Here is a 72089-nt window from a genome sequence, read left to right on the forward strand (position 1 = left end):
TGTGATGCTCCAGAAACTCAATCTGCTCAAAGAAGTGCCCATCCAACCAATCCAACTTGTGGGAGCTGCTTCTGGAAGCGTGGGGTGCAATTTCTCCAGATTACCTCAACAAATTAACAGCTAGAATGCCAAAGGTCTGCAATGCTGTAATTGCTGCAAATGGAGGATTCTTTGACGAAAGCAAAGTTTGATGTAAAAAAAATCTTATTTCAAATACAAATCATTATTTCTAACCTTGTCAATGTCTTGACTCTATTTTCTATTCATTTCACAACATATGGTGGTGAATAAGTGTGACTTTTCATGGAAAACACGAAATTGTTTGGGTGATCCCAAACTTTTGAACGGTAGTGTATATATATATACATACATACATACATACATACATACATACATACATACATATACATATATATATATATATATATACTAGAAGAACCCGGCTACAATGTAGCGGTTTGGTTATCCACCCGTCTAAATCTCCCTCCTCTTCATCCTGCCAGCTAACCGCCTTCCCCCTGCCCCTAAACCCCCCCCACTCCAACTCCCTCCCCCCAAATGCTCAGAAGCATCTGAAATGCAGAGAAAAGTGGTTTTTAGCCATTTTTAGAAAATGCATATTTTGCATAATTATGCATAATTATTATTATTATTTTAATTTTCTGCTATTTTTCTGGTCCTCTCTGGAACAATACCTACCACCTCCAAAAAAAATTAGGATCATAAGTGCATTTTTGCAAAAATGCATTTATTTTGCATAATGCCAAAACATTTAAGTCCCAGAAATTTTTTTATATAAGGTGAAAAAAATCAAAGACGCTCAGAATCATCTGAAATGCCGAGAAAAGTGGTTTTTAGAAAAATGCATATTTTGCATATTTATGCATAATTATGAATAATTTTAATTTTCTGGGATTTTTCCCTTACTCTCTGAGACAATACCTACCACCTCCAAAAAGAATTAGGATCATAAATGCTTTAGTTTTCGGTCCCGCTATCTACACTAACACACACACACACACTAACACCACACACACACACACATACATTACGAAAATATGAGTAGAACGTTCACAGCAACCAATAGCAGGCCACATAACATATCACCTGACATGTCCAGAGCCAATCACAGCAGAGCATTTTAATTGCTCGCTACCTGTCACTAACTGCGCCCTAACTGCCCCTTTGAGGCCAATAGTTGTTCCAACCAAGCATATTTCACATACATGACATTGCATACACAATAACATTAAAGGGGGAGAGGGTCACATTTTCCAGGTTAAGGGGGGGGGGGGGGGGTCCCAGAAAAAATTTTTAGGTGAAAAAATCAAAAATGCTCAGAATCATCTGAAATGCCGAGAAAAGTGGTTTTTAGCATTTTTTTAGAAAAAAACATATTTTGCATATTTATGCATAATTATGCATAATTTTAAATTTCTGGGATTTTTCCCTTACTCTCTGAGACAATACCTACCGCCTCAAAAAAGAATTAGGATCATAAATGCTTTAGTTTTCGGTCCCGCTATCTACACTAACACACACACACACACACACACACACACACACACACACACTAACACCACACACACACACATTCCGAAAATATATGAGTAGATATATATGATGGACTCTTTTTGATGTTTTGAATTGGATTTAAATAAAATCTGGCTTAAAAAAACAGCGGGTGGGGGAGAACGTCCACGTTAAAGGGACAGTTCGCCCCAAAATCAAAAACGCATGTTTTTCCTCTTACCTGTAGTGCTATTTATCCATCCTAGATCGTTTTGGTGTGAGTTGCCAAGTTTTGGAGATATCAGCCATTGCAGTTTCATGTTTTCTCAAACCGAACTACACCTACATGAAACTGCTCACAACAAGGTGTGTGGATTATCTTGAATAACCGGGTCATGGTTTCTGGAAACAGACTGTTCTGACCCCAGCTAGGTGTTACATTACTGTACTGAATACATGCTCTTTTGTATATTCACTGGATTCTCTTCCAGGTGAGAGATGCGCACAAAAAACTCAATTTGGAACAAGATTCCTTCCTGCTCTATATAACTGCATGAGAACTGAAGACGACAGAACTGCCCGTGCTTTGTTATAACGTTAGGTGTTACAGTGCTGCCCTCTATTGGTTGTTTTAGGTACTGTTAGTTTCACCAGCTGAGAGTCCGTTTGGCTCGTTATGAAGCAGCAAGCAGTGTGTGAAATGCGGTCTGTTTTTCTTCGTTTGAACCTTGGCGTATATATGTCTGTGAGTATCGGCACTTACATGTTAGAGCTGAAACGTAATTTTAGTTAAGCTACATATCACTAGAAGACGTTTCTTGTTGTCTTGATGTTGCTAGCTAACCTATTTTAGCTAACTCAGAAGCTCATTCAAGCTGACAGCTCCCTAGCTAACATCTGACTAACATCTTGACATTCGTTCTCATGTTTGCTAAGTTCTTATGCTAGTTTATTGTTTGGCTGTCTATATCTGGATAACGCTAAAGAAATGAAGGTTATTGTTAATCGTGACATGTTATATTTCATGCTAAAAAGCAATTTCATGTAAGCTGTATGTGTTTAGTAATCTGTACCCCTTTGCTTGTATTGTAACGTGCATGGATGCACGTTACAGTATTTTCAGTTTTACAATGTTGAAACCAGTAACACCACACTCTGTTGAAGACGGGTTTATTGAGCTATCTGTCTAGCCTTGCTTAGACGCAATTGCGAGGACAGAATAGAGACATTGCTGTTGAGTTTTTAAAATGTATTTTTGAGCAACACAAGCCAAGTGCCATCATGTTTCATTGTATTCGAGAGAAGGCAGACCTCTCAACAGCTGATATCTCCAAACCTTGGTAATTCACACCAAAACGATCTAGATGGATAAATAGCACAACAGGTAAGAGGTGAAAAATCATTTTTGATTTTGTGGTGAACTTGCCCTATAAAAAGAGGTATGAAAGAGGAAGTGGAATTAGAGGTATGAGGTGAGAACAAACATGAAGCCAGACAAATGGAAACGCATAAAGCTAAATGGATGTGTTTGCATGCTGAAAAAGTCCCTGCATTATGGTTTTAGCAACCTCAGAAGTAGTGAAATTGTTCTGTGAATGGAGTTTTATATGAATAAATATGATCTCTGTCTGTCATCACATCACTTTTCACCTCCTCTTCTTCATGTATTTACCTAAATTCAGCCTATTCTCTATCACTCTCCTCTCTCTCTACACCTCCTCCTCCTTTACTCTACATGGCCTTGAGTAAGGCAATGAAGCAGGTACAACATATTTACATATTTCTGACAGACCCAGATATGTTCATGACATCTCAGACTGATAAAACAATCTTGTGAATGACCATTTCCTACTTACAGTGGCTAAAATACGATATCCTTGCAAATTGTGAAAGAAAAACAGTTGCATGTTTCATGTCACAGCAGTGTGTTTGAGTATATTTGTGTCTGGTACTGGAGGGTGTGCTCCAATTATCGGGGCATCACACTGGTCAGCCTCCCTGGGAAAGTCTACTTTAGGGTGTTGGAAAGGAGGGTACAACCAATTGTTGAACCTCGGATCCAGGAGGATCATGCGGATTCCATCCTGGCCGTGGAACAATGGACCAACTCTTTACTCTTGTAGAAGTGCTGAGGGAGGCATGGGAGTTTGACCAGCCAGTCTACATGTGTTTTGTTGACTTGGAGAAGGCTTATGACCGTGTACCCTGGGGCACTCTGAGGGGAGTACTGTGAGAGTATGGGGTACTGAGGCAGCTGCTACAAGCCATCTGGTCCTTGTATAACCAAAGTAAGAGCTGTGTCCACGATCTCAGCACAAAGTCAAACATGTTTTCAGTGGGTGTTGGACTCTGCCAAGGCTGTCCCTTGTCTCCGATTTTGATTGTGATATTCATGGACAGGATCTCAAGGCGCAGCCAAGGTGAGGAGTGTGTCCATTTTGGGAACCTCAGAATTGCATCTCTGCTCTTCGCAGATGATGTGGTTTTGTTGGCTTCATCAGAATGCGACCTCCAGCGCACACTGGAGGGGTTTGAAGCTGAGTGTGAAATGGCTGGGATGAGAGTCAGCACCTCCAAGTCTGAGGCCATGGTTCTCTATTGGAAATTTGTGGATCGCTCCCTCCGGGTTGGGGACAAGTTGTTGCCTCAAGTGAAGGAGTTCAAGTATTTCAGGGTCTTGTTAACGAGTGAGGGTAGGATGGAGCAGGAGGTTGACAGGCGGATTGGTGCAGCATCAGCAGTAATGCGGACGTTGTACCAGACCGTTGTGGTGAAGAGGGAGCTGAGCAGGAAGACAAAGCTCTCAATTTACCAGTCAATCTTCATTCCAACCCTCACCTATGGCCATGAGCTTTGGGTAGTGACCGAATGGGTGAGATTGCGGATACAAGCGGCTGAAATGAGTTTCCTCTGTAGGGTGTCTGGGCTCAGCCTTAGAGATAGGGTGAGGAGCTCGGACATCCAGTGGGAGCTTGGAGTAGAGCCGCTGCTCCTTCACGTCGAAAGGAGCCAGTTGAGGTGGTTTGGGCATCTGATGAGGAGGCCTCCTGGGCAGGGCCGGATCTCCGCATAGGCCAACAAGGCCCAGGGCCCAAATTTCCGAGGGGGCCCAAAATTATGGGGGAAGGGGGGAAATATAATCCATTCAAAATTATTATTATTTTATTGGTAGCATTTTTTAACATATCAACAATTCATATGACACTTACACGCCAAATAAATATATGTCTATCAATCAGAAATAATTATTATGCCATAAAAAGAAATAAAGCAAATGATGGCGGCGCGCTGGACGCAGCGGCTACTGCGGCTCCCTGTTCAGTGTTATGTTTTCTTTGTTATTTATACGTTAGTTTTAAGTTTACTTACAAGTGTAGGTCATGCACTCTTCTACAGCCGTAAGGAACTTTTAAACCTCAGAACGGATTACTCACTTCCCTCCACCATCACGGACAATTTCCCCATCGATATTATCCGCTCACCGGTCTCGTAGTGGAAACGCTGCCCCCGTTGGCAACGTAAACAGAAGAGGGGGAAACGAGGCGGGCTACATGCTAAGGTAAGTAGCACTCCCTTCAGAGTTTCCCTCCCCAGCATCTTCATGGCTAATGTCCGATCATTAGCTAACAAAATGGACGAGATAAGACTCAGGCTGTCCTCTCAGAAAAGGCTGCAGAACTGCTGTCTGCTGATGTTTACGGAGACTTGGCTCAACAGCAACATAGCCGACTCGGCAGTCGAGCTAGCAGGCCGCACAGCCTTCCGTGCTGACAGGACAGCGGACTCCGGCAAGATCCATAGAGGAGGTTTGAGTATTTATGTCAATAACTCTTGGTGCAACAATATAAAGATCGTTGAAAGGCATTGCTCTGCTGATCTCGAGCTCCTTATGTTTCAGTGCAGGCCTTTTACCTGCCCAGGGAGCTAACGGCCATTACCGTCGCTGCTGTATACAGCCCCCCCCACCCACATGCTAATGCTAAGGTAGCACTTAAGCAGCTACAATGTGCCATCAGCAGACAACAGACCAAACACCCGGACAATGCCTTTATCATTGGTGGTGATTTTAATCAGGCTAACCTCAGCATTGCCCAAATTCCATCAGCATGTCTCCTGCCCCACTAGGGGACAAAACACCCTGGACCATCTCTATACAAACATTAAGGACTCATACAAAGCTACTCCCTGCCCCCACCTGGGGCATTCGGACCACCTCTGCCTGTTCCTGGTCCTAGCCTATAAATCCCTAATAAAACGGGTCAAGCCAGCAGTAAAGACAATCACTGTCTGGCCAGAAGGAGCAGTCTCTGAACTCCAGGACTGTTTTGACAACACAGACTGAAGTATTTTTGCACATTCAGCTACCCATGGCTCCCATATAGACATTAATAAACAGACATCTGCCATACTAGCCTACATTAACTTTTGCACTGAGAGTGTCACAACAAAAAAATCAGTCTGCGCCTTTCCAAACCAGAAACCCTGGATGACCAGTGAGTTCCGACAGCTGCTGAAAGTCCGGGATGCAGCATTCAAGTCAGGTAACTGTGAGGCCTACAGTGCAGCCAGATCCAACCTCAAAAAAGGGCATCAGAACAGCCAAACATAAATATTCCCTACGAATAGAGGACCACTTTCACAATAACTCTGATCCTCGGCGAATGTGGCAAGGCATTCAGTCTACCACAGACTACAAAAGCAGTCCCACTGTCCATGATGCCTCCCTGCCAGACAAGCTAAATAATTTCTATGCCCGCTTTGACAAGGACAATATTGACCCAGCCACAAAAATCCCAAGCCACCCAGAAAACCAGGTGCTCACTCGATCGATTGCAGAGGTCAGAGAATCACTGCGCAGAGTGAACACACGGAAGGCTGCCCGACCGGATGGCATACCGGGTCGGGTCCTCCGAGAATGTGCCAAACAGCTGGCTGAGATCTTCACAACTATATTTAACCTCTCACTGTCCCAATCCATAGTCCCGGCATGCTTTAAGACCACCTCTATCATTCATGTCTCAAAGAAACCAACATCCACATGTCTGAATGACTACTGACCCATAGCACTCACCCCCATTGCCATGAAGTGCTTTGAGAGACTGGTTTTGGCTCACATCAAAAACATTATCCCCCCTCACATTCGACCCACATCAGTTCGCCTACCATCCCAAAAGGTCTACTGAGGATGCCATTGCCACTGCCCTGCACTTTGCTCTGACCCACCTTGAACTTAACAACACATACATCCGGATGCTGTTTATAGATTATAGTCCTACCTTCAACACTTATCATCCCCGCCAAAATAACCACCAAACTCCCCTCCCTTGGCCTCAACCCCTCCCCCTGTAACTGGACCCTGGACTTCCTGACCAATAGACCTCAGTCTGTTAGGTTAGGTGACCACACCTCCTCCACCCTGACCCTCAGCACAGGTGCCCCTCAAGGCTGTGATCTGAGCCCCCTCCTTTTATCCCTCTTTACCCACGACTGCCTGCCAACTCACCCTTCAAATGTTATAGTTAAGTTTGCAGATGACACCACAGTCATTGGCCGTATCACCAACAATGACAAGATGGCCTACAGGGACAAGATTCAGCATTTCACATCATGGTGCACTACCAACAATCTTGTCTTCAATGTGCAGAAGATGAAGGAGGTGATTGTGGACTTCAGGGGGTCTAGAAGCTGTAGCCACTCCCCCATACACATCAATGGGGTGGGAGTGGAGCGTGTTTCCAGCTTTAAATTCCTTGGAGTCCACATCAGCGAGGAACTTTCCTGGACATTAAACACCCAGGCCCTTGTGAAAAAGGCCCAACAATGCCTGCATTTCCTGAAGAGGCTGAGGAGCGCCCGTCTATCCCCCAAAATTCTCACCAACTTCTACCACTGCAACAGAGAGAGCATCCTGACCAGCTGCATCTCAGTGTGATAAGGCAACTACACCTCAGTAGACCAGAAAGCTCTGCAGCGGGTCATCAAGGCAGCCCAGCATATCACCAGTACCCAGTTCCCAGCCATAAAAAACATGTATCACAAACGCTGCCTTCGAAGGGGTCTCAGCATCAGCAGAGATCCCACCTACCCCAACCATGGACTGTTCTCCCCCCTGCACTCCCGGAGGCGCTACAGGAGCCTCAGAGCCTACACTACCAGGCTCAAAAACAGCTTCTTTCCACAAGCTGTTGCTCACCTGAACATGGCTACCCACTGAATGTCTGTAGATATTTTTTAATATTTGTACTCTTGCTCTTTTTTAACTTATTTTTAGCTTTTGATCTTCATGTGTGTATATCTTATACTGTGTTTGCTGTGTTTGTCTGTCCGTCTTGCACTGTTTGGTGAAGCCATAGCCCTCATTTCATTTTAACATGTGCCTGCACATTGTTTTTAATGACAATAAATTGAATTGAATTGAATTGAATTGAATTGAAACGAAACGAAACCGTGGTATCGTTCAATCTACTCTAAGAACGCCATCTCCCAGAATGCCATACTGGCTTTGCATTTAACTTGAACTGTTAATGGAAGTTACAGCAGAGAAACAGCATCCACGCAGATCCGTGCTTAATTTTGAAAAAGAGCTACCGAATGCAGTCAGGTGCAGCAAAGCATAAAAAAAGAAAACAAGAAGACACAGAGGCTGAATGCCAAAGAGGGGCATTTGAAAAATATTTGACTCCAGCACCGGTCTCAACACCTCCAAGGTCTGAAAGTGCTCCCGCCTCAACGCAAGCCTGTCCACCTCCACCATTGCCCGGCCCAATACCACGAAAGACCGCCCCCTGGTAGCAATAACGGTGCCGGAGTCAACCCTTACCCTGGATGAGGAAAATTCTATCGCCTGCGACCAAGACGTGACTTTGCAGGTGAAGGGCTATGGCAGTGACCCTACTCAATGGACAGACATTAACAAAGAAATAAAAGAATATTTCTGCCAGAAAAAGCCGGAGCAAAACATTGGAGATTTTAGCGCATCAGAGCATATTTAAGGCGACAAGAAAAGGCAACTGAAACATTAACACTTCTTCAGAAGGACACAAAATGATGAGTTGCTAGCTAGAGAGTGGCTTGTTTACGCGCAACTACCGGTGACGTGTTCTGTTATGTTTGCAAACTTCAGCAAGAAATCCAGTGCCCTAACATCAGGGTATAATGACTGGAAAAATGTCACTTCCCGTTTGTGTGAACATGAAAATTCGACTGATCACCTCAAAGCAATCCTCCGTATGGCTGCGCGGGCAGACAGAAATGCTGGAATTGATTGCAGTCTAGTTGCCAAAGCAGAATCAGAGAGAGATTATTGGAGAAACGTTCTTAAGCGAGTCGTAAGCACTGTACATAGCCTCTCGAACAGCTGTTTTCACCAAACAACGGCAATTACCTGGGCTGTTTATAACTACTAAGTCGCTTCGATCCGTTCCTGTCGGAACACATGGCTAAATATGGATATTCTGGCAGAGGTCATGTGAATTACTTGTCATCGACTATTTGCGATGAATTCATACAGGTTATGAGTGTGTTACAGGAGCAGCGTAGCAACAGTGTAGTTCCATTATGAGAACAGGGAGTGCGTAGTGTTTTGACGTAGCGTGTGCGAGTGGTGGAGCGAGGGAGAGTGGTGTGTGTGCGTGAATCTAGTCGAGTGTCGGCGCGAAAATGAAAGGGGCAGTGCAGCCGCCAGCGACAGCAGGAATTAATGTTAAGTTAATAGGATAGCAAATACATTTTACGGAAGAAGTCACGGTATCACTAATAAATACAGCAAGGCCAGTGTGGTGCCCCTGTGCGTGTTTTTACGACTGCCGTGTGAGTAAAGTGGGTCACTGATCCCGAAGCAAGTTACTAAACGAAACTTCGACCCTGGAGGAAATACTCCCCTGTGTTCCTCAACTACGGTCTGGGGGCTGAGAGCAGGAAAGATCAACAAGTGATAAAGTCCTCAAAACTATTGTTGGTGAACTTAAAGCCTGCAGATATTACTCGATTGTTGTGGATTCTACCCCCGACATATCCCACACAGACTAACTTACCTTCGTGGTTAGGTATGTAATGTCTAACGGAGAAGCCGTGGAGCGTTTTTTAACTTTCATTCCTATTCACGCCCGCACTGGCCAACATCTCGAGGAGACAGTGCGCTCATTTCCCCAGTAAATCGGCGTTGACATCGGAGATTGTCGCGATCAAAGCTATGACAATGCAAGTAACATGTCAAGCACAGCGGTCTCTAGGCAAAGATTAAAAAAAATGCGACTCCTCTGGCGGACTATGTCCCATGTTCTGCTCATTCACTCAATTTAATCGGATCTTGTGCAGCTGAGTGTTGCTTCGATGCGGTTTCTCTTTCTTTTTTTTGATTTTGTACAGAGTTTGCACAATTTCTTCTCCGTTTCTACTCACCGATGGGCTGTGCTACAAGACCATGTACAGCGGGTTTAAAACTGAAAAGTCTGTCTGCCACTCGGTGGTCAGCAAGAGCAGATGCGACCAAAGTGCTACGAAGCCCTGACTGAAATTGCTAAAGACGAGAAAACTCCCAAAATGACACAACTTGAGCCTTACAAGTTACCTGGAACCATGGACACTTTAAAAGACTCCCGTTATGGTTGTATTGTGGGACACAATCCTTCAAAGGATTAACACAACAAGCAAAACACTTAAAAATTTACAGATCGAGTTGGGCGTCATTAGCCAGCTGTTCAAGGCAGTCGTCACCACTGTTTCCGAGATCAGAGACTGAATGCCATTAGTTTCTTGGCAATTGAGAACACATTCACGCCCTGTCATTTGATGACATTGTCGAGGAATTCTGCATCCGCAAGACACGTCGGAGGCTTTTGTGATCTACCATCAAACAGGTAAGGCATGATCAATTACCGGAATTAATTGCTGCCTACTCATCATTTAGCTATTTGTGACTTATTTGATTATTGCATTTTGTGCGTGCTCTGTCCTTATTCGCCAGCCGTCTGTTGGATTCCATTTACATTTCGTATGTGTGTCACCGCAGTCAACATGTAAAAAATAAATAAATATTTACATTTCGTATGTGTGTCACCGCAGTCAACATGTAAAAAATAAATAAATATAGCCTAAGAGCTTCAAGGAAGCTTTTCGTTAGTGTTGACAAGCTCCTTTGTCGGGACAACACAAGTTAAACAGGGATTTTCGAGATCACCGGTCAACGACAGATAGATGATGAGGCACAGTCAAGAGGTTTTTGGTTTAAAAAAAGGACAATGTTTTATTAAATGACATATCGTTCAGCAGCATTTGAACACAGGAAAGCATATGAGATATTTCATACTTCCTTTCCCAAGCTGTCTCCCTCTGGTAGACGTATTAAATCAAGAGTGCAGCACGCAGTAGCCCATTATTTCCTCACACAAGCAACCTACCGGGCATTACGTGGTATTAACTGTAGCCTATTGAATACGTATTTATTACTTATTTGATTATAATGAATGATACTTATTTAACTAGCCTATAATTAATTAATTAATTCATGCACTCTGTGCGTGCGCCATCCATATTCGCCAGCTGTCCGTTATATTGCATTTACTTTTCATGTTGGGGGGGGGGGCAAAACGGAGGTGAGGCCTAGGGCCCATTAACATCATGATTCAGCCCTGCTCCTGGGCGCCTTCCTTTGGAGGTTTTCCGGGCACGTCCAACTCAGAGGAGCCCCCAGGGTAGACCCAGAACTCACTGGAGGGACTACATGTTCAATCTGGCCTGGGAATGCATTGGGATCCCCCAGGAGGAGCTGGAGAGCGTTAGTGGGGAGAGGGACATCTGGAGTGCCCTACTTAGCTTGCTGCCACCATGACCCAACTCTGGAGAAGCGACTGACGATGAGATGAGATGTGTCTGGTAAGAGGTAATCTGCAGTCTCTCCCTACTCAGTGGGAGGGCTGTGCATGTGTGTATGTGCATACGTGTACTTCTGTGAAAACTGTAGTGAGTAGGTGGGGTCATGACACCCTTCTTCATAGTTAACCTTTTCAGTATCAGAATCAGTATCAGAATCAGTAATGCAGAGAGGTTTTCCAATAGTAGTCAAGTCAAGTCAAGTTTATTTATATAGCACATTTCAAACAACCACAGTTGAACCAAAGTGCACAAGCTTAAAATACAATATAAAATAAGTGACACATATGAATATAAAGATATATGTAAAGATGGCATAATAGAATAAAGAATATAAAATGTAAGCAATAAAACACAAGAGTAAAAGTATATTTCCACAATAAAATCACGGTGTCCAGCTCAACTTGAATTGAATACCAGCGAGAAGAGGTAGGTCTTTAACCAAGATTTAAAAGTCTCTAGGGTCTGAGCAGATCTCATGTGTACTGGTAAGTTGTTCCAGAGATCAGGGGCAGCTACTGCAAAGACTCTGTCGCCCCTATTCTTAAGCCTGGATCTCAGAACATGTAAGAGCATCTGGTTTGTTGACCTGAGTGCTCTGACTGGTGTATGATGATGTATTAGCTCAGATAAATAAGATGGTGCCAGCCCATTTAAAGACTTAAAAACAAGTAATAAAATCTTAAACTGGATCCTAAAGCAGACAGGAAGCCAATGAAGGGAGGCCAGTACAGGTGTTATGTGATCACATTGTTTCTTTCCTGTTAGAAGGCGAGCAGCTGCATTTTGTACAAGCTGCAGGTGACGAAGCAATGACTGAGCTACGCCAACATACAATGAGTTACAATAATCCAAACGAGAGGTAACAAATGCATGAATTACCCTTTCAATATCATTTGGAGGGAGATAGGCCTTTACATTTCCCAGAAATCATAATTGAAAAAAACTTGTTTTGACTACTGAGCTTATGTGTTTATCAAAGTTAAAAGAGCTGTCAAAAATCACACCAAGATTCCTAACAGAAGAGTGACTGTAGGAAACTAAAGGGCCAAGAGCGCTATCATAACCATCCAGAAGATCAGGTTGTCCATATACAATAATTGCAGTCTTACTTTGATTTAGTTTCAGGAAATTTAACACCATCCATGTTTTGACATCCTTTAAACAACTCAGCAAAGCCTGTATAGAATCTCTGCTGTTTGTTTTTATAAGCAGATAGATTTAGCAAAACAATGAAAAGACATATTATGTTTTTTAAAAATGGACCTCAAGGGCAGCATATACAAAGAGAAGAGAATGGGGCCCAAAACAGAACCTTGGGGGACCCCACAGTTAAGTGGGGCCGCAGCTGAAGAGAATTGGTCTATATGGACATAAAAGCTTCTATTTGAAAGGTAAGACTTGAACCATTCTAGGGCAGTACCTATAATGCCTACACATAGCTCAAGACGTGATAAAAGAATATTATGGTCAACCTTAATAGTAATAGTAGTTGTAAGTTATTAGCCTTGGGTGCAGTCTATACAACGTTTTAGTGCTTTTATGTTTCATTTTAAAAAAATGTCATAGGGGTGTTGTGTTGCAAGTTTTTACTGACAATATAAACAGCAACCACCCCCATCTAACAGCCAGCCAGGGAGAGATCATATGACTAAGTATGATGAATAAGTAAGAGGAACAGAAAAGGATGTCTACAGAAAAATACGTATATGATATAACTTCTGATCTCAAATAAGGACAGTCCCCTTCAAACCACAAAATCATTTTTACTTGCACAGATAAGTTTGTTAAATCCTTTAAAATGCAATTTTCCATTGTTTTGCACACTGTCTATTCTGCTGTGTTGCATCAGGTCAATATTAGTTTATATTCAGCGTCAGACTGTTTCACTTTTCCTTTTGCATTCTTCTAGTCACCCTCTGCAATTTACGATTTGCTGTCTTTACTAACATGAGATCCACGCCTAACAATAGACATGGTAGGAGCCAAATGTGTCCTTATATAGTTCATATTAAGTAATATTTATTAATCTGAATATTTAGTGTTGATGTTTATGAGTTACACTCTGTGTATCTTTATATTTTCATTATATCCGTGTTGTGGTGGTGTTTAGGTAGGCCTAATGGTATCTATTGCTTTAAGAACAGGAGACTAGTTTCACTACATTAGTGTGCACTTGTGAGTGTATTTTGGGATATTGAGTGGAAGAGTGTCCGTGTGGGTTTCCTCCGGGTGCTCCGGTTTCCTCCCACAGTCCAAAGACATGCAGATCAAGTGAATTGGCTGTACTAAAAATTGCCCGTAGGTGTGAATGTGTATGTGTGTGTCGGCCCTGTGATGGCTTGGCGGCCTGTCCAGGGTGTCTCCCCGCCTGCCGCCCAATGACTGCTGGGATAGGTTACAACATTCCCGCAACCCTGAGAGCAAGATAAGCGGTTTGGATAATGGCTGGAGTGGAAGAGTGGAGTCTACCGGTTTTCTGACCGTGTTGATTAGGCTGTGTTGGAAAGTATATTTTATTTGTTGATATGTGGATACAATTCATTACTTGGATGCAGTTCACTGCAGTTAAAATAAACGTTCAAAATGGAACAAAGGGAACCATTATTGGACCACGCAGACACAAATAGGAACACGCATCAGCCACATGGCCTTTCTCTTCGATTTAGTTTATTAGGAAATCCTTACCTTTAGTCAGTAAACCGCCTGCTCCATGTGAAAAACAAGGAAGCTCTCTCTCTCGAAGATTTCTCACGCACTGTAGAGCTAAGGAAAGCGGTACGGTAAGTAGTGAAAATGTAGCATTGCTGCATTGGAAGTCATTTAAAAGTGATGTGTCATTATGGAACGAGGTTTTGAGGGGCTAGCTTGTCAAAAAAGAAGGGCGAAAATGACACAGAAGGCTGTCGAGGATAAATTGCACATAGTAACCCGATCTAGAAAAGCTAAACTAGGTCATCTAACCAACCAAGAGTGAATCGGCTTGAGAGGCTAATGGAAGACGATGCTAATGTAAACACAGTTAAACAGAAATTACATTTGGATTACCAGGATTCACTTGGAGAATTACATAAACTAAATGATGGCATGAAACAATTAATGCATGATGACGGGTTCAGGGAAGATCAGGGTTTATGGTATGAGCCTTGATTAAATCGCATTCGAGGATTTAAGCAGGAAGTGGAAACATGGAACCTCCTGAGACCATGCAGCCTCATATGATGCCATGCTTCACATGCACATTTCTGTACCTTATACTTCATTCTGCATGGTCTCAGGATTAAGGTAGTTGAGAAGCGCGCAGAGCAAGTTAAGACACTGTGATGCAGAGGTAAAGCCTACAGATCATGTATCCATGGCATTCTTTGTTCCAAGTAGTAAGAGTAGATGGCGTGGGTCAGACATTGGAAGCAAAGTGTCCTATAGTGCTTCTTCACTGCGCCTCAAAGCTGAGGTGAAGAGAGACACATTGCTTGCAAAGGCTGCTGCTCTCAAACAGGAAACAAGATATTGACCGTCAAGAAGCTGAGTTGAAGGCAAAAAACGAAGAGCTAGAACAGCAAAGTGCTATTGCTGCCTCGGATGCTAAACTCAAAGCAATAGAATTTTTTTTTAAATGAGCACTTATCCCAAGTAAGTCCTACAAGTGGGATGACTATTGACTCTGGAATTATACCACTACATCTAAGTCCAGTTCCAATCATCAAAATGGAAAATGGAGATGAAGAATTCAGGCAACTTCATCCTCAACCCACCGGAGTGCGTCAAAATGCTCTGCAGTGTCATGATCCGCCAGAATAGCATCACAGAGTTTATGGTGAAGCAGCAAAGAATGATGACCTTGCCACCATTAGACATTCCTAATTTCAGCGGTGATCCTTTAGATTGCAATCTTTTCATAAGTGCCTTCAAGCAGAATCCCACACCAGAAGCTCTAAGGACCGTCTCTATTTCCTAGAGCAGTTCACTAGTCGTCAGCCTAAAGACCTAGTAAAAAGTTGTCTTCATATGAAGTCAGATATAGGTTATCACAGGGCCAAACAGCTGTTCGAAGAGCATTTTGGGAATGATTTCAAGATTGCCATAGCCTACATGAACAAGGTTTTAAGCTGGACACCTATCAAGCCAAAGGATGGAGAAGCTTTAAATACCTTTTCAGTTTCTAACAGCACACTGTAACACCATGACTGAAGTGAGTTACATGGAAGAACTAGATAATGTTGCAAACTTTAAGGCTATCATAGCAAAGCTTCCAGACAAGCTACACTAAAGGCAGAGAGCTGTTGTGTGTGGTGTACAGAAGCATTGTGAGACGGGAGTCGGGTTTAAAGATCTGGTTGAGTTCATTAATAAACAGGCCAAAATTACACTTCACCCAGTCTTTGATGACATAAAGGATGGCACAACTGCTAAAGGATCCACAATTAAACAAGCAGATCAGAAGGCACAGAAAAGGTGGAATCAAGAAGTCATTCATCACAAGTGCCATACAGTTGGACAGTCAGATGAAAGACAGTGCAAACAGAGCACATGAATCCCATCACCCCTACGACAAAGACATGTCTCTTTTGTAAGGGTGAACATACCACAGAGTCATGTAGTAAGCTAAAAGGCAAGCCATGCAAAGAGAAGTTGGAATTCTTGTGAGGCAAAGGACTGTGTTTTAGCTGCTTGAAGCATGGTCACATGAGCAAAGCCTGTAAGGAAAAGGTGAGCTATCAGGTGTGTTCCTTAACTCATCCTACACTGCTGCACATTAAGAAAAGGACATGGTCGATGATCCAGAGAAGAAGACTTATAACTGTGAACTGTTTTGAGCACATTTGTCTGTGCAGAGTATGAGGCTTACTGGGACTGGAGAAGATGACTGTATACTCGCATACTTCCTATATATACTGCATATTCCCTGTCCAAGTCAAAGCCAAGAAGGGAAGTGTGGTGGTGCAGACTTACACCCCTTTCACGCTGGCCAAAAAACTCCCCGCTAACATCCGCCTTTGGTCAATGTAACATTGACCACCAAAGGCGAATGTTGGTGGGGTTTTTTTGGCCAGTGTGAAAGGGGTATTATCCTTTTCTTGACCAAGGCAGTTCTGCCACATTCTGTACAGAGGCATTAATGGATAAGTTAAAGCTCAGTGGAAGGAAGACAGATATACTGCTGAGAACCTTGAATGAAGAGAAACCTGTTTGCACTTTCGTGGTGTCTGGCTTCGAGGTCAGCAGTTGGTCAAGTAACGAATTCATTGATCTTCTAGACATCTTCACACAAAGGTCAATATCTGTAGGTAAAGAAAGAATCCACAGCAGAGGGATCTTGAAAGGTGGTCTTACCTTAAAGAAATCCATCTCCCTCAAATGGAAGCCGATATTGGACTGCTTATTGGCAGGGCTGCCGCTCCCATAACGCGCATCACGCACTGTGCGTATGGCACCAAATGCCGGAGGGGGCACCATAATTATTTATTTATTTATGGTTTTCATAATGATTAATTAAGCGCCAAGGTGGCGCAGTGGTTAGCGCGGTCGCCTCACAGCAAGAAGGTCCTGGATTCGAGACCCGGGGTAGTCCAACCTTGGTGGGTCATCCCAGGCCATCCTCTGTGTGGAGTTTGGGTTCCTCCGGGGGCTCTGGTTTCCTCCCACAGTCCAAAGACATGTAAGTCAGGTGAATTGGCAGTACTAAATTGTCCCTAGGAATGAATGGGTGTGTGTATGTGTCAGCCCTGTGATGGCCTGGCGGCCTGTCCAGGGTGTCTCCCCGCCTGCCGCCCAATGACTGCTGGAATAGCAGAATAAGTGGTTAAGACAATGGATGGATGGATAATGATTAATTATTCAAATTTAAGATGAAGCACAATTATAATTGATATCATAAGACCATTATGGGTAATACAAAGATATACATATTTCCTCGAAATAATAAAATGAATTATGGTGTCCCCCTCCTCCTTCTTCCTATGGTCTGTGCGATTGCACTTAACAAACTCAAGCCTGGCGCCAACTTAAACGTTAGCTACACACTATGGCTTCAAAAAGGCAACAGGAGCAGAGAAGCGAAAAAAGAAGAAGCAGCGGGATGACGCTCGTGCATCACTTGCAGTATGTTTTAGAAATGTTAATTCTTAAAATACTGTAAAGTGCTTAAATGTTAGCCTTGAAATGCATAACAATCATAGCCTAATGGTAGGAAACATCTTGAAGCAACCAGCAGCTAAAGTTAGCAAGCTAGAAATCTTATAACGTTAGCTGCAAGCAAATATCTCATAATCTTTAACGTTACCAGCATTGTTTAGGGGGCAAATATTTAAGGGAAGCTAGTAGTTAAATTACTAGGTGCAGATTTTCGGCAATAGATTACAGTTTATTCTGAAATACATGAATACGTTCTTCTCTGTAATAGTAAGCCTACTCATCATACCCCTTGCTTCAAACCAATCATTAGCATGCCAGATCCATCCATCTATAGCAAAGCATTTACCCAAGTTCAGCATATTTATTTTAAAACATGGCGTTTGCAAGACCCATTATGATTGTGTGAGGCCGTTTGAGAGAATCATATTGTAGCCTCTTAACACACAGGAATAACTCGTGGACATTGTTGGCTACTTGTAATCAGATCTGACATGACAAATGAACTACCGTTCAGAGATTGCTAATTGGCTGTGTAAAACCGATTTCTTTGTCAGGGTAAGGGTAAGGTCGACATCTGCAGGTGAAATTGAGTCATAACTGCCATTGCTTAATTGTCTAGAAGAAAATTGAAATTTTGGTTTTTTTTTTTTATTTAGGTTTGTAGACTATTCATTGTAAATTGATCAATCACAGATTATAATGTTTAGATCAAGGAATTTGGTCTTTTTAAGTTGCAGTCTATTCATTGTGTTTTCATTTCTAGTATGAATGTAAAATATAATGTTTTGCTAATCATATCAGCTTTGAATGATATAAAGCATACATAATTGTGATGAATATAGTATCTATACTAATACTTGTTCCATTTTGTTAAACTTTTAAAAACATCTCGCTTAATGCCCAGTTAATTCCAGAAGTTCGAGTTTCTTGAAAACTCATGTATTCATGTATATGCTAAATCATTTCCCTTGTATTTCTAAATTAATTCAGGGCCAATGCTGAAATTCGTTAATGTTGGAGGAACCCAGGAGGACCAAGATGATGATGACCAGCCATCTACCAGCAGTTTTGAAGACTCCGCAACTGACCAACCACCGTCAAGTTCTGAAGGTACAGCAGCATCACCACAAACGATAATCTAGAGGCCATCAGCAAGTGAGGCAGGAGAGACCAGTGTCCCCTCCAATTGACCCTTCTCTTTGGCCAGCTCACATTGGAGACACTGATCGCTTGGATATTGTGCGCAGAGGGCCATTTAAAGTTGGGTCCAATTTTAATTTCCCAAAGGGCCCAGATGAAAGGGCATTTCATACCGGCAGCCTGTTATCCAATGGCGAGAAGGTATTAAGAAGTTGGCTTGGATATTCAGAGCAAAACAATGCAGTGTTTTGCTTTGCTTGTATGCTTTTTGGCTCAAAGGCTATAAAGCTTACTCAAGTTGGCCAAAGTGACTAGGGGTGGACAATCTTATCCAGACAGGGCCAGTGTGGGTGAAGGTTTTTGTTCCAACCAAACAGTTACACACCTGGTCCCACTAATCAACCAGTAGAGTCTTTGCTGAGGAACTTGATTAGGAGACACAGGTGTGTAATTGCTTGGTTGGAACAAAAACCATCACCCACACTGGCCCTTTTTGGATAAGACTTCCCCTCCCTAATAGTGACTGGTCTAATACTAACAACAATTTGAGGACCCATGAAAATAGTCCAGATCATACACAATGCATGCTCAGGTGGAGGGAACTGGACACACAGCTAAAGAAGAACATGGCAATAGACCACCAGGAGCTGACATTGCTAGAGGCAGAAAAGAAAAGGTGGTGAGATGTCTTCAGATGCTTAATCACAATCACTCTTCTCTCTTGCCTCAAGAAACTTGTCTTTTAGGGGCTCTTGTCAGTGTCTCTATGAGCCAGACAATTGGAACTTCTTGAAGAAAGTTGAGCTTATGGCCACCTATGACCCTGTGATGGAAAATCACCTGGCCAAAATAAAGGATGAAAAAACCCGGACACACTATCTTGGACAGCAAATGCAAAATGAACTGATACAGATCATTTCCACAAAAATAGTACCGAACATTGTTTCCCATATCCAATATGTAAAATATCACTCCACCATTCTCGACTGTACCCCAGATGTAAGCCATAAAGAGCAGATTTCAATCATTGTGCGCATTGTCTGTTTGGAGCCAAAACCAGACATCAAGGAGTACTTCTTTGGTTATGTGGATGTGGTGGAAACAACTGGGTTGAACCTGTCCAACGTCATTCTTAACAAGCTGGACATTATGTTCAGTCAATGACCACATCAGGAGCCACGTTTATAACTTTTACTTCACCAACATCAACTCACGACACTTTTCACCTTGCCGTAAATCACACTGCCCCCCGCCCCTTTCAAAGGCACAGTAATTGCTAGTGCTCAACCATACAAGTCAGACTTGGGCATAACACCACCCAACCAGACACAACATTCTCTCCCCCCCCACCCCCCTTAAGAAAGTAACATAGCATATCAGTCCCTACCCTAGATGTCCCTTAACCATTTGTAACATAGTCCCTGTGCCAGACAGGCGGAACCCTCACCCTCTGAGGGCGAGCAGGCTGGGGAGCAGAGCCTAGCAATGGCGGTGGGTTACCACCCACCCGGTTTGCCTCCGGTCTGGGCTGCCAACTGAGAGCAGCAGCTGGGGACAGGGATGATGCAGGGTTTGTAGGGGCTACAAACCTATGCAGGCGTTTTGAGTGCCAACGAGTCCCGTCGTCCAGTCTGTAGGTAGCCGGTCCCAATTGCTGAGCCACCTGATGTGTCTCCAAACAATATGACCACAGCTTGTTCTGGCCGTGGGTGTGTTTGATCCTGCCCCAGTCCCCCACACACAGAGAGGGAGTCTGTACTCGGCGGGAGGCATCGAACCTCTGTTTCATCCAGACCTGTGAGCTTCGGACCTGAGTTCTGGCTTTCTGGAGCCCTGGGCTGTCCTGTGCAGTGGCCGGCTCTGCTCTCAAGCAGTCCAGTGGTTGCTTTAGTTCCTGCCCAATCATGAGCAGAGCCGGCGTCACCCCTGTGGTGGAGTGCTTGAATACCCGGATGGTCAGGAGAGTTTGGCTGAGTGCAGTGCTGAAGGTTTTCCCTTCCTCCAGACAGGCTCGAATTCAATTCTCGAGAGATTTGTTCAGTCTTTCCATCTCTCCGTTACTCTCCGGGTGGTACACTGCTGTCCTGATGTGCTTGATGGATCGCAGTGACAGGAACTCTGAGAACTCCGCCAATGCAAATTGGGGTCCACTGTCCGTCGTGATGACACTGGGCAGGCCCCAGCACCCAAACGGCTTGTCGAGGCGGTCGATGATGGTGTGTGAGGTGATGGAGCCCAGTACGATGGCCTCTGGCCACTTCGACTGAAGGTCATGCACGACCAGCAAGTAGTGGGCATGCGCGGGTGCCCCATGGAGCTCTCCACAGAGGTCGATCTGGATGTGCTTCCATGGCGCAGATGGCCATGGGGTTGGAGTGAGGGGTGCTGTGGTAGGCTGGCCGGTTTTCCCACTCAGAAGGCAGCAGGTGCAGTTACGCACCAGCTCCTCAGCGCCAGAGTCTATGTGAGGCCACCACATGATGTCTCAGCAGCGCTGCTTCACCTTGACCACCCCCAGATGCCCATCATGCGCCATTTGCAGCACTCTGGCCCTTAGAGTCTCTGGTACAATGCCGCGGTGGCCACAGGAGAGGCACACCTCCCCCCAGCAGGAGAGCTCGTCGCAGACTTTATGGTAGGGGAGCAGCCTGTCATCCACTTCGGCAGGCCAGCCATCCTGGACGTAGGCACGAAGGGTTGTGAGTGTCTCATCCTCAGCCGAGGCTTGCTGCAGCTCGACCAGGGTGACTACTGTGCTGAGGGGCCCATGCAGCATGTGGACACAGTCATCGTTGGCGTCATCATCGACGTCAACGTCGCCCCTCTTACCTCTTTTGTCAGAGAGATGGCTTGGGACAGGAGGTCAGCCACCGTATTGGTGCACCCCGGCATAAACTCGAGTCTGAAGTTGTACTGATTCAGCCTATCCACCCATCTCAGTAGTCTCATGGGCCTGTGCCCCGAAACTCGGGTCGCCAGCAGAGCCATCAACACCTGATGATCTGTGCAGATAGTGAAAGCCCTGCCGTACAGGTAGACATGCCAGCGTTCGCATGCCCACAGGCAGGCAAGAGCTTCCCTCTCCCCCACTGAGTACTTCTGCTCCGCCGGAGTGAGTGCCCGCGAGGCGAAGGCCGCTGGACGCTCTATACCCTCATGGACCTGGGAGAGCACTGCACCAAGTGCCACCCCGGACGCGTCACAGGTGATCATGATGGGCGCAGTCAGGCTGAAATGGGCCAAAGTGGGCGGGGATGTGAGCTGCTGTTTGATGATGCCCACAGCCTTCCGGCATGCTGGGGTCCAGTCCCACACAGCATCCTTCCATAGCAGCTGGCGCAGGGGGGCCGTTGAGTTGGAGTAGTGTGGCATGAAACGGAGATAGTAGGCACTGTGGGACGGCAGGGACAGAATGGCCTCCGTGTGAGACATGATGGGGGTGACACCCCCCTTGGAGAGCCGGAAACTGAGGAACTCGACCTTCTTGGCACTAAACACACACTTCTCAGTGTTCAGTGTGACCCCGTGTTGCTTGAAGCACTGGAAGACCTATTCCAGGCGAGCATCGTGCAGTGTGGCAGAGGGTGCGTGTACCACCATGTCGTCCAGGTAGATGACGACCCCCTGAATGCCAGCTAGGATGAGTGACATTATTTTTTGAAAACAGCTTGGGGCTGATGACAGCCCGAAGGCCATGCACTTGTATCTGAACACCCCCACATGTAAGACGAAAGCTGTGAGGTCCATGCTGGCTGGTACCAGGGGAACCTGCAGGTAGCCGTGAGGTAAATCCATTTTGCTGAAAACTGTGGAGCCATGGAAATGGCAAGTCAGCTCCTCAGCTGTGAGGAGGGGGTATTTGTCGGGGATGATGGCTTTGTTGACATCCGTCAGATCCAAACAGAGGCGCAGTCCACCACCCCGCTTCTTGGCTATCACCAGGTTGGAAATCCAGGGTGAGGCATTGAATGGTTCGATGATGTCCTCCTTCACCAGGCAGTGTATATCCTCTTCCACCCCATCCCAGGGGGCCAGGGGAATGTGTTGTAGTGGCTGAATTACCGGGCGAACTGATGAGTCCACAGTAGGCTGGTGCACAAACCCAGACATGCAGTCCAGTCCTCCGAACAGTTCTGGATAACATTCGGGCCAGGAGGTGGAGACCTGCAGGACACGCAGGCCCACTGGGTGCATCAATGTAAAGCCCAGGGCATGGAACAAGTCTAGCCCCATGATGTTAGCCCCTTTCTGTGTGATGTAGAACCTGGTTTCAGGGACATACTGGTGATTATACTCCACGGAAAGGCCGACTACTCCCAAAGTGGCGACAGGGGTGTGGCCGTAGCCTGACAGGGAGTTGGCTGCCGCTTCTAGGGGCATGTGACAGAAGAGCCGGTCTTATGTGGGTTTGTTCAGAAGTGGTACCTTTGCCCTCATGTCAACAAGGAGCGGAATGTAGGCTCTGCCCACAAGGTGGCTGAATGAGGCCTGCTGGCTCTGAACTGTGTTGATAGGAACTGCAGCCACCTGTGAGTCTGCAGGGGGGGGGGGCAACAGCGTGCAAAGTGATTCATCTTGTTGCAGTTATGACAGCACTTGCCCAGGGCAGGATATGATTTGTCCCGAGATACATGCTTTGTGGAGCCACAGTTAGTACAACGCTTGGGCCCACTCTCCCTAGACCCCCTGTCTGCCACTCTTTGCACATCAAACCTGTCACTGTCCATGTCAGCCGCCCCTGCTGTCTCCTGGGCAACAGTAGGTACTTTAAGGGGAGATGCGTTTAAGTGGTGAACTGCCGGTAGCAGTGACGTCACGGGCTCCTGCACAGCGCCAGAAAACTTGTGCGCTTCCAACAGAGCCGTTTCCAACTGCTTCCCAATCACTATAGCGTCAGATAATGTCATGGAGTCTGGTTCGAGTAACAGTCTTTCCCTCAGCCGAGCACAAGACGTTTTCTCTATTAGCTGATCAACTATAAGTCCATCCTCCAAAGCCCCGAAGTCACAATGCTTTGCTAGCCCACATAAGGCAGAGACGAACTGGCCTACTGACTTACCAGACTTCTGGGCTCTGACAATACTCAAACTGGTGCATGAATTGGCTCCTTCCTGAGCTGAAATGGGATTGTAGTGCGTTGGTAGCCGCAGCGTGGGTGTCATCCGCCACCGAGAGTGTAGCTAAAATACGTTGCCCCTCCCGACCGAGGCAGTGCCGCAGGAGCGCACACTTTCTAGCTGCTGCTAAATCCGAATGCCCCAGAGCCAGTAAATAATCATCAAACAACGATATCCATCGGTCCCATGAACAGCTGGGTCACCGGAAACGGGTAGGAAAGGTGGCGATAGAACGATGCCAGCCATCCTCGTTCGCCAAATATTGTGTTCAGTCAATGACCACACCGGGAGCCACGTTTATGACTTTTACTTCACCAACATCAACTCACGACACTTTTCACCTTGCCATAAATCACACTGCCCCCCACCCATCTCAAAGGCACAGTAACTGCTATTGCTCAACCATACAAGTCAGACTCGGGCATAACACCACCCAACCAGACACAACACTCGACATTCCTTTTGAAAATTGTAGAGGACAGGCCTATGACAATGGAGCCAATATGAAAGGAAAGAAGAAAGGTGTCCAGGCCCGACTGCTACAGCTAAATTCAAGAGCATTGTTTGTTCCTTGGGGAGCACATACAATGAATCTGTTAATAGCTGATGCCGCCAATTCATCCAAGGATGCTATTGGCTATTTTGGCTATGTGCAGAAGCTCTTCACTTTCTTTTCAGGAGCCACACAACAATGGGACAGCTTGACCAAGCATGTTAGTCTGACGCTGAAATCTGTGAGATGGGAAAGCAGACTTCAGAGTGTTACAGCTGTCAGGAACCAAATCAAAGAAATCAGAGAAGCTCTCATGGAGGCAAGGCAAGCTGTGAGTGATCAAGTTGCTAAAGTAGAGGCTCGAGCCCTTGCAGAAGAAGTGGCTTCATTCAGATTTTTGATTTGCTCTGTTGTATGGTGTGAAATTCTCACCATCGCAAACCAGGTGAACAAGCTGCTTCAGTCTAGTACAATGTAGATAGACATTGCCGTCAGGCTCATTGAGAGTGCCAAAACCTCCCTCTCCAAATACAGACACTGGGTTTGCTGAGGCTCTGTCAACTGCCAAGGACCTTTGTGAGGCCCTGAACTTTGAACCAGAGCCGAAGGAGAAGAGGCTCAGGAACACCAAAAAACAGTTTGCATACGAGGCTTCAGACAAGCCCTTCAGTGATGCTGTCAAAAGGCTTGAGGTAACATTTTTTAATAGTCTTATAGACTCTGCTTTGACGTCACTGCAAGAGAGGTTTGAGACACTGAGCCAGATTCGGAATGCTGCTTGATTTCAGCAAAGTTCAAGGAATGTCCAAGGAGGACTTACAAAAATATTGCATTGAAGCGCAGAAGACACTGACTGCGAAGGGGACGGCTGATATTGATGGATCCGAGATGGTGCAGGAAATCATGAACCTTTCACAACTCTCACCACAGACAACTGCCCTGGAGATGCTCACATTTCTTCATGACAACCAACTTCAAGAGGTCTATCCAAGTCTCTGGATTGCTCTACACATTGTATTAACCCTCCCAGTTACAGTTGCCTCTGCTGAGCAAAGTTTTTCAAAACCTAAGCTCATTAAAACATACCTGCGTTCCTCAATGGGACAGGAATGTCTAAGCAATCTTGTTGTCATCAGCATGAATGTAGAACTTGCTCAGAAGCTGTCATATGATGACTTGATTAACGATTTTGCAGCCAGGAAATACAGACGTGTGGGTCTGTAGAGCTTCCTGCAACAGCTGAAAATGCCTGTTCTGTAGTGCAATATATAGGCCTACTGTCTTTTGCAGTGATTTTTGAAGCTTTGTAACGTCTGTTTTTTGTGACTAATTGTATAGTTCTGTTTCCTTATTTGTATTTACTATATTAATTTAATTTTATCAACAGTAGCAACATTGATAATGAAAATATAATTATTTGGTTTATGTTAATGAAGAAGGTTGCACTTGTGTGTGAGTGTGTATGTGTGTGTTGTTGTTGTTATTTTAACTGTTCTATAGAGCAATATATACTGACTTTGCAACGTTTGTGAAGAGCTTCCTGCAACTGCGGGAGATGCCTGTTCTGTAGTGCAATATATACTGTCTTTTGCAGTGTTTGTGAAGTTGTGTAACTTTTCTTCTGCTTTGTGTGAATACTTGAAAAGTTCTGTTGTTCTTATTTGTATTTATTTATATTTATTTAGTTTTAACCACAGTTGCAACATTGATAATTACATATATTTCTTTGTTTGTATTTATTGAATAAGATTGCACTTTAAAATATTTCTCTGCCATATTTTCTTACCAATACAAATATTTATACAAATATGTGATGTGGTTTTTTTTCCCCTGGAGGGGTTTGTGGGGGTGGGGGTGGGGCTGGTAGTTTGTGCACCACCACACGGTTGGGGGGGGACACCACAAAGCAATTACGCCTAGGATACCCAAATGGCTAGCAGCGGCCCTGCTTGTTGGAGCAAATGTACCCAAAGCTATAGAGCCATGGGAGGTGGTGAGCAGTGTCGATAATGGACCATACGCTGTAAGAACCAAACTAGGTTGGACCCTGAATGGGCCCTTAAGGAAAAGCTGCAGTCATAAAAATATGAGAAAACCGTTTAAGACAACGGCAAACCGTATCTCAGTGGTCTGTCTAGAGAACTTGTGGCTTCAACAGTTCTTCAAGATGGATTTCCCTGAGGGAGGAAAACATGATGAAGTAGAGATGTTTAGAGAAGACCATCAGTTCATGGACATGGTCATAGAATCAGCAAAATTAGTTGATGGCCACTACACCATATGTTTACCCCTAAAAAACAAAATGGTCAACATGCCGAATAATCGCAAGATTGCTGAACAGCGAGCACATAACTTACAGTGGAAATTCTTATTCAAAAGGGCTATTCAGCGCAATTGTACAATAAAGAAGTCACACACGAGGAAGAGAAAGTGTGGTTTATACCACACCATGCAGTGTGCCACCCAGTGAAACAGAAACAGAGTTGTGTTTCATTGTGCAGCATCCTATCAGGGCAAATCCCTGAACGAGCAACTACTTCAAGGTCTGGACCTGACCAACAGTCTAAATGGTGTTCATTTTTGTAATGGTGGATTTTTATATAGATGTGGTAATTGTTCTAAGCTCTAGCATTATCAGAACAATTAAGGGCTGGTAAGGTAGGAACCAAATGTCTCCTTATAGTTCATATTTAGTAATATTTAGTAATTTGAATATTTAGTGTTGATGTTTATGAGTTACACTCTATGTATATTTATAGTTTCATTATATTCCTATTGTGGTGGTGTGTAGGCCTAATGGTGCCTGTCGTTTTAAGAATGGGAGACTAATTTGACTATGTTAGCGTCAGGGGTTAAAGTGGGATTTGGTAAGTGGGGGATCTCTGTATTAGAGAGGTGGGCAAAAGTGCTAGGTAGCTAACGTTAGGCTAGCTAACCACTGGTCCAGTAGTCCCGACGTTAGCATTGTTAGCTAATAATAGCTACCGGTAGCTAACGTTTGCTAGCTAGTTAGTTATTTGAATGAAAATATTGCATGGCCAGAGCTAAGGTTGGACAAACATAACTAGCTAGCTACCGGTAACGTTACTGGACGCTACCGATAGTTAGCTTGCCTAGCAGCATTCAAACAACAAGCCAGCAACGTCAGTGACTAGCTAGCAACATTACCGGGTGGAAGATAGCTAGTTAGCTAGCTAGCTAACATTCGCTAACGTTAGTTGCTTGAATGAAAACCACAGCAGAGCTAGACAAAACTATTGGAAATACTATTGGAAATACACTGAAGATACTCACTCTTTATGCCCCCCAATCCAAGATAATAGTGCAGGTAGCAGGTTGACGCTCTCTCGAGTCTTGTCTGCCTGGTGTGGTGAACTGACCCTGATCCGTGAGTGTGAAGCCAGTCTCTTTTGATGTCAAGTCTGGTGAAGCTAGACAACAGGCAGATGCGGGTCACGTGAGGACGCGATATCGTTCAAACTTTTAGAAAAAGTAAAGTAGTATAAAAATAGAAGAACGACTTTATTTGCGATTTATTTTGTAATGCTTGTGAATTGGCTGCATCATGTTTTTTGTTTTAAATTTTACTGTGACAAAAAGGTTGAAATTACTCCTGTCTACAGAGTGCCGGATCTCAGCTCCGGTTGACTTGGGGGAGGAGGAGGGGAAGTGCCGGTGTCGGGATCCGGGTAGCTCCGGCCCACTTTAATCACTAGCGTGCCCTTGAGTGTATTTAGAAATATTGAGTGGAAGATGGGAATTTAACGGTTTTCTGACCATGTTGATTAGGCTGCGTTGGGAAGTATATTTCATTTGGTGATATGTGGATACAATTCATTACTTGGATGCAATTCATTGTTCTGTGTCATGTCTACAGTTAAAATAAACATTTAAAACGGAACAAAGGGAATCATCGTTGGACCAAGCAGACATGAATAGGAACACACGCCTCAGCCACATGGTTCTTCTCTTCGATTTAGTTTATTAGGACATTCTTACAGACACAATAATTAAAAGGTGTTCAACAGCTTTTTTTTATTCATGTTTTTTTTTAAATTGGGCATAGTTATCATATGCATTGTAAGTGAGACGTTTTCACATTTACCTCTTTTAACCCACCCCCCACACCTCCATCCCTCATCCCACCCTAACCCATGCTGCAGTTTCAAACATAACACACTTTTTTTCTTTTCTTTTTATCTACTGAAATAGATAAAAAGAAAATAACATCAGGGATTTGTGAAATCAGACAAGTTGTGCTGGGATTTTCAAAATACCATCTAACCTGATGTTGGTGGTACGTCAGGAAAGAGGTTAGACTTCAAAATATGCTCAGCTTAGAACAAAATACAAAAGAGAACAAATATTGAAGCTACAGTTCTCAAGATGGTCAGTTTTAATTCACTGACAATGATTTATGGGCACTGTGATAAACGCAGTGGTGTCTAAACAATTCAAGTTGCAGTGATCCATACAAATTGTAACAGATTCGCCAGTGTGGATGTATCAGAGCCTGCAAATAAAACATGGCTATAGTTGGCTTTTTCCCTGTGATGTCGTCTTATTTTTAGGTATGTTTTTTTTCTGACCTTGTTTTGCAAAATGTGCTTGCAAGTCAAAAGAACTTCACTTCCTCTTCAAACTTGCTGCTTCCTGCCCTCTTCTGCATGCAGATTCCACATTATTCCGCATTTAAAACATGGTCTATTGTATAAGTTTTCCTGGAAACTCATTCCAGAAACTAACCACTGAAATCAGCATTTTTGGTTTGGATATTGATGGGTTAGCTATTGACATATTATAATATGCCAGTGATAGAGGCTATCAAAAGGGTATACACACACACATATATATATATATATATATATATATATATATATATATATATATGCAAATACGACTCCAGGATTGTAGCATCAATCTATTTGCCGAGCACTTTGAACGGCGTAAATTCATCAGGAAGTGCTATCTTTAGCACCAAATGACACACATACAATTAAACGCAAAATCACCAACAAAAAAAAGCCACACATATACACAGGGTTTTGAAATAATTCTATCACTCATTATTGTTAATGCAGGGAAACTGAATTTATTGAAATGTACTGTTTCATCTCGGTGTTCAGATGCAGTTGTGGTGAATTGCTGTTGTGGTTTTAAAGCAATTTCCCAGTTTGTTTGTGTGTGTGCGGGTGGTGTGTGCGTGATTGTGTGTGTGTGCATGTGTGTGCGTGTGCGTGCATGCGTGTTTGGTCATGAGGCTGGAAAAATGGAAAATGTGTGCAAGAAGACAGGAAGATTGAGCGATGAGCACGCGCACGTGTAGGTGCATGTATTTGTCTTAATGTTGCAGAAAAGACTAGTGTGTAAGTGTACTTATGCGTTCATGGTTTGTTTGTGAATATGCCTATGTGTTTGTGCCCATCCATGTGCATGTGGTGACGTAGATGAAAGTGGGTGGTGTGTTTGAGTACACATATTTGTGATTTGTAGCAAACTCCTATAAAAGGAAATGCTCCTACTCTGCCTCTCAGTCGTCGCAGTTGCTCTCTCTGTCATCGGCTCAGATAATTCTCTTCAGCTTTTCTTTCATATTTTTTTTTCTCTGTTTATCAGCCAGAGTGAAAGTAATAAATCTTTGCCACTAGCCAGCCATTATTATTAGCCTCTGCTTCAGGGTCTATTAATATTCGGAATAGTGAGAAAATCTCCGCTCCAGATAACAGGTGCAAGGCTGGAAAAATTTCACCCCATAACTGACCTATAATCATTGTTGGTTATAATCAACATTTATAATCAGTCATAACTGATCAATTGGACGAGACGATGGCTGGATGGATGCGAGCAGGGACTCTGTGGATGGTGATTTTCTGTTTGGGTGGTGCGCAGTCCGAGGATAAACAAAAATGCAAAGGTAAGCTCACAAAAACTTTCGTAAAACAGTATCGGAATTCTACACAGATCAGGCCATGTGTACATTAACATGCTTATTACACACCTACCAAAGACATTCATCAGTAGACCGATCGAGTACTTTTAATTGGCTCTGTAGCATCCAGAGGTTAATAAAAAGGAGAGTAACAAATTAAAAGTCACTGGACTCTGCTGTGGAGATGGGTTTCCATTATCGTTAACAAGCCTCCCCATCTGCTATAATTCAGATTATAATTCAATCTGTTATTTTTCAAGAAACGCTGAAAAAGAGGGGTCGACGGAGAAATAACTGTTCGGTCTCCATTATTTGATTTTGCAAGTCACTTTCCGAGTCATAAAACGAAACAGGAATTAGTGTCAGTACCTGATGCAATGTCATTACTCTCCATTATGAGAATAATACAGTAATACAGCGTCATCTGTCAGAACTTGTGTGCCAAGTCTAAAAAAAAATATCCCTGATTAGATGGCTGGACTACCAGTTAACAAAAGATTAATTAACCACCTCGTGAGGTGGTTTGGGTCCCTAAGGATCTGACAGAAAACTGGTTGTGTCGAAAGCCAAAGTTTCCCCAAAGTCTAAAGGGGTTAAAACTGAACACATTCTGGTTATGCTCTCAAGAAAGGATAATTAGTACATTTAAGACGTGCAGTCCGATGCTGTGGAAGGATCTAAAACCTGAAATCTCTCAATATCAGTATCGCATAACTGAGCAAAAACTAATCTCTCTGAAACCTTCAGCATCAGTGGTAGTTTGATACGGGGCTATCGTGTTCAGGGAGACGTTTTATTCTAAGGGAGAGTTGAACCAGTGAATATGTAACGTATCAGGTGGAAGTGCCAAGGACCGTGAGGCCATCGGAAGCGTTTCCCGAAGGAGGGGGGTAATGTGTAACGTGCACGGATAAATAGACTCGCTAGCCCTTGGCTAACGTTAGTATAGGACACCAATGTAGCAAATTGGGGGGGGGGGGCGAGAATGCAGCGGATGCGAACCCGTGGTTTCCGCACCACGGGCGACAACGTTAACCAGTCGACTAAAGGGTCTGACCTGTTAGCCAAGGGCTACCGAGCCTATTCATCCGTGATCGTTACAGTATAGTGGTGAGTATCCCCGCCTGTCACGCGGGATGAATTTATTAAATACTAGGATGAATTTAATAATCTATGACCTCGGTAACACTTTAAAATAACTGCACACTAAGTATTAATGACTACTGAATTCATCATCTATAAAGCATTGTTCCTACATTATTACACGAGTAATTCATAAACAGTTATAAACGTTTTATTCTTGATGAATAAGTTCATCTATAATGTGTTTAATAATTGTATTTTCATATTTTGTAAATGATGGACTCACCATTTCTAAAGTAAGTATTTTATCAATTACAAACCAGTTATTAATATGTTAATACATAGATGTTTTGTTAGATGTTATGTTAATAGCAGTTTTATAAACCCTTGTTAATACTGCAATTCATGATTCATTTAGGTAGTTACTAGTTGTTAGTTAAGTATTTTGTATGACCTCATCTAAAGTGAAGACTATCTATGCCTTAAAGATAATTTACAAATGAGACTGACAGGTCAGAAGTACCTTGAGACTCACAAGTTTCAGTTATCTTCTCAACCGAAAAGGAAACAGACATAACACAAAGTGATAGAGAACATATAAATAGTTATTGCAAGCAAACTCTCAGTGCAATTTCCTGTAAGACTCCAGAAAACATTTAACCGTACAGCTGTACTGTAAAATGAAAATAAACCTCTGCAATCTCATATAAAAATAAATTTCTGTCAAGTGTAAACATGGCTGAATAAAAATTCATCAACGCCAATTGTGTTTATGAATTACTTACTCATGTGTATTAATGTAGGAACAATGCTTTATAGATGATGAATTCAGTAGTTACTAATACTTAACTCTGGCTTCATAGTGTGTCGTTATTATAAAGTGTTACCATGACCCCTTCTGGGTTGTCAAAGGACATCTAAAGAATGACTTATGTGAAACAGCCTCAAGAGCCACACGTGTATTCAGCTCAAAATAGCTAAACAAAGTAGCATCGCCAAGCCAGCCTAAATCTCACCTTTGCGATGCTACAAGCAAAGCAGAATTTGTGGTAACGGTATAGGATCAGAAATCAGGATCAGAAACACTTTTGTTATTTCATTGCATGCACTTGCGCTCATGAAATGAAATGAAACATTGTTTCCCCCAGCCCACAGCAGTGCAACACAAACACACAAACACACATCCAAGAGCTACAAGAGCACATATATCCAAACTAACACACATATCAATCAATCAATCAAGTTGCATTTTATATAGCACTTTTCTAGCTGCAACAACCACTCAATGCGCTTTACAATTAATTCACACACACACACACACACACACACACACACACACACACACACACACACACACACACACACACACACACACACACACACACACACACACACACTTGCTTGCTTGCTGGTTGTCCATCGTGCCCGATGATGACCATCTTCTTCTATTTGTGGGTCCTTTGGTGGCTGAATAGTCCGATCCTGGATGCACAGTTGCGGTTGCAGACCGGGCATGTAAAAGTGGTGCTGGAGGGGGTAGTGGTAGCTTTGCGAGCATGCCTCTTCGCACGCTTTGCTACACGGTGTTGTGTGCGCTGGTTTTCCATGTACTTCACTCCCTCTGAGATGTGAGAGTGCCAGGTTGTGCGGCAGAAAGCAAGTTCCTCCAAAGAAGAGGGGTTGATCTGACATCTTTTTAGTGTGGTCTTCATTTGGTCTTTGAACCGCTTCTTCTGCCCACCAGCAGTGCATTGGCCAAGGCGTAGTTGGCCGTAGAGGACTTTTTGTGGGAGTCGTTCGCTGGGCATGCGGATAACATGCCCAAGCCACCTGAGTTGATGGTGTTTTAGGGTAGACTCCACGCTGCAGCTGCCTGCCCGCTCCAACACCTCTGTGTGTGGCACTCTGTCCTCCCAAGTAATGCCGAGGATCCTCTGGAGACATTTTACATGGAAGGCCTCCAGGCTTCCGAATGAATGCTTATCTAAACTAAACATTTTTTAAAAATAATAAATCACTGTCCAGGAGAACGAACGCCAGCCAGGACGACTGTCGGAACTGCCGGTCTGCATGGGCTAGCAGTTAGCTTAGCCTGCCCCGCTTCCGTGTTCTGTCAGACCACCCTCGGTGTTTCCTCTTCGGGCGCAGCTCCAGGCAGGGCCGTGGTCCTTGGGCCCACAGGACGCAGCAGACCAAGCTCCCTCAGCTGATTCAGTGCCAGCTCCGCCAGCCAGACACCTTCAACACACCTCCCCGCACTCCACACGAGGACACTAAAACACAGCCAAGGCGAGGCGAGGTTGCCGCCAGACCACCCTCGGTGTTATCGGAACTGCCGATCTGCCCACCGCTTCCTGTCAGACCGCCCTCGGCTCCGTGTTACCTCATTGAGTACAGCTCCAGGCTGGGCCGTGGTCCCTGAGTCCACAGGACACAGCAGACCAAGCTCTCCCAGCCGATCCAGCGCCAGCTCCCCCAGCCATCAAACAAAGAAAAACATAGACGCAGACGTGGACAAAGACACTGCATTGACGGTACTGGGTGAGGCCGCTGCAAACTCGAATTTGCGCTGTCATCTTCCCACACCGGAAGCGGAAGCGGGGGGAAAAAGATTTTAAACAAAAAGCGATGAGATATCAGTAAAGATAGGGATCCGGTGTCCTCCATAATGAACCCTCTTCATAAAACATCATATTTCTCAAGGGCAGCTGCAGCCACCATAGTAGCAGGGAGACATAAGTGGTGTGGTAAAATTTGCAAACGATCTCACTGTGTTGAAACAATTCTTATTTTTTAGCCTAGTGTTTAATGTGGTCAGATTCGGGGCAAGTTTATATCTCCTTTAGATTTGTTTCAGCTATGTGTAGCATAACAACTAAATGGTTCTTTACCATGTTTTGCTTTAGCTCTGGGAATGGTTAGGAGACCATTTCCGGCTTTGTGGGAAGTTCTGTGTGGCTTTAGTGAACAAATTCATCCGTTTTTCACAAGGCAAAAAAATTCAACCGTTCCACATGAAAATTGAAGACACCTTTTAAAATAAATGTAGCTTCCAATTTGCAAGCATGAGGAAGGAATAATTGTATGAAGTCGAGGAGAAACACAGTGGGTCTCATTCAAGAACATTGCCTTAAATTTGTTCTTGCAAGAAGTGCATGGGATAAATCGCCCATATTTGCTCTTAGATGTGTGTGTGTTAACGTACAACCAATAGAGTTAATGCCTCAAAAAGACCATGTGAGGACGGCTGTTCTTGATTGACGTGTGCAAAAAAAGAAAAAAGAAATAAAGGTGGATTAGGGGGAATCTGAACAGCTGATCAAATGATATCTCTTGCTATGAGCGACTCCCCTGGGGGTGAACACCATGCCAACAACAAGAAAACATGCAAACTCCACACCGACAGGCTGGGATTGAACCAAGGGTCCCTCTTGCTAACCACTAAGCCACCACGCTGCTCCATCTGATTTTATTATTATCATTTCTTAAGATATTTATTCTTAATGATATACTTCTTTAATGAGCTACTATCCCATTGGGCATAAATGAAGTTTTGTTACCGACCAGCCAAACTGCAGGTGAATGGCCATGCTTAAAATACACCTGACCTACATTATATTCATATTTTCCATCAACACCTTGATTAAGGGACAACAATTACATGCAAAGGCTTGTTGTACACACAGAATGAGTGTGGAAGATATTGTTCCCCCCTGACTAAACCTGGGCTAGATCTATTTTAACACAGAGATCAACGCTCTTGTTCAACCCACAGTGCAACTCACCATTCAGGACATCATGGACTAAGTGGTGAGGTGCATTGTTGGTAGAAAAAGTGACAATATTGTACACACATTTATGTAAGCTTTTGAGTGCCAACACACACAGACACATGTATGCACACGCACGCACGCACACACACACACACACACACACACACACAGTCACAAATATGCAGTTATTTGGATGTCTTTATAAGGAACAAACATTGTTGTGGGATGGCAGGTTTTCAGCAGGAGGGGCGATATTTATACTTTTGGATTAGTTTAATTTGAATGAATCATTAGCAAACTTTTAACAGTTAACCCAGAAAGAGCAGTATTCATACCAGGTACTGCCTTGTGTTTTGTTGATAGTACCTGCTGGGCTAACCTCTGTCTGTCACGCTGTCTGTATCTTGTGGACTCTGTCTGTTGATCTGTCTATCTCTCTGCTTGCTGTCTTCCTTCCTTTTCTGTCTATTTGTCTCTCTACCCTCCCATCCTCAGTTACGTCCGATCGGCTAGTGTCTAACTCCAGCAGCAAAGCATCTATCCCCTGTCCCTCCCGCGATACCAACTACACAGAACAGAAGTACCATCTCTTTCTCAACAACAGTCTCATCTACACTGTGGAGCTAAATAAGGTTGGACGCGCGCGCGTGCGTGTGTGTGTGTGTGTGTGAGTGAGTGAGTGAGTGAGTGAGTGAGTGAGTGAGTGAGTGAGTGAGTGAGTGAGTGAGTGAGTGAGTGAGTGAGTGAGTGAGTGAGAGTGAGTGAGTGAGTGAGTGAGTGAGTGAGTGAGTGAGTGAGAGAGAGAGAGAGAGAGAGAGCACTGCATTCCAAACAAAGATTACGATAAATCAGGCTATAAAACAAAGCAAGAACAATTATCTGAAACATTGGAACGCTGAAATCAAAACTCAAAACAAACTAGAAGTCTATCGGGCCCTAAAAACAAACTATGATTTGGAAGAATACCTCTTAACTATCAGAGACAGGAAGCAGCGACAGATCCTCACCAAATACAGGCTCAGTGACCACAGTCTCGCCATTGAAAAAGGGGAGACACAAAAAGACGTGGTTGCCAAAAGAGCAACGAACATGTGGTCAGTGCATGACAGATGAGGTGGAGACAGAGGTGCACTTCCTCCTTAAATGTGACAAATTTGAAAAACAGCACCCGGCTTTTGTTAAGTAACTGGCATGTGACTCCAGAGTACCAGGAAATGGATGACGCAGGTAAACTGCGGGTGGTCCTGGGAGGGGGGCCAGCGGCGAGCATTGCAGCAAGATTTATATTATCTTGCCACAACCTGAGAGACAGTGGGTGACGGCACGCATTGCTACTGTTGTTGTTTAATATCATAATCATTGTTGTTGTTGCTGTTATTATAATCATGTTGTGTTGTGTTGTTGTTGTTTTACATGCTTTGGCAATATGTACACAAACGTATGTCATGCCAATAAAGCACATATTGAATTGAATTGAATTGAATTGAGAGAGAGAGAGAGAGAGAGAGAGAGAGAGAGAGAGAGAGAGAGAGAGAGAGAGAGAGAGAGAGAGAGAGAGAGAGAGAGAGAGAGAGAGAGAGAGAAGAGAGAGGATCTGTAAGATATCAGTGGCGGCTGCTGACCAAAATTTTTGGTGAAGCAACAAAAAAAAAAGAAAGAAAGAAAAAAAGAAAAAAAGGCGCAGCAGCAATCTCACTTTTTATCTCCTGAACGGTAGCAGCAATGGCTTCAATCAGATCATTTTGTATGGTCTTAAAGCCCAATTTATGCTCCAAGAAAATATGTCGTGTGCACGACAGCCCTGAGAGACACAAAAAGTGTCTCTCATGACGTCAAAATTGTCGAGAGACATCTGTCTGCTAGCCGACATTTGGAGTATAAATTGGGCCTTAGACATCCCAGAAAACACAGTGGACGATTTCAACTGAGCAACCAGAACATCATCATAGCGGGAAAACACTTCTGCCGTCTCCCTGTAACTTCCTGTATTATCGGACTTTTCACTGTCATCATGCCCCCTAAATTCTGCTCCTGACGACCCAAGTTTGTCCGGACGGTGTCATTGTGCTTTGCGAGCAACCATCCTCACATTTCCCAACAGACTTGATTCCATGGCTGCTCCGACATGCTCCTTTGATTTTTCATGGAGCTTAACAGATCTGTCAACATTTCGTAGATCCTCAAATCCACTTTGAAAAACACCCATCTCCTGCAGCAGCCACTTAAACATCACGCAAGGCCAGCAATACAAGCGGTTTGTTAGCACACTCCCCGTTAGCCACTCCACCTTGTCATACCTAGAACACTTAAAACTTGAACTTACTGAGCCCACACTCTGCACCAGCTTGATGGGGGGTTTTGGTCTCCTAGTTTTTCCTCATAGGCGAAAGTGTGAAAAGATTCCTGTAGGATCCAGTCCACGATGTTTGCATCCATCATAATTCTTCTTTGCAAAAATTGCGAAAGACAGGACAGGAGCTAGCTAGGCTAGTTACTAGCTAGCTAAGCTAGTTAGAACAACTAATGTTAGCCTATAGTACAGGGCTACTACACGAGGTTAAGATCAAAAATGCAAATCTAAAGATGAACAATAAAGTTGACCAATAAAGATCTGAACAGATTAATTAATTATTATAATATTTACAATATATATACACAAGAACCACCAAAAACTACTATAGTAACCACTAATTTATCTTAGGCTAATCTCTTTTTCTTATCTTTCTTATTTTATCTTTCACCGCACTTCGAATACCAAAAGGTATGATGAAGACTGGAGAACAAGTCAAGGATCGGAAAGGCTGAACTGGTGTTCCCTGATTGGTTAGACGGATGTCAATCATTTTCAGGTCGAGGAAAGACTAGGTGAAGCGCTGCTCTGGTTGGGCATTAAAACGCGTCATAAACCATAACTGTCCAATGAACAACGTGGAAGGTACTTTTTCAACTTACATTCACTTACATTGGGTTAGTGAAGCAGAACAACCCCCTGTGTCACCTGAAGAGGGCGCTGTAATGCACAATACCCATGACACTTTTTTGTTAACAGTGACACTTTTTTGTTTGATTCACAGGGGCAATAGTCATTCTAATGTTTTATGTGATCTGTGTGTTATGTTTTTTGTTTTTTTGTTTTTTTTGGTGAAGCACTGCATCACCTGTTGTCTTTATATAGATAGATAGATAGATAGATAGATAGATAGATAGATAGATAGATAGATAGATAGATAGATAGATAGATAGATAGATAGATAGATAGATAGATAGATAGATAGATATCATTTGTTAAAAGAAACACTCAATGGTAGGGAAAACGGTCAACAAATATGGAGCAAAATAATCCACCTATTTTGTAATTATAGATAAATCATGCCAATAGACAAATACCACCCCCCCACCCCCCATTGGACCGTTAGCGATCACTAGTTTTTGATTTTTTGAATGTCGCACCTCTCGCTTCCCCATTGGACGTTGTGCGCGTGATGTGCATGATGAGGTAGTAAGTGATATGTTCTTTCTCGTGTAGCTTTATTGACAGCTGATGATTGCTTAACGTATGAAACAGGCTTGTAATGTCTCATAAAGAATTTACTTGACTTACTGGATTTTATATATGTGTGTGTGTGTGTGTGTGTGTGTGTGTGTTAAGGCCACAAAAGTCAGGAAATTCAAATGAGCAATTTCAAGGTAAACATCAGTCTCTCTGTACTATCAGGTATTTCCAGAACTCTGTTTTTTATATCTGACTGTCTTCAGGGCCGGTCCTATGCTATTCTGGGCCGGGGAGCAACCATTGCTCACTGCCCCCCCCCCCCCAAAAAAAAAACCACAGACATGCACGACCAGGACAACCACCAACACCCATAAAGCCTAGGCCTACGCACGCACACATACACCACACAGCTGTGTGTGGGGTGAGCACAGGCTACCAGAAGAAACAACCAATTCAAAATAATACCAACCACAGGACACAATTACAAGCAACCATGCCACAGCGGGCTATTGTAAAGTCCTCCTCATTATCTTACCTTAAAACTTTACGCGTCGTGTCTTGACCGCTGCAAATGTTGGAATTGTGTCATTGTAATCCACCTGTCTTGCCACACGGTTCTCGATGGACAACACAGCCAATGCACAGTCTTTCTTGGGACATCGCTGATCTCAAATATGTCCTGATCAATTTCAATTTGCTGAAAGAGCACTCTGCACTTGCGACTGAGAATGGAATTGTAAGAAACACCTGGCAAGCGGCAGTAGTGTTCGGAAATGCCGTTTTCATGTCTCTCTCAACTAAAAAATCCAGCACTTCAGAGGTTTTTTTTTTACATCAGTTGGGAGCAGACATGACAAAAATCCAAATTCACTGTCCAGTTCTCCACCATCAATCCCCCCCACAAACTCCGCGAACTCTTCACAGGCCTCTCTGTGGTTGTCAGTCAGGTTAACATTTTTAATGTCCTCCAAAACGTGGAAAAGACGATTGCACTGACTCAAATATGAAAAACGCTCTTCTGTTTCAGTTATCGCTGTGTCGATCAAGCAGTTGAAAAAGCTCACTCTAAACTTTTCCTCCCGTCAAAGGCTCATCGACTGACATTTCACCGGGAAGTCGTTTTCGGCATCACGTACAATGTTCAGGGAAAGCCGGTGGAACGTTAATATTCTCTGCAAGTTCTTTTGCTTTTTCAACAGCATCTTGGAAACCGTTCCGTCGACATTTTTCCATCTCTTCTTTTACAGCTGTGACAACTCTTACTGCATCACCGATGCTCAAATGTCATGACTGCAGGACGACACTGGCCTGATTGACTGTATTCAGCACTTTGTGCCAAACAACTAAGCTGACCAAAAAGTCAAATGTTTCAATTGCCTGTACGAGACTTGTGACTTTAGAGGTGGTCTCGGAATCACAGGAGCTATCTTCACTGACGGCTTTGAGTGCATCTACGACCTGGGGTAGCTGCTCAATTACCGTTCTTGTCGCATCAGCGCGAGCACTCCATCTGGTCTCTGAGAGAGGTTTCAGTGTGATGCGAACATGTTTTTCAAGAATCCCCCAACGTTTCGTTGATTTTCCGAATAATTTATATAGCCGATTTAGCACTCCAAAAAAATTATTGGCCTCGTTCGAGGACTCGGCTGCATGTTCAATGGCCAGATTCAAGTTGTGAGGGCAACAGGGCACAAAGAAAGCCCGCTTGTTAACCTGCTTCCCCCTTGCTTGTACTCCCCTGTGCACACCCCTCATGTTGGCCCCGTTATCGAAACATTTTCCCCTGCAATCATCAATGTTAATGCCATATTTAGCCAGCCTTTCCAGCAATGTATCTGCAAGTGCTTCACCCATTGTGCTTTTCACAGCAATGAATTCAAAAAAGCTCTCATGCACCTCTACCTTCTGGTCTGTTGTAACATATCGCAAAACGAGAGAGAGTTGTTTTTTGTGACACATCTGGTGTGCAGTCCATCATGATGCTGTAATATCCAGCTGTTTTGACCTTCTGCACGATTTTTTCCAACACTGCCTCAGCTAGGAGTCCAATGAACTCATTTTGAATGTTTTTGCTGAGGTAGTGGGTAGTCTTGGAATGACTGAGATGTCATGCTAATGGCGCATCATATTTGGCCAAAAATTCCACAAATTTAAGAAAATTGCCGTTGATTTCTTGGTGAAGGTGATCGACACTTCCTCTAAATGCAAGATTTTGTAATGCAAGAAACATGATGCAATCCAATATTCTGCTAAGCACTTCATGCCACCGTTGTCTCTCACTGAGAAGCTCTGCTTGCTGGTGGCTGTCAATTGTTGTACCAGTAGCCAAAGCGAATTCCAGAGTTTTCCACTTTCAAAAATTCTCAAGATGAGAACGATAATTCTCGTGTTCAGTCAGTCTCGTTGATAACTTGACCCAGTTTGAAAAACCAGTAGTGAAGATCCCTTTGTCAGTTCCAAACAACTTACAACAGAAACAGAAGACGGCATTGGCAGACTTTGAGTAGACTAACCATGACCGAGGTACTTTTAGGGCACCGACTGTCCTGGTGTAATTAGCTGGTGTGAAACAACGGCCATCCGTTTTAGGGAAATCCAAAATCGGTCACCTGCAGTGGTTTATTTCTGACTACGTCTGTTCTGATGTCATCATCATGCATTCTGTCTGGCCACTGTGCAGGATCAAATAAGTCAAACTCACGCTCCCCATCACTTTCGTGACTTCCCTCTTCCTCGACAGATTCTCGGTGGTCATTTGCATTCTCGATAGCGGTGGAGGTGCTAGCACAAGCGCCACAGTGCGCTCCGGTATTCTCTGCTGCTAAGTTAGCACACGTGGTGGATGTGCTAGCTTCATTGCTATCCACAGTATCCTCCAAGTGTTCTGCTACCCGAACGTTAAGCCAAGCACCGTATACCTTCTTTGCGTTTTCTGCCTCTTTTTTTGTATTTCTACCTTAGGTTTCTGTAATTTTCTTTTCTTACAACCAGATTTGTTTCCAGACATTTTTTGGTTAGTAGAACCGAATTTCACGTCTTCACCATAGGCTATACTAACTCATGGGGGAGGGGGATGACGACACAACTTTTGATACATTTTTGAAAATAAATCGTTATCAGCCAATAGGGAAACTGCCTGGAGAGCAACATAAAGGGCCTCTTTGCACTGCTGAGACACACAATTAACAATTACTGCACTTACAGCAGAATCAGCGCAGAAAGGTTTTTTTTTTCTGGGCCCCCCTCCAGACCTGGGCCCGGTGCGGTTGCTCCCGTTGCTACCCCCGCAGAACCGGCCCTGACTGTCATACAGTGCTGTAGATATATCTGACTGTCTTATAGTGCTGTAGCTACATGTTGACATACGGTATTTCAAACAACATGTGGCTCCACTCATCACTGGGCACAGATTGTTTCAAACCTCTCATAATAAGTAAGTGATATTATCCTATGACAGGCTCCTGAAAATATACACCATATCTTGCTTTCTCCATCTGGTAAGCTATCAATTTTCCAAATTCTTCAGTCTTGATAAATTCATTTATTGCAAGATAATACTCCTGTTACATGTACTTAACTTCCAGGTTAAACTGCTTTAGTGATGAGCAAGTCATGAACGAATCGTTTGAAACGAACGACTCTTTTTACTAAGTCGGTAGTGACAACTCGTCCCCATTAAACTTGCTCACTTACTCGCTCCTACCACTAGCTATGCTAACTGCGAAGACAAGGCGAGACAACGTGTCACGATTGTGCAACTCTTATATTAACTGTATTTGTGGAAATGCATCAAGTTAATTACTGTATTAACCTAGCCCTGTGAAAAAAGCAGCCACTTTGGCGCTTTTTTTTAACTCAGTACTCACTCTCCCAGCCCAGAGCTGAAGGTCTCAGGCTGCACGAATCACTCACTCACCATCAAGTTCCGTGCCACAGTCACCGTCCATTACATTTTAATTTTTCCTTTTTTTAGTCGTTCACTACTATTCGATTCTGACTGTTTAATCATGAAATTCAACAGTGTAATTTCTGCTTAATAGACTGTGTTACTATAGATGCCGTTATAGATGCCGTTCTGAGATGGGACTGACTGCCGTTCACGTCATTTAAGCATAATGAGAACATTCACGGACATAATGATGGACCTTTTTTTAAAACAGAAAAATATCATTTTAAATCAGTACAATTATTTAAGTTTTTATTTTTTTAAGAGTTATTTGCTTTACCTCAGGGTTGGTTTAAGTTCTTAAGGCTGCGGTGTGTGTGTTGGTCAGCTGGTGTCGTTTGTTACCACTGGAGTTCGCTGTTCCACTCGTCTGAGTGATGGCATAGAAAGTATTCACACAACATACTTCATGTTCGTCTCGCAAAGGTAATTAAATACTTGCAACCACCGTCTTTTTTTCTTTTTGATGATAACCTTAAACTCTAGCGTGTGCGCTAGACGGTCTGTGTGCGGCACTCCTTACAATTGAGCATTTTTCCGTACACAATGATTGGTAAAGGAGCGGCTTAAACCGGAAGTTAGCCGGCTCAGCTGGATACATCCTTCCCGTTTTTAGTATGGGCAACTGGCGGGCCGCATTCGGCCCCTGTCCTCACTCAGTACGGCCCGCGGGTCAATTTTCAAATATAAATTGTTGGTTTCACGGGCATTGGAAGCAAGCGGGCCATTTGACCACATTTGAACCGGATCATGTGATGACCTGGCGGCCTGTCCAGGGTGTCTCCCTGCCTGCCGCGCTATGACTGCTGGGATGGGCTCCAGCATCCCCGCGACCCTGAGAGCAGGATAAGCGGTTTGGTTTGGATAATGGATGGATGGATGGATGGATAAACCGGATCCCAATTGCAATTATACTGTCCACTGATAGAGGGCGCTCCCTCGAAACACAAGAGGCCTGTTGCCAAGCGACGAGGATACATGAGCGGCAAAAAAAAACGACCTAGAAAACCGTGTCTTCCTGGCAAGATGGGAAACAGAATATATTTTCACATAATTCAAAGGCAAACCTATGTGTTTAGTGTGCCTGGAAACAAAATCAGCCATGAAGCCTGATTTCAGCTCGAGTCGCCACTACAATACCACGCACAAAGACAAATATGTAGTGTAGAGTTCGTTCTTGTGGACGTCGGTCGAAGCAGCACTGAGAACGGCTCTACTCCAGTGCGTCACAACAAAACAAAAGGAGGAGCCGCCCTGTGGCGCTTTTTGGCATTGCAGCACTACCATATTCATATTGACCGGACTCTGACTGTTACAACATGTACACCGGGAGGTGCCAGAGCCACCATCATCGATGACCTTTTACATGTGAGGCATACATTGTAAAAAAAAAAAAAGCACTTTGAGTGGTTGGTAGACTAGAAAAGTGCTGTATAAAATGCAGCCATTTACCATTGTGAGCTAAATGCATGTTTATTTGAAACGTCATGGAAAGGGAGGGCAGAGTAAAAATGCACTACAAACATGAATATTAGTTTTGCACTTAGTGTGAATATTAACTTTTGCACCATTATTGAATGACGATTTCTGAGACCCCACTGCACTGAAATATCTGGTAATATCTGCACTGGTATATCACTCAGGAATGTGGACGTTTTTCTGTGTTAAGCTCATTAAATAGAAATGCTGGCATAATAATCTTTTATTACCAGTATATATTTTATTCTTTTCATTAAATTATTAGCTATAATTGGTTAATTGGGTGGTGGGGTTACAGTATCCCACCCGTGGACGTGCACAATCCTAATCTGACCCTCTGGTTAAGTGAAGATAAAAATTTTGTGGCCCTCTCTCTCATCAAAGTTGCCCATCCCTGGTATTAGGAATACGAGTTGATGTGCCAAGCGGCTTGAAAATCAGTATTAAATTGGGCAGACAATGAGACCGAGGAAAATCGAGTTTTAACATGGTATCTATCTATCTATCTATCTATCTATCTATCTATCTATCTAGAAGGAGCACTCTGTTTTTGATGGAGAGGTTTGGTTCAACAGTGGACACTATTCCAACAATTTTCAAGTCAGAGCCAATGGAGGCGGACAGTATCAGTGCAACATTGAGAATCTCTTTCCTCCTCCACACAAAGAGGAATGTCAGACCACTGAAGTGGTGGTTGTGGAAGGTTCGCCCCCCCTATGCACACACAGTTGTAATTTTATGATTTAATTCAGATTCAGTCAACTTTATTTACCCCAGAAGGGCAATTCAGTTCCACAATCTACCCAGACCATACACAATACACAATTTATTCATTTAGTGATAAGACTGAATTTTGTACTCCTGTAGATTCACCAGACAGTGGTCACCTACCCACTCAGAGCTCGCCAGAGGGTTCTCTGTCAACCGTGCTACTGTTAGTTGCATGTGGAGTCCTGATGATTTACAGCCTATCTATAACCTGCATTGCTTTTAATCTATGGGTAAGTATTTATGGGTGGCTGCTTGGTTGGTTGGTTGGTTGGTTGGTTGGTTGAATTGCCTGGCTGCCCAATGGGTTGACTGAATGACTGGCCTCTTAAATATCTGGTTATCTGGCCAGCTGACAGACCTATTTACATATAGATAAGCTTGTCCTGCAGGCGACTTGTGCATCCACTGGGCCCTTGGGCTTACAATTTGTATTTTACTAAAACGTTTGTTTCAAAGCTTTAATCCATCATACCAGCATAATGTTAATGTTTTTATCAATGGGATTGATAATATTTTCTTAGGTGAGATTCAATGATTTATTCTTTGATTTTATAACACTAGGGCTGACAACATGTGTTGGCTGAATGTGACTTTCACACAAAGGCTGTGAAATGTAATTTTAATTTAAAGTCAATAATCAAAACAGAAGTGTACATTGAGTTACCGTGGCTTCTGAATGTGGCGCAAAAGTTGATTTCCATCTACAGGTCAAAATTACGACATTTTGAGCCTTCTCTTAATCCTCCACAGAGGAAGTTGAAGCATGAGGAAGAGCTCCAGAATGACTACATGAACACCAAACCAGGAGAGTTCAGTAGACCCCGCAAAGTCTAATTACAACACTGTCAGACCCAGGTTTTTGGGGGGATCCCAGACTGTTTCTTGCACCATGTGGAGCCATTCGATTCCAGTTATTTAATTTTCAAGAAGTTAGCATCATGAAAGTATAATCAAGGGTAACTATTTTAAATAAAGATTTAGGAAATACGCCCCCGTTCTGTTAAAAGAAGGGTTGTGGTAGGATGTCCTCCGAGCAACTGGAAGAAATTCGTGATAATGTGTTTTTATGTATTGTTATTTTTTTCCATGGACCTTTGTAAAATGTTACAATTCAGTTTGTTTTACATACTTAATATTTGGTCATTTGACTCTTACTGAATAAATAACACTGTTGTAATTATTATTATTATTCCCTTTCAAAGAAAGAATGTCTGTCTTGTAACAATTATTAGTAATAATATATGATACAGTAGCGTTCACCGCTATTTAAAAAAAAACACTTTGAAACTTACAACTGAGCGTTGCTTTATTCTCGGCTGTTGTTGGCCTCAGCCACGCCGTACCAATCGCCATTAAACCCGACTCACAGGTCGTCTCTCTCTCCATAGACCTGACCCGCCTAACTATTGACTCGGCAACAGTGTACCCCCTGCCAGAACTGAAAAACATCTCCCCCAACTACATACAACGAACACTTATACCCCCCCCCACTGGTGAACCTGAACCTGCTACAATACCCCACCCCCCTTAGTAAAGTCCTCGACCCTGAGGACAAAGTCTCAAAACCTCAGATGACTTCTTCACCGCCTCCTCGGTCACCCTGTAGGTGTTCTGTCCCCTAGTCAGTCCTCCCCTGGCTCTGGTTGGGGTTGACCCCCCCCCCCGCCCCAAGGAGGTGAGCTGGGCACTGGGGCAGCAGATTGGGTCCCACTTATTGCGTCATCAACACTGGCTGGTACAACCCACCCCCCCCCTTGCCCAGATGTCACGGCAGGCAACACAGGTGTTCCCCCCTCCCCTCCCGTCTTAGGCGTTACAGAGCCCCTGTATGGTGTCAACTGGTCATGGTGAAGCGGCACTTTGTGGCCACATAGAGGCATTGTACCTGATAGACAACCTCTCCTAGCAAGGTCCCACCCAGTGGTTGTCCGGTTTAGGGACCTGCCCTTCTCCCGGGTCGGGGTGTAGACCCAAACTAGCTCCCCGGCTGCTGGGCCGTCAGGTGCTGCCCCTGGGGGGGTACTGTAACATCACAGCCTTTTCTCTGAAGTTCCTGTCCTCAAGTGTTTTTTGTCATTAGTCTACCCTGTATATATACCTCCTCATTTTCCCTATTACTTAGCCAGTTCATCTGTGTACCTCCATGTCAAAGTGTTCCAGCTCTTTACCTCTCGTGTGTTCTTGAGTAATATTTCGACTAACTTCTGTGTTTTTACTCTGCCTTTGTCTAACGTTTATTGGATACCTCTGCCTGTCTATTGGACAGATTTACTGTGTACCCAACCCATCTTCAGTAAAAACGTTTATTCTACCTGCCTTGTGTGAGTTGTGCATTTGATTCCCCTGTCTGTTGGCGGCAGCGTAACAACAGTGGACGTTGAGCCCCCCCCCCCCCCCCCATGTCTTTTCTGGGAAAATCTTGGGGTGGCACACCATGAACAGCACCTAATGTAAAAAATCAGATAGAAGCATATTACGCATAGTCAGAAGCATATTCTGTGTATGCGACTTGTGGCTGGGGGGCCAGCAGGGGGGCCAGGGATAGTATCAGGGTGGCTGTGGTCACCCCTGGCCACCCCTTGGGGGCGCCACTGGTCCCTGTGGCCTCATATTCACGACATGACCCCCGCCAAAATTCAATGTGGCCTTCCCCAGGTTCAGCTGACAGCCGCGATCCCTCAAAAAGTCCAGGCCCAGAATGCATGTGTCCTGCACCTCTGCTACCCAAACTAGATATCTCATGCTTCGATCCCCCCCAACCGTTAGCATCAGCAGTCCCCTCCCCTTCATTGGTGCTCGCTCCCCAGTTACTGTATGGAGCTTAACAGCTATGTCCTCCAGCTGCCAGTGGTGCTGGCAGCCGTAATCCTGTACGTAAGTACGTCTTTTTATGATTTTGATTGGGTTTTTTTGCCACTTACGCCATTTGACGCAAATACGCTTGAAGGCCAATGATTGGTGTTAATGACACTGGCTAATAGCGCACGGTGCGAACAGATCCCTGTACGCACCGTGCGTACAGTATTACGGCTGCCAGCGCTACTGCCAGCCGCGTCCCCACTGGCACCATTCTCCAGCCGGACGACCGTGACTGTCGATCCGATGTCCACTAAGGCACTACCTGAAACATCCTCAATGCAGATAGGAATGTGGCAAAAGTCTGAAATAGAAGTCCTTCCCACCACGACAACATCCTGCCCCTTGTCCCTGCTGTTATATGAGGCCCAGCTGACAAGAGTGGGCGGTGTATGGGACATTGGTGTGGGGGGTGTGCAGCGTCCCGCCTACTGCGATCCCGGGTCGTTTCCACTCTTCTTAGCCCAGGCAGTGCAATTCCTCACCAAGTATCCGGCCTGACCACAGCCCTAAAACAGGCGCATCTGTGTCTGAGGCCATGTCTGCTGGTGCCCGGCTGGAAGCATGGCCAGCCCCCTTTTCATTTCAGTCATCTCCTCCAGCCACGCTGGCTTTCGGGCAGCAGTCTCGCACTCCCCCGCTGCTCTGACCATCGGGGGGGATATCCGCAAACATGCTGTGCTGCGCCGCTTCCATCACCATCTCCCCTTCTAGTGCATACTCCAGCGCTTCACGCAGGGAGCATGGACGAGCCAGCTGGGTATCGGTGCGCAGGTCAGCCGGGGAGAGTGTCCTGATAAATTGGTCGCAGGCCAGCTCAGTTTGCACTGTAGATGGTATGCGTGCATATGCCCGTCTCATCAAACTCTCAATCGGTCTTTTGGTCGTGATGTCACACACGCGTTGCATTTCGGGAAAGCTGACATCTTCCAAGTAACGTTAATCATCATTGATAGCTGTTAGCACAGATTTATCTTACTAACTCTATTAGTACGTCAAATATTTTTTTCAAATTAACGTTAAGATCACTGATTTTCTCTGGTAAGACTTTAGGTTGGGTATATATATAGCATTTATTCCCATAACTGTCAATGGTGTTTTTGTAAGTACTCAACTAATGAGGAGCGGAATATCAATACAGGTAAAAAAGGTTTTAATACATTGCAGTACAGGCCTGTTTCGTGCGTCGCGCACTCATCAGCTGCTAATGTGGTTCAACAAGGAATCATATGTATATATATATATTTGGGTTTTTTTTAAGGTAACATTTTAGGTTAGATTGGATATATAGCTATATATTAGATTAGATAGTGCATGCAGGCGAGATGGTTGGGCATTCCTTTTGTGTGAAGAATTGCCACCACAAATCCCACGATCGCTCCGGTATTAAACTCGAGAATGGGTTATGCTTTTTTTCCTTTCTCTTCTTGGAAGAGTGGTGATGTGCTTGGTGATGACACACTGTTAGTGGCCTGAGTGAAGTGGTGGGCAACAAGCTCAGGAAGGCACACTTTGAGAAAAAACTCCTGTGCTTTCTGTAGGTGTACTCTCCAAAACTCTGGGTCTGGTTCCACACGCAGTACGACTCAGTCTTTCAGAGTCCACACGACAAAGTCACAGAACTCCGCGTCAGCCACATACATCTGGGTTTGAACCTGTGTGTAGTACCGACGCCCTTTCTTCAGCTGTGGCTCCCCATCCACAAGTTCCAAGCAGAAGCCAGGGTCCTTGCTGCTGCATGCCTCCTGGATAGTGCTGTGTTGGTACTTGTATAGACTTAATCACCAGGCAGCCTCTCCCACAGCAGGTGCACCTCACTAGGCCATCAGGAGATGCCCCCACTTGTGGGAATGCTGGGTTGATGATTAAGCCACATAAATCCACTTCTTGACCCAAATGCGGTTCCTTTGTCAGTTCAATATATCCGTTTCTCGCCTTTTCTTCTTTCGAAGTTGGAAGTTATCCTCCCTGCTCCAAGTGAAAACCACAAGGAGGATTTGTGCTGCTGTTTTGTCTGCCTTTCAGCAATGGTAGCTTGTTGTTGGGAAACATCAGCTTTGCTTTTGAGGGCCTCACAGTGATGGTGCAAAACGGACAGTTCACAGCCATCAAGGCTGGTCATGAAGGCATAGAAGCAACTTTGGCTTTAAGACTGGCTGCACAGGGTCTTCGAACTGATGACAGTACTCCGGCAAAATTTTCAGTATAGCAGCTTTATCAGCTTGCTGATACAGTCCAGAATAAAGTGTTGCCATTTCCTCTTGGGTCAGTGCCGGAATACTCGTCTTGTTTGTGCACGTCTTTATGCCAGACGTCCTCTGTCTCACCATTTAGGAGGCTGTTAAGTGACTTCCTCTTAGCAGCTGCAGATGTGTAATCAATTTTGTGGCCCACCTCTGCCTGCACCTTGTCAATGTTGCTTGGAATCATCCAATACGCAGGTTGGCGTGTCAGTGCCGTCTTCTCCCTACATCTGATTGTTGCCTCCACTTTAAAGAGAGACTGACATGCCCTGTCAACAAATTTTTTAACATTGGGAGTTTAATCATAACCGAAAATAGGCGTGGTTTTATTAACTCAAAGCTATTGGCTACTGTCTTCCTGGGTATTCGCATGGGTGGGGCTCGGTACCGCTCGTCACTTGCTGTAGAAAAAATGGTGGTAGGCCTACGACATGGCAGTGCAATACAACTTAGCGAATAATATGTTCGATGATACAAATAACTGTTAGATAGATAGATGATAGATATTTAGATAAATAGGTAGATAGACGGCTATATAGATAGGCATAAAGATAGATAGCAATACGTCGTAGCAAGATCGATAATAAAGTCTCAGCAAAATAGCACAAACTCGAGCCAAGTAGCTAGCTGGAGGGGGTGAAAGGACGGCTTCTCCGTGGTTTTATAGCATCTTGCTATTGACACACCCTATATGCAAATTGACTGGTGTCTACGTATCCACCGGCACAATTTGCCATTGGACACCATCTACAGTCAATCACAGATCTCTCTTGAGTGGCCACAGATGTGTCGTTTTGGCCACTGAATTTCTCCGTGGTCACCTTCTACCTCGGAACATAGCCTATCAATAGGAATTTTCAGATTTTGATGTCAGTATCACTTTAAATAACAGGGCTCCCACATGGGTATATGTCTCTGCTATTCCTGCTATGCATGTACAATGCGCAGATAACACCGTGCCAGTGGAATCAATGATGACCCAAGGCTTCAAAGGGCTTTCGCTAAGGTGCATGGAGTGCATGAACTGTGGGAAAAAAATAAAGTGCGAGACCATTGCCAATGTTACAAATGAAGTACACAGTAGCTTATCATTTTCATGTTTTCAGACTTTGTGTTATGGTTTGTGGCTGATGACTCTATACATATATATATATGTGTGTGTGTGTGTGTGTGTGTGTGTGTGTGTGTGTGTGTGTGTGTGTGTGTGTGTGTGTGTGTGTGTGTGTGTGTTTTGGATGAGGGACACTTTGAGGGGCACGTTCAACCAACCATGGAAAGGGAGCAGTAGCGCAGCTGTACTGTAGCAAACTCCATGAGATAAGTTCTGCGTCTTCTCTTCTCCAAGCTGCATCTACTAACGTTAGTCACAGCACGCACAGATGTAGCTGACATCGATTCAAGGCGGCAACACTTTGTATGCTTAAATGTTGAAATAATTGATTCAATCGTTTAGGTTAAGGCAATAGCCTGTTATGATCGACAATGTAGGCAGTTAGATAAAGCTAGCTCTTACCTTTGCGGAGATCACGGTGTTGTCACAGCCTGTTGGCTTGAAGCTGTGGAGATCTTGAGCCCATCCATTCGTAAGTTGCCAGTGTGCTTCGAGGGATTTAAACGATTTAAACTGGTCCATTATGTAAGTACTAATACCACAGACGAGGTAATTTACCATGTCCATATAGTAGGTTAGTGGAGGAAGCTTGTCTGGGTCGTGGCTCCATTCTTTCGTTGGCAGCTCATAGGGATCAACGTTATTTAGGCCATTCAACTTTGTCAAAAACGACGTTTGGCATCGGGACATAATTTGTCCCTGTATGTCACCTTTTCTTTGTATCTTTCTTTAAACATCTCAGTGAGGTAAGGGTAAGGGTAAAGGCAAATGTAACGCTAATGTATGGCTAAGTCAATAGCTAAATTGCTAGCTAATTCGTAAACAACGCCTCTGATCCTTGGAAGACGGCGCCCGGCGTCGCATTGCCCTTGGAAACGGCCGAAGTCCGAAAGACCGATGTCATTAGCCAGAGTCCGCAGCGGCTCACCCGCACGTCTTGCTCGGCCATGTTCAGATAGCAGGAGCTCCGGTCGAGAGTGCTAGCCAAAAACGCCACTCGAACACGCTGGTTAACTCGCAATAATCAGTCCTCTCGACAGCGTGTCGTCCGTCAAACAAGGAGCAAGTTGGCACGTTTTCTGTTCATCTGACCAAGCGCTCGTCGGGGCAAACGGTTCAAATTGGGCATGGAAAGACTTCTAGTCATTTTGCCAGTGTACTTAGGTGTTTTATGCCTACCGGTTTATGCAGCTCCAGGGTGCCGCAGTCTTTGTTTACCTCAGTGCCCAAACATCTGACGACTTTTCCTGCAGGCAGTGTGGCGCGCGACTAAGAAACGTCTTGCGAAAACAGTCCTCGGTGAAGTGCTTTGAGCACACCCTGGTGTTGTCTGTGATCTATAATGACAAAATTATATCTGACGTTACTGTCAGCAACATGTTAACTGTTATGGTTGTAGTTAGACCAGAAAGCTAGCTAACAACGTTACTAGGGAGCTAGCTAGCTAGCTATCCAGCCAGCTAGCTAGGTAAAGGTGAAGGTATTGGTAGTTACCTGAAAATGTGGCCCTGTATCCCTCTTAATTTTCACCACCCATGCCTTACGGGTATGCAGGCGTTTGGGGAAGCGGTGAAACGTCAAGGATTTATCTCTTTCCCTTCTTTGATAGGAGTTGCAGGATGGTACACAGCAGTAAGACATGTTGCTTCCAGCAGTGTTTTCAATGAAGTACGAAGGGGGCGTGGTTAAATTCCCACCGCTTGGTTTTTTTAAATCCAAGATGGCCGCGGCGTGAAATGGGCGTATGGCTGTTAGATGGGACTGTTGGTCGAAGCCCCTCCCCGATGCGTGATTTTTTTCGTACCCGTTTTCCGGAAACTCTGCCTCTGATTGGCTAGTACTCGTTGCCTCCGTTGGTTATGTTGGTTAAGGTTAGGGTTAGGGTGGGGTTAGGGATAGGGTTAGCCAATCAGAGATAGAGTAGGGGCGGGTCTTCCCGGAATCCAGGTGGCCAATCAGAGGCAGAGTTCCCGGAAAACGGGTATGACAAAAATCACGCCTCACCGATAGATGTGTGTGAATGGTACGCCTCGGCAGGAAATAGAGGTTAGGGTGTTACGTCATATTCATGTGAAAACAATAAAGCAGTCATATGTTGTACATACACTGCGGTCTCCATTGTGATCATTTACGCAAACATGGTGTCAGAAGTGGAAGAAACCCGAATGTAAATATACGTGCAAAGTTGAAGTTGACGTGCTCCACAGCGGCGTCAGTGACGTCGCCAGCGAGAAGGGCAGAAGGAAAATAATCGGAAAGGAAATACCATGCTTGCAGCGGGCTAACTGGTCTAACAACAATAGCATCATCATTCTTCAAGCATCCCGCCACCTGAGGAGATAAAAATGACCGGCTATCTCACAAATAACTAGGATAATTTTAGAACGGAGTTTGAAGACTATACATTGGCATCAGGATAGAAGGACAAACCAGCTGAGGTACAGGCAGCAACCTTGTTGAGAGTGATGGGCAGGGATTGCCGTCCTCTAAACACAACTTGGACATTACAGCGGAGCAGGAGAAAGACACAGAAGCGATTCTCAATGCATTGGAGAGATATTTCAAGCCAGCGAGGAATATCATATTTGAGCGATACATCTTTGGAAACTGCAAGCAAGATGAAGGTGAGCCTATTGATGCATTCATAACGAGACTAAGGGGAAAAGCTGCATCCTGTGAGTATGGAGGGCTAAAAGAGGAACTCATAAATCGAGACAGAGTGTTGCTTAGTGTTAGTGATGAGAGTGTGCGGAGTCGCCCGCGTAGAGAGAAGGGCCTCACACTGACATCAGCCATAGAAATATGCCGGACTGCGGAGATGACAGAGATAAGGATAAAAGCGATGACAGAGGACAGGTTGCTGGAGAGTTTGCATGCAACAGACGGACGTCGGCAGCAAGTTGCATCCAGGCATGAACACCTAGACAAGCATCGGAGTCAGATGCAGGGTCCAAGCGATGGCAATACGTGCAAATATTGTGGCAGTATGCACTGGCGTGGATGTGACTTTTGCCCAGTGTACGGCAAAATTTGCCACCATTGTGGAACAGCAAATCATTTTGCTAAATTGTGCATGAAGAGGATCTATTCCATGCGACAACTGAATACAGCAGACACAGTGGCCCACCAGGACGTGGACGGGACCAACACAGAGGCCCAAATATACTCAGCTGAGAGCATAGGAGCAGTTCAAAGACAGGGGAAAAATGGTTTGCCAACATAGAAATTAATAATGGGTCTCAGAGATGTCAGTACCTGTAATGTGATGTCTAAAAGATAAGAGGAGACTGGCACCTGAAGTGAAGCTATTACTGAGCCAAACCAGGTTGGTACTGTACTCATGCGAAACAATGTGCTCTATTGGGATATTCAGCACAAAGTGTGTTGTTAGGGACAAAACGTGTCTGAATGTTCTCATTCATCCAGGTCATGGTTATCCAAAGGAGATGAATCAAGTGCAACTGGACTTGGTATGGTCTGGACTTTGGTATACCAAGTCCAGTTGCACTTGATTCAACTCCTTTGGATAGGGACAAAACACACAAACTGGACTTTGAGATAGTGAGAAGCAATCAGAGACCCCTGTTGTCAGGCTCAACCTGCAAGCGCCTAGGGTTGATGCATTTCACCATCCTTGAGGAGCTTCTTAAGGTAGAGCATAGCAGCACAGAGCCACTAACCAAGCAGCAGCTTGTGAATACCTATGATGATGTCTTCAATGGCCCAACTGAATCGCTCCCAGGGAAAGTTCATTTTGAGCTAGACAGTGAAGTAGCCACAGTGCAGGCGTCTCCGCATAATGTTCCAGTGGCACTTAGAAATGCAGTTAAGGCCCTGCTAGACAAACATGAGAGAAAGGGTCACTTAGCCCCAGTGTCAGAGCCCACCAAGTGGATTAGTAACATGGTGATAGTCGGACAGCCAGAGAAACTGAGGATCTGCACTGAGCCCAAGGCACTCAATCAAGCTTTGAGGAGGTCTCATTACATAATGCCAACCCTTGAGGATGTGCTATATAAACTGCCTAAGGCTCGCACCTTCACCCTTGTCGATGCACGTGATGCCTTCCTGCAATGTAAACTAAATGAGGACAGCAGTTACATGACCACATTCTGGACACCTTGGAGCAGTAAGCGCTGGTTGAAGCTGCCATTTGGTGTATCCGTGGCCCCTGAAATATACCAGCGAAAACAGCATGAACTAATGGCCGGGCTCAGTGGTGTGGAACCCATCGCAGATGACATACTAATAGATGGCTGTGGGGAGACAGATGAGGACGCCATACAGGATCACGACACAAAGATGATAGCACTCATGGAGAGGTGCAGAGAGGTCAAAAGAAAGCTAAAGAAGCTACACTTCAAGGTCAGATAGGTCAGGTTTCATGGGTACATTTTGTCAGCAGGGGGACTCGGGGCAGACCCAGAAAAAAATCAGGGCAATCCAAGAAATGCCGCACCCCACAGACACCAAGGCAGGTTTGTGACCTACCTCGTAAAGTTCATGTCACGCCTTTCTTAGGTATGTGAGCTGCTACAGCGACTACTAGACAAGGACGTGACATGGCACTGGCTACCGAAGCACAAAGCAGCAGTTGAGGAATTCAAGCAACTGGTCACAGCAGCCCGATCCTGACCTGAGGTATTATGATGTGACCAAGCCAGTAACCATACAGAGTGATGTGAGTCAGAAAGGACTTGGCTATTGTCTACTAGAGGAAGGTCAGCCAGTTGTGTTTGCATCCCAAGCATTAACACCGACAGAACAAAATCATGTGCAGATTGAAAAGGAGTGCCTTAGCATTGTGTTCACATGCCAGCACTTTCAGAAACAGATGACAAGCCACTTGTCTCTGTCTTTAACAAGCCCCTCCTTAGCACACCCAAGCGGCTCCAGAGCATGCTGCTCACACTTCAGAACTACAGCCTCAAGGCAGTGTACAAGCCGGGCTTGGACATGCACATCAGCGGCACATTGAGCAGAGCCACAGTGCCATCAAAGAAAACAGACACAGCATACACATGCCATGCAGTTTGCAACCTACAGAGGGCACAAGAGGATACTGAACAGATAAATCAAGCTGATTACCTAAATGTCACCAGCCAGCCTGATTCAGACCAGGAAGCATAAGGAGGGAGATGAAAACCTCCAGCTACTGAAAGCGGTAGTGCTACGGGGGTGGCTGGAACACCAGAGGAAACTCCCCTAGCAAACAGAGAATACTGGTCAATCCAGGATGAGATCAGTGCACAAGACGAAGTGCTTTTCAAAAGTCAACGAGTGATAGCTCCAAAATCACTGCATGCAGAAATGCTGAGATGCATCCATACCAGTCTTGTAGGAGGTGAAGCATGCTATAGACAGGTCAGCGACACACTGTACTGACCCAACATGCAAGGTGAGATCAAGAACTATGTGAACCAGTGCTCAGCATGTAATGAATACTCACACGAACAACAGCAAGAAACAATGATGTCACATTCACTTCCCACATGGTCATGGCAGATCCTTAGCATGGACCTGTTCATACAAGCAGGTAAAGACTTTCTGCTCATGGTAGACCATTACTCGGATTTCTGTGAAATAGAGCTGCTCCCAGATCTCTCAGCAGAAACCACAGTACTGAGGTGCAAAGCCCAATTTGCACGGCATGGGCAGCCTGACCGGGTGATTACAGACTGTGGATCCCAGTTTGGCTGTGAAACATTCGGGAAGTTTGCAAAGAAATGGGATTTTGAACATGTTATCGCATCACCCAGACACCCAAAGTCTAATAGGAAAGCAGAGTCGGCTGTGAAGATAGTAAAAAACATATGCAAGAAAGCAGCCAGTGCAGGTAATGACCCATGGATTGCGATTCTACACTGGAGAAACACACCCACAGAGGGCATACATAGCAGTCCAGCACAAAAACTAATGGCTAAGAGGCAGAAGACTCCTCTCCCAGTCTCTGGCGAACTTTTGGAGCCAAGCATTATCACAGGAGTCCCTGAAAGGCTGCGGGTTAAACACCAAATAGCCAAATTCTGGTAAAAGTCGGCCAGGTATCTGCCCGAGCTGTCTATCGGCCAATACATCAGAATGAAGCCTCTACCTGGAGACAGGAGAGTCAGGTGGAGGAAAGGAGTGTGTCTTTAACAGGTGGGCCCCAGATCATACCTGGTGGGTGTAGAGGGGACACACTACCGACGCAATCGGGTAGACCTGAGACCAACGGAGAGGGAGGCTCTCAGACACCACACTGAGCAACACAGCAAGCAGCACAGTAGTCCCACAATGGGCAAGGATAAGGACGATGACACTGTGGACAGTGACATAACTGACCAAGAACTCAGCCCGGCCAGGCAAACTGACCTGCCCCAACCCATAGGCAGCTCACCACTCACAGCGCACTACAGGACAGCTAGTGGCAGGTTAGTGAAAGCGTCAAACCGACTGAACCTATAGAAAGGACTGGATTCGGTGTTATGGATTTTGTTAAAGTTAGAAAAGCTGAAAGGGGGGAAGAAGTTCTGAATAAAAAAATGGTTTATTGAGAGACAAACTCGGTGTATAGGTGGTTACTTTTACATTGGAGGTACTCAGGGAATCAGTTATATAAGGGTTCATTTTAATTATAAAAAGGGTGAAGTTAGATGGGACTGCTGGTCTCAGCCCCTCCCCGAGCGTTGTGTGTGAATGGTACGCCTCAGCAGGAAATAGGGATTGGGGTGTTACGTCATATTCATGCGACTACAATAAAGCAGGCTCTCCCACGGGTGCAGGCTCTCGTTTCACCTCGGTGCCCCTCCGCCGATTATCCTCGGCCATGCATTGTCCTCCCGACGATCGTGCGGCACCATCATATGGATGCCCGTCATCTTCCTCTGTGTTGATATGCAATGAAGGCTCCATCCCCAGCTGTAAAGTTAGCCGATGCTAACAAGGCAAGTGTCCAGTCAACAGATAGTTCCGTACGGTCCAATATTAAGTTTACTTCTGAAACCAGTTGTAGCGTTCACCACTATTAAAAAAACAAACAAAAAAAACACAAAACTTCGAAACTTACAACCGAGTGTTGCTTTATTCGCGGCTGTTGTCGGCCACACCCCCTGGTGAACCTGGGGAAGACTATCGCTGGACTGATGACAGCTGTGTGCTGGGGAAGCGCAAGGGATTATGGGATTGTTACGTTCATGTTCAGATCATTGTTTTATCACTGTTGCGTTCATGTTTTGAGTGTTGTTTGGATGTTTGACTCGGTGTGGACGTTGTCATCTCTGAGGGCAGGAATACCAGCTCAACTAGACTCATTTCACGGAGAAAAATCACGCGTGCACTTCATTGGTGTTGCTGTAACCGGAATGGTTTCTTTATTTTGCGCATGCTCTTTTATAGACCACAGGTCAACACAACAGCGCTCTCTAGTGGTGACATCAGTATAAGAGCACATACACATAACCTTGGCTTAGCCAATATTGTAACACACCCACTTGCTCTATACTGTACACATCAATCACAAAACATTTACATCCCAAACATATATCTTACACATTTTTCGATCTTGAACTTTGTTACAGACTTGGTCATGACATCTGCAACCAAATCTGCTGTTGGACAATATTCGATAGTTATTTTCCCATCAGTGCAGATCGAATGAAATGATATCTAATGTCGACATGTTCGCATCTCTGACGACATACTGGGTTCTTTGATAAAGCGATTGCATCTTGGTTGTCCTCAAATAATTTCACTGGTGTATGTTGGCACTCTTACCCATCCCATTCAATAACTGTACAAAATATAAACTTTCTTGTGTTTTTGCAGCAAGTGCCATGTACTCTGCTTCACATGTAGACAAGGCTACTGTTGCCTGCTTCTTTCTTTTCCATGAAATAAAAGGCCCATTTTTAGTTAGACTAAAGCAGTACCCTGTTGTGCTTCGTCTGTCATTTTGATCTGCTGCCCAATCAGCATCACCATATCCCTCAAGTTTGAGTTTTTCTTCGCTTTTCTTGTAACACAACTCCTGGTTGATTGTGCCCTTCAAGTATCTTAACACGTGTTTGGCTGTTACCCAGTGTTGTTCTTTTGGCTCTGATAGGTATTGTGACAGCTTGCTTATAACCCAACTTAGATCAGGTCTTGTACATATCATTACATATATCAAACTGCCTACTATTTCACAATATCATGTTGGATCTACAAGTTCACCTTCATTATCAAAATTTAGCTTCTGTTCACATGGGGTTGACCTTATCTTGCAATCAGACATACCAAACCTCTCAAGTATCTTTTTTATGTACTGTTTTTGGATCATCCTTATTTCTTCTTCACTTTGTGCAAAATCAATTCCTAGGAAATGCTTAAGCTCCCCCAGATCTTTCATCTTAAATTTTTCCCTCAACATTTCCTTCATACCATTGAGTGAGTCATTGTCACTTGCAGCGATAATTAGGTCATCCACCCAAATTACCAGAATTACCCTTTCCTTTTCAGTTTGTTTGTTATAGACACAATGGTCTGCTGGATTCCATACAAAACCATTTTACTGAGGTGATCATGTAACACTCTATTCCAATTTCGTCCTGATTGTTTCAGACCATACAGTGACTTGTTTAATTTACAGACTAACTGTTTGTCTGTGTCTGATTTAACCTCAGATCCTTCGGGCTGCTACATGTACACCTCACAATCAATTGGAGCATGGCGATAAGCTGTTTTAACATCCATTTGGTGGAGGACTAGGTTATCCTGAACAGCCATTTGCATCAAGGTACGTACTGAGTTGGAGAGAAAATATCCTTATAGTCTGTATCCCAGCTAGCTGACTATAACCTTTTTGCAACATATCTGGCCTTGTAGGTGTCAGAGCTGTCTGCATTGTCTTTGATTGTATAAACCCAACAACCCCCCCCCCCCCCCACTGCTTTTTTTAACCTTCTGGCAGTGTGGTCAGTGTGAATGTATAATTTTCCATAAGAGAATCAATTTCCTCCTTCATAGCACTAGCCCACATTTCTGACTTTGTTGAGCTCATGGCTTCTTTGAAGGTTTGTGGTACATTACAGGCCACTCTGTAGCTGTAGTCAATACTGGTTAATATCTGGTCATTACACTCAACTTCACATTCATAGTCTTCCAAGTACTTAGGAGTTTTCCTATCTCTTTTGGGGTAATGTGCCCCATGACTCTCTCCTCTCTGGCTCTCTTTTGGACTCTGGTCAGCCATCTTGCCCTTTGGCATGGGGGATACATATTCCTTCCCATGAACATCATCATCAATCATTTCTGGATGTGTCTGAGTTTGGCGTTCAATGGCACTTTTTGTGAAAAATTTGACTAGCCTGTGTTTTAGGACCTACACAGTGTCTGGGTAGTAGACTAGGTATGATGGGCTATTCTTATCATATCCTACAAAAATCCCCTTTTCACACTGTGAATCTAACTTTTTTTTGTCTTGCTTGTATGCATAGCACACTGATCCAAACACTCTCATCTCTGACACATAAGGCTTTTTCCCTGTCACCATGTAGTATGGAGTCTGTTTCACACGCCTATTGTAGCGCCTGTTCCAAATTACTGCAGCAGCCATAACAGCATACGTCCACAACTTCTTAGGTAAGTTGCTCTCGATTAACATGCACCTTGCCATTTCAAACAGTGTTCTCCATTTTGATGGGGTGAGTAAGGTGCTGTAGTCTCATGTCTTATGACATTCTTACTAAGTAAAGACTGAAAATCCTGCCCTGTGAACTCTGTGCCATTATCTGACCTTATAAACTTGATCTTCCCATAGGGGGCAGTCTCAGCTAATTTTTCAGTAGCTTTGGCAGTATCACTCTTTGTTTTCAGGAAATACGCATAGACTACTCCTGAGTAATCATCAGTAAATGCCAGAGTATATCTGAACCCATCTTTTGCCTCTTGCTCTGTGGAGTCGCATAAGTCAGTGTGAACTAAATCAAGTGCTTCTTTTGCCCTGGCGTCTGGTTCCCTGTTTCTACTCTGAGCAAATTTCCCTTGTGTGCACACTTCACTGTTTAGTCTAGACTTATCACATTTTCCCTTAATTTTCCTTCCCTCTACTACATTTTCCAACTTTGACACATCCTCATAGTTACAGTGACCTAGTATTTCGTGCCAGGTGTATACACTACCGTTCAAAAGTTTGGGATCACCCAAACAATTTCGTGTTTTCCATGAAAAGTCACACTTATTCACCACCATATGTTGTGAAATGAATAGAAAATAGAGTCAAGACATTGACAAGGTTAGAAATAATGATTTGTGTTTGAAATAAGATTTTTTTTACATCAAACTTTGCTTTCGTCAAAGAATCCTCCATTTGCAGCAATTACAGCATTGCAGACCTTTGGCATTCTAGCTGTTAATTTGTTGAGGTAATCTGGAGAAATTGCACCCCACGCTTCCCGAAGCAGCTCCCACAAGTTGGATTGGTTGGATGGGCACTTCTTTGAGCAGATTGAGTTTCTGGAGCATCACATTTGTGGGGTCAATTAAACGCTCAAAATGGCCAGAAAAAGAGAACTTTCATCTGAAACTCGATAGTCTATTCTTGTTCTTAGAAATGAAGGCTATTCCATGCGAGAAATTGCTAAGAAATTGAAGATTTCCTACACCAGTGTGTACTACTCCCTTCAGAGGACAGCACAAACAGGCTCTAACAGGTACTATTTAATGAAGATGCCAGTTGGGGACCTGTGAGGCGTCTGTTTCTCAAACTAGAGACTCTAATGTACTTATCTTCTTGCTCAGTTGTGCAACGCGGCCTCCCACTTCTTTTTCTACTCTGGTTAGAGCCTGTTTGTGCTGTCCTCTGAAGGGAGTAGTACACACCGGTGTAGGAAATCTTCAATTTCTTAGCAATTTCTCGCATGGAATAGCCTTCATTTCTAAGAACAAGAATAGACTGTCGAGTTTCAGATGAAAGTTCTCTTTTTCTGGCCATTTTGAGCGTTTAATTGACCCCACAAATGTGATGCTCCAGAAACTCAATCTGCTCAAAGAAGTGCCCATCCAACCAATCCAACTTGTGGGAGCTGCTTCTGGAAGCGTGGGGTGCAATTTCTCCAGATTACCTCAACAAATTAACAGCTAGAATGCCAAAGGTCTGCAATGCTGTAATTGCTGCAAATGGAGGATTCTTTGACGAAAGCAAAGTTTGATGTAAAAAAAATCTTATTTCAAATACAAATCATTATTTCTAACCTTGTCAATGTCTTGACTCTATTTTCTATTCATTTCACAACATATGGTGGTGAATAAGTGTGACTTTTCATGGAAAACACAAAATTGTTTGGGTGATCCCAAACTTTTGAACGGTAGTGTATATCATAGCATCCATGACACCCATCACCTTGTTCATAATCTACAGTGTTCAGATAGTAAAGTCTATTGTATAGTTTGATGTGCCGTCCTTGTGGATGAGATGGTTGTGTCCTTCCCGAAAGTTGACTGCAGCTCCGTTGCCCGTCGCTGCTTTAACAGATAAAATGTCTTGTGGATATGATGGAATATACAGCGCCTTCTTCAGCGTTGTCTTCACCCGGCGACCCTCACTGTCCAGCAGGCAGACCTCCGCTTCACCTCTCTTCAACGCGACACCGCTTGTTTTCGTCCCGTCAGCCAACTCCATAACGTGTCTCTGGCTGGAAACTGTCATCAAACCTCCTAAACTTTCCGATGTCGGTGATCATGTGTGACGTTGCGCCCGTATCCACCATCAGACCTCTCTGTTTTACTCCGCTGACCAGACAGTCATCAAATTTGAAAGCGGAAGTGTGATCCTGTGCATCCACTGCTTCTTTCACATTGTCTCGTCTTTTGAGTGGAGCTCTGGCAAACACTGCACCACCGCCTCTGTGCTTCAGTAAGGTTGCATGTCCGGGCTTTGTGTCCCTTTTGGCCGCAGTTGTAGCAAGTTATCTCCAAGCTCTTTTCTTTCTCTCTACCCCTCACTCTCATTGTTGAGCTGCTTGTCTTCATCACGTCGTCATCATCCGGGTTGCCATTAAACTTCTCCGTGCTCTCATAACTTCTCAGCTTGGTTTTGAACTGCGTAAAAGTGATCTTCTCATCACCCTGCGTTATGTGGATGGAAAACGGCTTAAATGATTCGGGCAAGCCTTTCAGAGTCATAGCATTTAAGAGTCCGTCGCTAAGAACCTCGTCTGTATTTCTCAGCGGTGTTATAGCCGTTTCTGCACGAATGATGTATTGTGTGACGGTGTGGAGTTAGAAAACAACGAGACAGGAGACGTGAGAGTAGACGTAGTCGAGGTAGTTTACTAGCTCCAACTTTGCATGTCATACATTCGACAACGACACTGAACTGTGTACCGGACGCGGAAGTGCATTTATCTGACCCCTCACCTCTTCCCTTAAAGGTACACCGTCCTCTTAGGTGAATGTCTCTAGTTATATAGATGTGGGTCACCACAACGGTCTCATTTGCCGCTTTCTGGAGAGGTGTTAGCTCTGCTGTGTAGAGGCTCATCACACCCGGCTTCCCCTCGCCAGCGTAGTGGTCCCTCAGCATCTCCAACACTCTTCTTCCATCGTCGGCGGCTTCTCTCATAATCAGGGAGAGACTTTTGTCGTCCAAAAACTGTATCAGTTCAGCATACGCATCTTCATAATTTTTTTTTGCGTCTTCGGCGACCGCGTCCTCATTTTCGTCGTCATCTGGCTCTTGTAATATGGTCTCTTTAAGACCGAGCAAACGCAGATGGCCAAACAACTTGGTTTCCCATAACCCGTAATTTTTCTCATCTCCGTCGAAGCATAGTCTGTACCATCGGCTCCCCTTCTGGGCCCATAACCTGTTGACGTTGTCATCTTTGAGGTCAGGAATACCAGCCAGCTCAACTAGACTCATTTCACGGAGGAAAAAATCACGCGTGCACTTCATCGGTGTTGCTGTAACCGGAATGGTTTCTTTATTTTGCGCATGTTTTTTTATAGACCACAGGTCAACACAACAGCGCCATCGAGTGGTGACAACAGTATAAGAGCACATACACATAACCTCGGTTTAGCCAATATTGTAACACCCGGACTGGGTAGACGACCATTTTATTAGGACCATGACTGATACTGGTGTGTTCAGTAGTGACGTCGTTATGGGAAACAATTGTTCGGCAATCATTGGGGGAGGGAGGCGCAGAATAAAGGAACACGCCTGGAGTCGTGCTGTGTATGGCACACAGGAGCTGCCATTCAAACTAAATACTTTTGTTTGTTTTTTTTCGTTTTTTTCTCCAAACTAAATCCTTCCCTCTCCTTTGCCGTTAGTTCCGACGGTGTGTTTAAATTAAACAGCACTCCCGAAAAAGATCTCCACCTTTCATTCTTAGGGTGACCATATTCCCAGAGGGTGAATACGGGACATAATACCAGAAGTAACATATCCAACTGCAATCCATTTAAAATACATAGCGGCTACCATAATTTACAAAAATTTAACACCAGATTAAAGTAACTCTTCTTTATTAATCCAAATACTGGCATTAAAGATTTGCTAACATTCAATAGGCTATAGAGCAATATTCAATACTGACAGTATTGTGACGTGGTTAAATGATGGGCTTCTTAGACACTCTTTCAGAGTTAACAAGTAAGCTTTTAATGACCGCAAGTCAAACACGTCATAACAAATACAAGCTTGTATGGGTCTTCGCTCCTCTCCTTTTCCGGTCACCGAAGCGACCCCATTTACCTGCCTACTCTTTACCCTCATGGTGGGAAGCAGCATGTTATCTAATCTAGCTTCTCTCACAACGTCCCCATTACCTTCCACCACATCACCGCTATCTGTAAGAGATATGTCCGTTTTTAACATGTTCCATATCCCACAACATAACCAAAACATCGACCGCTCAGTTGCATTGTGGGTAATATGTGAATGAACCTCGGGGACTAGTAGAATTCGCCACAGTATCATAGCATTTTTAAACTCACTGGGTGTCCGGGCAGAGGAGGTTGAGACATATTCACAGAAGAACGTTTATTGCCCTTTTTATTACAATCGCGAGGCCGCACTAACAGCGACTCTAACAGCGACTCGCACGCTTAATTTGGGTCAGCCTAACCCCTCCCTCTCACGTGCTGTCACCCAGCAAACGAACAGCCTTTCTGTGGCTCTGCGGTTCAAACACGAAAATGATGATTTTTTTTTTTTTGCCCGAAGATGTTGAGCGATATCCGTACGTCCTCCGTGAGCAATCGAAAAATGAGCTCCACACGTTTGGCAAACAACCTTACTGTTATCCGCTACTGATGAGTCTTTTTTTTTTTGTTGAGAAATCTGAACTGTTTTTGAAGATCTTCGTTGAACAAACACGCTCGCTTTTGTGACATTGCGCTGCACCGCTGCAGCCTCCAATGTTTCTTTCGCGTGGCCGTTGTTGCTTAGAGCGACGGCATCGCGAGGTGGACCAAATTGTGATACTGTAACGTGCATGTATAACAGGGGTCCCCAATTACTTTTCATGGCGGGCCACTTTTAGGGCCACTTTCAAAACCACGGGCCACTCAACCTCCAGCAGCATTGTTGTTCGTTAGTTTGTTTTGGTGTCGATACGTTGCAGGTATTATAATTTAAACAGAGATCTTGATCTATTTTTCGATATATTACTAGTCTTACTTTTACTAAGAATTTTTTTTTTTTGGTAGGGAAATTAAAAAAAAATCTTCCTTCTGGCATTTCTCCAAAAATTCTCGCGGACCATAAATCAACCCGTCACGGGCCGCCTATTGGGGACCTCTGATGTATAAGTAGACACGTTGGTCCTTGACTAACAGGTCAGACCCTTTAGTTGAGTGGTTAACGTTGTCGCTTGCGGTGTGGGAGTCACGGGTTCGCGTCCCGGCTGAGGTGACGGTCTCCCAGATTGCCCCCCCCCCCCCGAATTCGCTGCATTGGTGTCAGAAGTGGGATAAGTGAGCCCGTGAGGCAATCGGAAGCGCGTGCGCCCAAGAGCCGTGAGTGAGCTGATATGCTGAAGCTTCCCGAAGGAGGGGGGTAATGTAGCGTGCATGGATAAGTAGACAAGTGGGTTCTTGACTAACGGGTCGGATCTTGTAGTCGACTGGTTAACGTTGTCGCTTGCGGAGTGGGAGATACGGGTTCGCGTTTCGGCTGTGGCGGTTCTCGGATTGCCCCCCGAATTCGCTTCAATACGTTTGGTGGTTGTAGCAGAATTCACTCTATTGTCCTTTAAACGACCACAATAACACTGCTAATGCACATACAGAATAACTACGCAAATCACGAGGCACGAAAATACGGGACACTTAGGTCATTTTTGAGAATAGGTCGGGACTGAAAAATGGGACTGTCCCGGGAAAAACGGGACGTTTGGTCACCCTACTCATTCTCCAGGCAAACTCGTCACAATACTATGTTGAGTAGCATAAGAAAATTCTTTTTGCTATCACTCTGATCATCTAATTGTAGCAAAGACCCAGTATAAGCAGCTTGGACTACTTTGGCTGCGAAACAGCTCTTATTGTGATTAATTCATTCAGTTACAGATTTATAAACAATTATACATGATGGTGACCGGCTCCCAACACATACTTTGGTACACAGACGCTATTGAACATTATTAGTACAGACAAAGTTTAACGGCTGGAAGATATGGTTAAATGGACGCTAGTTTCACTACTTTTTTTTAGTTCAGTGTATTGTGTATAAATGTGTGATATAAAACATTGCCACCAGAGTGTGCCATATTACCAATAGAGGACATGCGCTTTTTATCGCTGGGCTCAACTGCAGTCTGCTGAGAGATGGCCTCATTAAATTATGGTCCTAATAACGGACAGACAACATAGACACATACACACAATTCTTTAACTCTTGATTTTGATAAAGAAAAACTAGGAACAGTGCAGTTTCTGGGGAAACTGTGTAGGCTAGCTGATATCTTTTGCCAAGTATTGCTGGAAGGAAAAAAAAAGTTGAAGTCTGAGCTGAATTAGCTGAAAAGGCTGAAATGCATTGCATTGCTTTACTGAAAATCCTGCAAGCTAAAGTGCAATAGTGACAGAGTCGGAAGCTGAAGTCAGCACCTAAACAAGCTGTAAATGCTGAAATCTTAACTGTATTTGCTGGGGGGAAATAAATAAATAAGTGCATCGCATTGCTGAAAAACACTGGAAGCTGAAACATAGTCGCTTGCTGGCAGAATTGGGAGCTGAAGTGCGTCCCCAAAACACAAAACCTTTGGAACCTAAAGACCTGAGAACTTAAAACGTTTTTACCTGAGCATGGAGCTGAATGGCATTGCCTGCACAAGCTGAAAGGCTGAATGACCCGAACAAACATGTTCCAGTGAAAAATGGGATAAATACATGAAAGAAGAAACAAAAACATTAGTTAAGTTTCAAGCAGTTGATTCAAAATTTGTATATGACCTGAAATTCATTGAAAGGTGTTGAACTTTCAATTTAAGGTAAGCAGTTTTACATTGGGTAAGTGCAACATGAATAATAAGAAAATAAATTTAAAAAAAAATAGTTTTTCAGTTGTTTGTTCCAATTTTCAGAACAGCTGACCTTGACTGCAAATAACGGTGCAAATTACTGACATTAGTTGAGGGCCAGGTAAGGCGTAAACATGGTTGAAGTGTTGGGTAAAGTGTTAACGCAAGAGTTAGAAAATCGTTTCACTGTTTGATTGTATTCCTAACCACTGTTCCCAATGCTTTACCATGTATCACGCACACGCGCACACACACATACACACGTGCAATTCTAATCCCTTTCTCTTAAAACAATTACGAAGGGCAACTTCTTAAAATTGCCAGTCCTCCCATCTTTCCATCCCCGTTGGGTGAGTAGCGCTGTCTGGCATCATTTAATTAATATATCAAGACTCTGGCTTTCCATTGGCTAGTGTATCAGGCACAGCATTTAAATACCAAAGTAAGGTGCTTAGGCTGGATTATAGGGGTTGTGCAAATGAATGCACTTGAGGGCAGTGCATATGGAGGTTTACACATGGAGGTCAACCTAATACCACACAAACTGAATCCACTGTTTAACACACTTTCAACATGACAGAGGAGAAATAATTGGTGAGATCAGCTGGCATAGTGTTGCGTAGGAGTGACAACCTGCATACACACACAGTTGCCGTCCATGGCACAGACTGGGCACCAATGAATTATAGGAATGGTCGGACATGTGGAAAATTATTGAGTAGAGATTAATTTCAAACTGTACCGTTAAAAATCAAACTGAAGAATCGCTGGGATACAATTACATTCACTGGCCACAAGGTGGTGGAATTTCGCAGAATACGTTTTTACAGTCAATGGGCATGATTACAGCATGAAGATATGGGAAGGAGTAATAGAAACTAGGTTAAGAGGAGAGGTGATGATTAGCGAGCAGCAGTATGGTTTCATGCCACGAAAGAGCACCACAGATGTGATGTTTGCTTTGAGAATGTTGATGGAGAAGTACAGAGAAGGTCAGAAGGAGTTACATTGTGTCTTTGTGGATTTAGAGAAAGCATATGACAGGGTGCCGAGAGAGGAGGTGCGGTATTATATGAGGAAGTCAGGAGTGGCAGAGAAGTATGTAGGAGTGGTGCAGGATATGTATCGTGGGAAGTGTGACAGTGGTGAGGTGTGTGGTTGGAATGACAGATGGGTTCAAGGTGGGGGTGGGATTACATCAAGGATCAGCTCTGCTCCCTTTCTTGTTTGCAATGGTGACAGACAGGTTGACAGACGAGTTCAGGCAGGAGTCTCTGTAGACTATGATGTTCGCGGATGACATTGTGATCTGTAGTGAGAGTAGGGTGCCGGTTGAGGAGAGCCTGGAGAGGTGGAGGTATGCACTGGAGAGAAGAGGAATGAAAGTCAGTAGGAACAAGATGGAATACCTATGCGTGAATGAGAGGGACGACAGTGGAATGCTGAGGATGCAAGGCGTAGCGGTATGAGTTTAAATACTTGGGGTCAGTTGTTTAAAACAACGGGGAGGGTGGAAGAGAGGTGAAGAAGAGAGTGCAGGCAGGGTGGAGTGGGTGGAAAAGAGTATCAGGAGTGATTTGCGACAGAAGGGTACCAGCAAGAGTTAAAGGGACGGTGTACAAGATGGTAGTGAGACCAGCTATGTTATATGTTCTGGAGACAGTGGCCCTGACGAAAAGACAGGCAGAGCTGGAGGTGGCAGAATTGAAGATGCTAAAATTTTCGTTGGGAGTGACAAAGAAGGACAGGATTAGGAAAGAGTATATTAGAGGGGCAGCTCAGGCCAAAGAGGAGGTCTATGGATGTGGTGAGGGAGGACATGCAGGTGGCTGGTGTGACAGAGGAAGATGCAGAAGACAGGAAATGATGGAAACGGATGATCCACTGTGGCAACCCCTAACGGGAGCAACCGAAAGTAGTAGTTGTAGTAGTAGTAGTTGTAGTAGTAGTAGTAGTAGTAGTAGTAGTGGTAGTAGAGATACAGAGGGCTGTGGGTGCAGATTCTTTCCAACCCAACACTACACCAGCTGATCCAGCTAATTGGATGTCTGCCAGGTGAAATGTGTTTTAGTTGGTGAAATCAGGTATTACTGATCTACAGACCTTTAAAGTCTCGTCATATTGGCTCACTTATGGTGAAAATGAATAGGATTTTTTGGCTGTCTTTTGCTTGCTAGTCTTTCTGATTTTATAATACTGTATTGAATAATTGAAGGAGAAATTACATATGATTTGATTTTCCTATCTATTTTGCCGTGTTAGTGGCTTTTTAAAAATGAACCACCGTGGTGATGGTGTTGTGTCACCGCGCCTCAAGAGGGATCGCTAGTGTGGCGCACACGCTGCTGGTTGATTTCAGAAGCAAAGACAGCTTTATGCTAACAATTGCTGGCGAATTCTTAATGCAGCATCAAAACCGATCAAAATCTAACTCGACCAATCCAGAAATGCATTAGAGCGCAATCCTCGAAAGCGAAAAGAGCCAATATTAGTTTTGGACATAGTTAAACACAATTATCTAATGCCCCTATGCATCATCGGACTGACACAGAATCAGATCCACTGATTTGGGGACGAAATTTATGTCATATTTTTTAGGTCTATGCTATCTTGATTGCACTCTTTAGCCAGCCCCACCCCATTTGATTTTTTTTTTGCTGTTACAACCTCAAAATTCGCATAAAAACACGCCAATGGAAACGTGGTTACTGACGAAGGAAGTGACGATGATCCTTTTTTCACACTGTCATCACATGTATGTGGAAAAAAATTACTCTGAACGGCAAAATAACAGATATGGCAGGCAGAAGAAAATGCAATATATTGAAATGTATGTTTTTCTTGTAGAGAAAATGCAAGATAAACTAGTAGAAAAAATATTGTTCAGTATTATAACATCAAATAGGCAGAGTCACATCATAAAAAAAAGAAAGAAATAGATCTGATGAACTCAGAAACATTTTTGTCCTAATACTTGAAATAATTCTGAATAAGAAAAGCTCACATTTAATGGCATATATGGATACAGATTACAAGGTGATTTTTCAGTGCAATGTCTTTATAACGTAGATATAAGTCAACACCACGTTGGAAACTGTATTATGATCTCCTCCCAGCCCCCATCCCCTCTTAGGCCTGTGATTTTATAGAGTTTGATTTTTTTTAAAAACTATATATTTCCAGCTCTTCGTAGAAAAGCTTTTGATTCTGTGTTATTTTCCTAAGGCCATTACGGAATGGTCCTAGCAGCGGGAGAACTAAATGAGAGACCGGCACTCTTCACTCATAAGGCTGCATTAGTCAGCATCCTGCGAGCGACGACGAACTTCGATGAATTTCCAGTCAAGCGTTAGAAAAGGGACAAACTTCATCGCATCAGCACTTTCATGTTGACTCAGAATTATACTTACATGCTTATTATAAGCAGAGTCACATCAGATTTCCATGACCAAAACCCATTTTCTCATGACATGGCCTCCCACAGAGTCGTGTGATGAGTTAATGCTGAAATACTACAATAAATAAATAAATAGATAAATAAATTAAGATTAAAGAAATAGAAATGGTAACCATAACCTTTTGCGATGGAGAAAGAGTTTTAAAAGTTTGCAAAGACGTTTTGAAAAAAAAAACGGATCATAATCCCAATATAATAATAATATTAATAACAATCTAATAATATAATAATAATAATAATAATAAGATTTAGAGACAGAGAAGGGCAAATTTGATTTTGGAATTCACAAACAAAATAAAAGCACTTTAAAATCAGTTTAAAGCATCTTAAAATAAGGATAACTGGGATTTAACATTTCCATTTTACAGATGAAGACAAAGTGTCATATTACAAAGTGTCATATTTACATGACACTGTAAATATGACACTTTGTAAACAGCCCCCTCTGGTCCAGATGTGTCACCTACGTATCTATGATGTGCACTACCTCTAGTGTTAAACTAGATGTGCAATACAGATGTACACTTGTAAATACACATACAACTGCTGTATACAAATCATTGGTTACAAATTATTGCCGTTGTTGTTGTGGTTGTAACATACGTAGGTATATAACATAGTATGTTTAGTTTAGTTTGTTGTTTATTTGACAGGGACAACGCACAATTTTACAATTGCACCAGAGTTAGCTGGCAGCTAATTTGCCTCTGCAGTCCCTGGGCAGGCAAACAAACAACAATTAATACAGAAGTAAAAACATAACAATACATAAGGAAACTATTGAACAGGCAGACAAAGAACAATGAAGACAAAATAAAAACATGACAATACATCAGAAAACCAATCTCAAAAGTTATAAATACAATCTGATCTATTTAAAGCAGCGGATATAAATAGCAATCTGGCCTATATGACAACAACCTAATGAATATGGATTTCATCTATTCAGCAACAGTAAATATAAATAGTAAACTGACCTGAAACATCAATAAATAACAATCTGACCTTAACTATGACAACAGCTATAAAAATCAATCTGGCCTATTCAATGGCAAGAAATATAAATTACGCACAGTCTACGGTCAGGTTGCACCTCGGCTGGTTCCAGCCAGAACCCTAGGCTGCTCCTGACTAAGAAAAATATAGTAACTACTCTGAATAAAAAGTAAAACAAAAACCCTGAGTGAAATC

General features: G+C 43.9%; 1 protein-coding gene across 1 annotated transcript; it reads left to right on the forward strand.

Annotated features, from left to right (window-relative positions):
• The first annotated feature begins 29841 nt into the window (after nucleotides 1-29841).
• LOC130121142 (T-cell-specific surface glycoprotein CD28-like) lies at nucleotides 29842-45990 on the forward strand. Its single transcript, XM_056289994.1, has 5 exons — nucleotides 29842-30181; nucleotides 35548-35684; nucleotides 44505-44673; nucleotides 44838-44971; nucleotides 45492-45990. The coding sequence occupies exons 1-5, from the start codon at nucleotides 30094-30096 to the stop codon at nucleotides 45573-45575; spliced, it is 612 nt and encodes a 203-aa protein (XP_056145969.1). The 5' UTR covers nucleotides 29842-30093; the 3' UTR covers nucleotides 45576-45990.
• Nucleotides 45991-72089: the final 26099 nt, after the last annotated feature.

Source organism: Lampris incognitus, chromosome 11 (genome assembly GCF_029633865.1).
Source record: "Lampris incognitus isolate fLamInc1 chromosome 11, fLamInc1.hap2, whole genome shotgun sequence".
NCBI classification, from domain to species: domain Eukaryota; kingdom Metazoa; phylum Chordata; class Actinopteri; order Lampriformes; family Lampridae; genus Lampris; species Lampris incognitus.

Excerpts from the sequence above, each read along its gene's own strand:
- LOC130121142 (XM_056289994.1), top strand. The coding sequence starts at position 30,094 with ATGGCTGGATGGATGCGAGCAGGGACTCTGTGGATGGTGATTTTCTGT. Across the intron at positions 35,685-44,504 it reads ACACTGTGGAGCTAAATAAG|AAGGAGCACTCTGTTTTTGA; the intron begins GTTGGACGCGCG and ends CTATCTATCTAG. Across the intron at positions 44,972-45,491 it reads GCATTGCTTTTAATCTATGG|AGGAAGTTGAAGCATGAGGA; the intron begins GTAAGTATTTAT and ends AATCCTCCACAG.